This window comes from Cricetulus griseus, chromosome 6 (genome assembly GCF_003668045.3).
Source record: "Cricetulus griseus strain 17A/GY chromosome 6, alternate assembly CriGri-PICRH-1.0, whole genome shotgun sequence".
NCBI lineage: Eukaryota > Metazoa > Chordata > Mammalia > Rodentia > Cricetidae > Cricetulus > Cricetulus griseus.
Genome location: NC_048599.1, coordinates 109,700,691 through 109,772,779, shown reverse-complemented (window position 1 = coordinate 109,772,779; position 72,089 = coordinate 109,700,691). Strand labels below are relative to the sequence as shown.

The 72,089-nt window shown below is 40.0% G+C and overlaps 1 protein-coding gene across 2 annotated transcripts; it reads right to left on the bottom strand.

Moving 5' to 3' along the window:
- Positions 1 to 13,739: 13,739 nt before the first annotated feature.
- On the bottom strand, positions 13,740 to 64,400 carry Slc38a11 (solute carrier family 38 member 11). 2 transcript variants are annotated; one of them, XM_035446582.1, is made up of 12 exons: positions 64,362 to 64,400; positions 63,818 to 63,938; positions 61,925 to 61,999; positions 57,496 to 57,630; positions 56,132 to 56,197; positions 54,537 to 54,643; positions 51,931 to 52,010; positions 32,073 to 32,143; positions 30,474 to 30,635; positions 26,986 to 27,098; positions 23,296 to 23,427; positions 13,740 to 14,033 (listed from the first exon to the last, which is right to left on the bottom strand). In XM_035446582.1, the coding sequence occupies exons 1-12, from the start codon at positions 64,398 to 64,400 to the stop codon at positions 13,740 to 13,742; spliced, it is 1,395 nt and encodes a 464-aa protein (XP_035302473.1). The 2 variants fall into 2 exon arrangements, with proteins under 2 accessions (XP_035302473.1, XP_035302474.1); XM_035446583.1 differs by lacking the exons at positions 56,132 to 56,197; positions 63,818 to 63,938; positions 64,362 to 64,400 and having other exon boundaries at positions 61,925 to 61,985.
- Positions 64,401 to 72,089: the final 7,689 nt, after the last annotated feature.

Here is a 72,089-nt window from a genome sequence, read left to right as displayed (position 1 = left end):
ATACCATGTTTGGCTTTCTGGGACTGGATTACCTCACTCAGGATGAATTTTTTTCTAGTTCCATCCATTTGTTTTCAGATTTCCTGGTGTTGTTGTTTTTAACAACTGAGTAATACTCCATTGTGTAAACATACCCCATTCTCTTTATCCATTCTTCAATTGAGGGGCATCTAGGTTGTTTCCAGGTTCTGGGTATTACAAATAAAGCTGCTATGACATAGTTGAACAAGGAGCTAACACTTTTAATGTCTGCAGAGAGTCACTCTTTTCTCTGTGCCTTAAATGCAACTTCTTTCCTATATGCTTAAGTGTTGCTATGATTACACTCATACCTTCCTGAGCAATGTTCCCAAAGTGTTTTGATATTTTTAAAAGTATTTGTTGGACATGTCAGACAAATACAAAAGAACACAATGTAATAAACCCCCATATCATTGTCATTCAGTTTCAAAACTCATCAGCTTATGGACACTTTTGTTACATTTATGCCCTCTTCTACTTTGTTGCACTGGATTACTTAAAACAAATCTCAGGTGTCATTGCACCCATAAATAGGCCATTGTGTATATGCAAAGATAAGTTCCTTCACACAATGTCACTTTCATACACAAAAACTGAAACACATCTTTAATAGCATTACTTTTTGATGAGTTCTGAGATCTTCATATGCTCCAACCCCCTTTTCCAACCATGTGTTTTAATTAGAATTTAGGTGAGGTTAATAATATGTTGTGATTACTCAGTTTGTCTTTTGACTCTAATCTTCAGGTTCACCTCCACTTTCACTTTCTTATCACTGTCTCTCACACACACTTACAGTGGAAGTTAGATTTAAAGACTAAATTAAATTAAAATTTGGGTTTGTTTTTTTTCTAAACTAATATATAAGTGGAGTTACCATCTTCTGCTGGTGATGATACTAGGGTTCTCTCTTTTGATATTAGCTGCTATTTATCTATTTAAATCTATTAAGTAAAAGACCACAAAATATTCATATTTTTATTCTCTCATTTTCTTTTATTTACAATCTGAATGTTTGCATAGAGGGGATTTTTTCCCATAAATTGGTTGGATACCTACTTAGAACAATTTGTAGAGGAAAGACTGAAATTGTGCTTGCTTCTCTCCCTTAAAATCCGTTTTCCAATAACACATGGGCTTCCTCTAATTTAGTAGTTCTCAACTGTGGGTTGTGACTCCCTTGGGGGTCAACCAGTCCCCTCACAGGGGTCACATATCAGATATCCTGCTTATCAGATATGCACATTATGATTCATAACAGCAGCAAAATTACAGTTATGAACTAGAAATGAAAATAATTTTATGATTGGGAGTTACCACAACATGAGAAACTGTATTAAAGGGTTGCAGCATTAGGAAGGTTAAGAACCACTATTCTAATCCTCAAAAGATAATGAGTTTTGCTTTATAAACGGTCTAGATGGGGGATGGGATGGAGGGGTTGGTAGGGGGGCATGGGAGGATGGGAGGGAGAGAGAACAGGGGTTGCTATAAAAAATCCAATTGTTTCTAATTTAAATAAAACTTATTATAAAAAATAAGTAAATGAAAACTGTCCAGGTTGTGTTTTAAAACACTTATTATTCTGACTGATAGCATGTCATCCCATCATTGGCCAAAGAAAACAACTTCTTTCTGGTTGGTTGACGATTTCATCAGCAGCTGTGCATCTTTGTTTTCCTTCACTAAATGATGATAAATTCTCGAATCATACTTTTCTGCACTGATGCCTGTAATTTCTCCAAAGCATTACAGAGAAAGGTATTTGCAAACTAAAATGTTGGTGATGTGTTTCAATGAGTTTTACTCTTTTATTATAGTTTCCAGGTCTTTGCAATGAATATAACTAGAAAATATGTTTTAAATATTTTGGTGATGAAATGGTTTTAAATTTGTGCAGGTATTTCCAATTCAATTTTAGGGGTAAAGGAATTATACAAATTTACTACATTTCTTTTATCCCATGTCTAAGGTCTTAATTTTTTAGATTTATTTTATTTTATGTTTATGAGTGTTTTACCTGCATGAATGCCTATGTACTATGTGGGTACCTGGGTGCCAGGGGAGGTAAATGAAATATGGTAACTAATTAAAACACCCACTAAGGAGATAGAAAATCTCTTAGGTAATCTACTATTTAATCATTTCTTCATTTTATAGATGAGGACAGTGAGGATAAAAATGTTCTAATCTGGCTGCGGGATGCATCCATTGCCAAGCCTAATGACCTGAGTTTGATTCTTGGAATGGCATATTTGTGCCTACACACACACACACACACACACACACACACACACACACACACATTTTTTACAAATTCAAATCAAACAAATAATGACAAAGTTGAGACTTACCCTTGTGTATTAGTTATTTTTTTGTTGTTGTTGTTGTGATAAAATACCATGACCAAAGCAACTTAAAGAACAAAGGGGCTTTTTTGTGGTTCCAGAGGGATAAAGTCCTCATAGCCTGGAAGGCATAGCAAGGAGACAAGAGAAAAATTGAACCCAGGTTTTCTGGGACAGCAGTTAGTGCTCTTAACCACCTAGCCAAGTCATCTCTTTGGTTCCAACACTCTGATCTTAATTCAGTAGATGAACCCAATTGTTGGCTCTGTGCATTTACATTCCTATCTGTGCTTAGGTTCCTTTCTGCTTTTAGGGAATTCCCTTTGATTGAAGAAGATCAGTTGTGCCATTTATTTACCCATTTACTATAGTTATTAAGCAATTTAATGTTTCTTGCAAATGACTTCTCCATTGAATAGAAAAGGAGGAAAGATTACTAGAAGGAAAAAGGTGAGAGTTGGTTTTGCACACAGGAGCCTCAACAATTCCTGTACATGGATAAATGATAGAGGAAGTTGCCCAAGAGTTCTCTGTGGACTCCATCTTCTTTAAGACCAGAATTACAGAAATCTGGTTGTTCCTAGTCTGTTTAAGTCTTTCCTTAATTTATTTATCATCTTTCCTTTCCTACCCTGTCTCCCTTTAAAATCATCATGGTCCAATCCATATATTCTTAGTTCTTATTTTGTATAAGGTGATCTACATTTTAGAAAGAATAGAATTGGACTGAGTTCTGGTTTCATAAGACTGAAATATCAGTGCTTTGGAGGCTGAGGTAGGAAGTCAGCCTGGGCTACTTATAAGATGAAGGATGGAAGGAAAGAAGGAAGGAAGGAAGGAAGGAAAAGAGGGGAAGAGCGAAAGAAGAGGGAGATACACACACAGACAGGGTGGCAGACAGGCAGACATGGCAGAGGCAGGCCAGAGAGAGTGGTGTGTGCTTAGAATCCTTGTACTGGAAAGGTAGAGATAGGAGAATAGTTAGGGTTCACTGGACAGCCAGCCTCATCTAATCCTGAAAACTCCAGGTTCCTGTGAGAGACTTTGTCTCTAAAAGAAAACAAAATAAAAATTAAAAAATATTTTCTTAAAAGGTGAATAGGTGTCCAAAAGAAAAATACCCAAAGTTCACCCCTGAGCTGTGCATTCATGAACACACACATGCATCCACTTGTGCACACAAACAAACATGCGCACATATGCACACACATACACACACACACACACACACACACACACACACACACACACACACATAAAAGAAAGAAAGGAAGAAAGAAATGGATGGCCATGGTTCATGCTCTGAACAGTTTATCACGATGTACTTCTTGTTTAACCATGTCCTTTGAAAAGATCATGCAATAAGAAGTCACAGCTGTATTTAATCTCAGCAGACACACTAGGCAGACGCCAGATGCTCAGCAGCGGGAAGACCTTCTTTCAGAGAGTTGCACTCATTACTTGTATATCAACCTGTCAAACCTCTGTTTAAGTTACCCAGGACAGAAGGTTCACTAACTTAGGAGCATCCCATGCTAACCTTGGTCAGCCATAATACCCAAAATGTTTATTCACACTGGGTTGTTCCACTTCCTGTCAGATCCAGGGATTGCAGAGGAAGCAAACTCATGGTCTGCTGCAAAGGCCCTCTGAGAGGAGGATGTGTGGGCACCAACTTAATATTCTGTCTGTGGGATGGGGAGAGGGTGGCAGCATTGTTATTTTCTTAGAATCAGATTTCCTGAGGGTTACTTTTGATCTTCTAAATTATTTGTCAATGTTAATGAAGGTGCATATTTCCTGCTTTCTTAAGAATTTCCATTTTTTATCTTGCTGTGTTGGGGATTGAAGCCCCGGGCCTTGCAGTTACCAGACGAGTGCTGTATCACTGAGTTACATACACAGCCCAGATTTGTCTGCTTTAAACAAGGAAATCAACAATATGTCTGATATCGAAATAGCATTCCATAGATGGTAATTTTGAAAGGTAGATGAATTTAGAGAGTACAGTCACTTATATAATGATGATGATCCATTACAGCTGGCCACGAACTAATCCAATTCTAAGAGCCTATTTTTATCCAGGGGGCAAAGCATGCAGACATACAGCTGGTGTTTAAAGAATAGACAGTGTTAGGTGAAACAAGCCAATAGCTGAAGAAAAGCTATTGAGGCCTGAGAGCACACGCCTTAAACTATGTGGGTCAGTGCATTGGATCTATTGGAGTTACTCAGCCCTATTACTGTCTGGAAGGGGCAGCTTCCACTTAGAGCTATGAGCCCAAGTTTTGGTTTTATGTAAATTGGAAGCCTCCTGGGCTTCTAATTCAGAGTATGAGCACTTTAGAAATGACCAAGGATATGTGTATCAAGGAATGAAAAACAGTTCTATTGGCAGCTTATGTCTGAATCATTCCTACAAAGAGAATTACTTGTATGGAAAATAAAAGCAATAAGGAGTGGAGTACAGTGTGGGTGTGTGGAAGGACAGGGAGCTTCTAGAGGCTGCAAGTACTGGGAACTCCCTAAGGAAGAAGAAAATATTCCCTTGTTTATTTCAAAAATCAAAAAATGGAACGAAAAGAGGTGGAGCCTGGATGGCAAAGCTGAAGGTTAGTGGAAGGAGCGTCAAAAGAATTCAAGATTCAAAAGAGGCAACAACAAAGAGAAATACATACTTCTTGAAGCAAGTGTATTTTTATGGAAACAATGAAAGAGTTGTGTGTTCTTCGTCTAAAACAGTGATTCTCAAACTGTGGGTCAAGAGACCTTTTCACAGGGGTCACATATTAGATGTCATGCACATTAGATATGTACATTGATTCATAACAGTAGCAAAATTATAGTTATAAATAATTTTATGGTTACGGGGTCTCCACGACTTGAGGAACTGAATTAAAGGGTCACAGCATTAGGAAGGCTGAGAATCACTGGTCTAGAGTATTGTGGAGACTATTATGCAAGAGAAAGGGCAGCTATGGTCTATGGCAGCAAAGATAGCGTGAGAAAGAAAGCCAGAAAATTGGCAGAAATTACAGTGCAGTCTCCTATGAACTGTAGGATGGGGTTTAAGGTGAAGCTTAAATAAGTCATCTGGGACCAGGCACTCTCAGATGACATTTAAGGTACACACAGCAAATTATTTATTCCTAGGAAACTTTTTACATGAATCTAACATTTTTAATTGCTTCTTTTCCTTTTAAAGTGTATTTTGAAAGGTCATATTGTCTCTGAGGGAACATCTCCTGCTGTGTTTCTGCAATCAAACAGCCCCTTCAATAAACCCTGAGGTTTCATAAGCCCAATTTTCCTCAATGTTTAAGCCTACTTTTTTTTCTCTTGTCTATTTTTAAAGCTTGGGAAAAAAACTAAACTAAAAAACTTGGCACGATGACTGTTGAAATCATGCTATCCCCACTCTAATTTACTCCATGTTGTATAAAACGGTAGTTTTCTAGGCTCTGCTTTGCTCTAGAAGTTTCCATTTACAGGCAATGTTGACTCCATTTTGAGGGAGAAGGATGACTCACCACCCACCCAGCATAGACTGATACATGACTTATTCTTGGAAATAGAAAGGTAGCTACCCTATAAGTATAACAGGGTGAACTGACACTTTGGGGGCACATGGGTATATTGAAATCATATCAAGGAAATGAGGCCCCAAAACTTCTCAGACATGCTTGACCAAGGATAGGGTGTGTACTGTCTCACTGGGACCTCATAAAGTGGTAGACACCTAACTCTGTGATGATGTAGCCTCACGCCAACCTGTTGTCTGCTATATGGTATGTGTCAAGTGCCAACTGTTCCTGGAGTTTTGGCTTAGCTCTGTTCCCTGTCGTTAATGTGGCCTACTTGACTGCCTGTCTGTCCACCTGTTCACTATCTGCCCATCTAGATTGTAGTGATATTTTGTTTGTAATCTAACAATATGATAGGATTAAAAAGTAGAATCTACTCTGAAAAGAAAAAAGGGAGCATATAAATGTGATAAGATAAAAAGGTAGATTATTGAATCCACTTCTAAAAAGCAATTACTAGTTTTTAATATTTTACATTGGATTGAACTTTTGTATATTGTATATAAATTTTATGTATTGACACAAATTTGAGATTAATTTTCTTAGAACATATTGTATATACCTTTTTAATCTTGTTCAAGGTATTATCCCTATACAGCTCATTTAACAATGTAATGCTAATTTCTTGTTCTTGAAAGTTATTATAACCAACTATATATGCTAATAAGGAAATACAGGTGAGTAATTAGTCACCTATTACAATAGAACTTGTAGTCACATTAGGTATGTTTTCAAGGTCAAGCAGAGATATATTTTAGAAAGACAGGTCATCTTCAAACACTTCAGAGATTTACAGAATATGGCATTTAAGAAGTGGGATTCCAAGTACTTAGTCTGTTTTTCTGGGATAAAATATTTTGTGTTTTTGTCTTAGAGGGCAAGCTACTGTTTTCTTTTCCAGAACCTAACCAGTTCAGCAATGATTGGAGTTGATCTAAGGAGCCTGGGCTGAATTTATTATCCTCAGATAAAGCCAAATCTAAGAAATGAAAAATACATAGAAATTTCCAAGTCTTTCAAATTTTAAACCCTCAACTGAGATATTGCTTGAGGAAGTTTTCTTAAATCATTGTCCTTTGTTGCTAAGCTTTTCCTTCTCAGTGTCATGCTAAACTACAGAGCTGTCTGCTGAGGGTTAGCAGGTGCTAACTGTGCTTAAGTGATACTCAGCTTGACTAAATACTCAGAAGATTCGATTTCTTAAGACTTGAATAAAGGGACCAGTGCCAGGTTTTCTGGTGGGACCTATATTACAATAAGAGTTAAATATGTCCAGGTGAGAGACAGCCAGTAAATGTTTATTGAGTAAGTGTGTGGAATAAGATATGTAAACATACACTGGCAAAAAAAATAAATATGATATGACTGTTCTTAAGGAGTTGATAATTAAGAAAACTGCATGGAATGTTCATTTAGCAATAGAAACAGCTGATAAGATAATCACAGATCAATATATGTGTGCTTATGTCATTTAAATACTATTAAGTGTAATTTTCTGACAGTTCTATACATTGTAAGGCAAAACAAGAAGCCCACTTAATTTCAACCTGCTTTTTGGATAAATGTCTATTTTACATAAAATTTATTGAATGACAATCATTATAGTTGGAAAACTCCAAATAAAATATTTTGATTGCTATTGATACTTTTAACCAGTTTCTTTTTCATACTATAAAACTTATGTCAAATAATTACTTGCTATATTATAAGGACAGTGCTATGGGTTACAGAGAACAAGAGGCTTTTAAAACACATTCTGTTCCCAAAGATTCTTTGTCTTGGTTGACTAGACAAGGTTCCTTCCTATTATCATAATGACAAACATTACAGAATTACAAAGGAGGAAGGGACCAGTTAGGGCTGTGGAAGAGGGCATCTGGAGGAGACTGGCAGGTTGATGCCATATGACTGGGGGGGGGTGGGCATTTCAGATGGGAGAAGTGTAAGAATTGAGGGCAAGTCTGAAAGGCATTCAGAACATACTTAGTTGTAGAATGCAAGGATCCTTCTCTTGTACTCATGGCCAGTGTGGCCAGACAGAAGTATTGTGGCCATGTAGTGCAAAGTTTGAGTAGTCCCAAGGAGTTTGTACTTTATCCTAGGAGCATCTCAAAGAAAGATTTTGAACAAGCAAGCACTGCTGTCAAAAATGCAAGCTAAAGAGGTGGTCCTTAAGCTGAGCCACACATTATTTTGGAGAACAGAGTCTAAAGGCAAAATGCTCAGGTTAGGTGTCTTACATGTGTCTGGAGATAATTTGGTAAAGACTGGAATCAAGTTGGAATTGAGAATGAAAGACTGACCAAACCCAGTGCTTGTTGGCCAGTAGTACAGTTTTGCTTTAATGGCACACTTACAGGTTGCTATAAATGAATAATAATACAGTGAAAACGCATAATGATAGTCTATATTGTAGATGAACAAATATTCATGGAAAAATAATATAAATGAATATGGCATGACTTCTTTGTCTGTATGATTTCATCAAGAAAAACCCAGTTTTACTCACACAGTTTGTACAATATTTGAACCAGGACATTCCATTGAGTATTGAAGTCCTTAAAAAACATTCTATATTTTTGAGGAACTGGTGTATTTTCCTCCATCTGTCAGTGAGAGCTGTGAAGCTCAGACTTCTGGAGTTGGCAGGCTAGGTCTCAGGCTTGAGCTGCTGAGCTGCGCCACTACAGCTGTGTTGACATTAGGTTACAGTCTCTCTTTCTCCTTTGTTCTTAATTCCCCTGTCCCTCCTTACATCATGCTGGTATTTTGTCCTAACTCCTAGACAGATGTCCATCAGGCATTCTCAGCCTGTGAGCAGATGTCTTCATCTAGCACTTCTTTGCCCAAACCCTAGGCTTATAAAAATGTGGTCCTTTACCAACATGAGTGGGTATCACCTGGCCACTCTTGAGAAATTGAATTTTCAGGACCCACTACAGAGAAGTAAACCTTGGGGAGAAGCCTGACTGTTAACTAAGTCTTCCAGGTGAGTCTGGCAGATGCTGAAGTTTGAAAGCCAATGCTCTAGGAGGTAACTCAAACTCTATTTGTCTAGTCAATGTAGTCTGCTGATGGTGTCTCTGGTCCATTCTGTATGTTTGCTCTGTTTTTTTTTTCCTGGTAAATTCTGTATGTGCTACAATGGAACTATATTCCTAGTCATTTTTATTTTTTCTTTTGAGACAGGGGTCTCACAAAGTTGTTCAGACTGGCTTGATTTCACCCGTGGCCCAGGGTAGTTTTAAAGTTGAAAACTTCTCTCAGCTTCTGAGTAGTTAGGAATATATATTCATGTCATTTAGCCTGATATATATATATATATATATATATATATATATATGTATGAAGGAGGGTGTCTGATGGTTGTAGTTAATTACAAGTCCCAAGAGGTACCAGCCTGGTCCATGTGCTGCTTTCTTTGGTGGGCATTAGCATATAAACCTGAAGTGTCATACTTGACTTCAAATGAATGTATGATGTTAGCAGAGGAATAGTTGGGATTTTCTTGGATAACGTAGACTCAGGCACCTTGTAGGGAGTCTAGTTCCATCTTACACAGGTTCTCCATTTGTCAGATCTGACTCAGTGATCTCAGTTGTTTGGGTCAGCTGATTCTGTGGGTTTCCCCATCATGGTCTTGACTCCTTTGTTCATATTATTGATCCTTCCTCACTTTGATTATACTCCAGGAGCTTAGCCCAATGGTTAGTTGTGGATTTCTGCATCTGATTCCATTTCTGGAAGAGGGTTATAGCTTCTCTAGGGTTGTGGATTGTAGGCTGAGTATCTTTTGCTTTATGTCTGGTATCCACTTATGAGAGAGTACATACTATGGTGTGACTGTGATAATATATGAGGCCACTGGCAGTGGTTTCCAGATCTAAATGACTTAGTGGAGCCCATTCTATATGGAGAGATACCTGGCTCAGCCTAGACACAGGAGTATGGGGGTGGAGAGGTGCCTTCGTCCTGCCTCAGTGAGATGATGGGACAGACTTAGTAGACTTCCTAGGGGATGCCTTACCCTCTCCATGGAGCAGATGGGAGGTTGGGGGGGGCAGTGGGGAGAGTTAGAGGAGAGAAGGGAGGGGGATTGAAATGTAAAAAATAGATTAATAAAAAAATTGGAAAGAAAAAAAAAGACACCTTGTAGGAAAGAAAAGATGTAATGAGTGCTGCTTGTCACCTGTGCTGCTGTCACTGGAAATAGTCTAGAAGCAAGGAGCATTACCTGCTCTGAGTTCTGAATATGATTCCAGGCAGGACTGAAATGAAAGATTCTGAGCAAACTGGCTAGGGACACAATTCCTAAAGGACACAGATGCTGTCTGATGTATGTGTACTTCATGGAAATGTGCTGCTAGATGTGTGTACAAACACATTCTCATAAACACCTCTTTAACCTTTAGGAAACCCTTTAGCAGTTTAAAAGGCGATCTCATGAATTGGATGACAGCCATGAGTTGCTTTGTCAGCATCATGGAAAGAATGAACTTTGGTGGAGATCTCTCACTAAATGAAGGCAGGACTCACGGGAATGGAAGGTTATACTTTGTTTTGCCACCCTGCTGCTCTGCATTCCTACGAAATAGCTGTGAGTCCCTAAGCTTTACCTTACCATAATGTGAAAGATGTTGGCAATACATGCTCCCGATAACTGTGTCAAAGGTGCTTTTGTTCTTCATTTGTTTAATAACAAGCAAATACCTATTTATTGGATATTAAAGATGTATTTGGTTCCTACCAGGAGATTTTCCTGTAGCTGCAGATTCAAGGTTAACATGTCTGAAGCAATACCCAAAGTACAAGATGATAGATTGTTAAGTATTAAATTGCACTGTCCTTGATGTACTTTGTTCATTCTTGGTAATCTCACCCATCTCAGATGACATTTTCTAATAAGTGAGTGGGCAGGTCAGTGGCTCCCAGTCTTCAGTAATCTATGGCTAAACTGCTGCAAGCATCTCTTACATTTTATTAGCATGGGATGGAAGTAGCCTCATAACTGTTTTAACATGTACCATTCTAAAAGTGTGTGCTAAAAATGGTATAGTAGTTTAAATGTGTGACTCTTTTTATTTTATCTTATTTTTTTAGAAAGAAAATTATTTTACATGTCAATCCTAGGTCCCTCTCCCTCTCCTCCTCCCCTGCCCCCCCCCCCAACTAACACCCTATCTATCCCATACCCTTTCTGCTCCCCAGGGAGGGTGAGGCCTTCCATGGGGGGGTCTTCAAAGTCTGTCTTATTCTTTGGGATAGGGCCTAGGCCAACCCCCTTGTGTCTAGGCTCAGGGAGTATCCCTCCAATGTGGGATGGGCTCAAAGTCCATTCCTATGCTAGTGATAAAGTACTGATCCACTACAAGAGGTCCCATAGATTTCCAAGGTCTCCTCACTGACACCCACATGTATAAATTAAATTTTGGAACACTATACAGTTGACAGAACTTGTATTCCTGAGTGAGTGGATCATGCTTTACTGAAGTAAAACTCACTACCAGTCCCTGGCCTGGTAAGGCATGTCCCTATGGCTTTTGTGCCTTTCTTCATTGGAGACTTATTTGTATTATTTTTTAAATTATGTGTAGGTATAGGTAAGTGAATATGAACATAGATGCCCAAGGAGGCCAGAGGTATCGGATCTCCCGAAACTGTACTTACAGAGTGTAGGAGAAGCCTAATGTGGGTGATGGGAATTGAACTCTGGTCCTTGGGAAGAGCATCAAGTACTCCCAATGCTGAATCATCTATCCAGGTACCTTTAGGCCAGTGGTTCTCAATAGGGCTGTAGGGGTGGGGAAGTGGTGAAGGACCCTTTCTCGGGGTTCACATATCAGATATCTTGCACCATCAGGTATTTACAGTATGACTCATAATAGTAGAAAAATTACAGTTACGAAGCATCAACAAAAATGTTGTGGTTGTGGTCACCACATCCTGAGGAAATATATAAAGGGTTGCAGTGTTAGGAAGGTTGAGAACCACTGCTTTAGGCCTTTCTTACTGCGTTGTTTGATGACTCAAGGCTCAGCACTTAATTGAAACTACTGTGAAATTGTTTTATATAGATCCTCTGGGGGTATTTGGCCAGTGTATTATATTTAAGAATATGTATTAACGCTGCTTGTGGTATCATCTCATAATTTAGCAGCAGGATGGCCAAAACTGATTGAAATACAGAAGAAAAATAAAATTTACTCTCTTGGTGGCACTTGATGAAAAAAAGCCATTGAGATTATCCTGATTTTCTTCAACCTATTACACATTTTTAAAGATTGGAAGACATGAAATCCTTACTAAAAGTGGAAGTTACCTGTAGGGGAAACAGCTGTTCCTCGCAGGTATCTCTAAGGATGAATCTTGTAGATGCCTAGCTTCTAGCTCTCTGTTCCTTTCAGTTTGCTCTGCTGCAAGTAGCTGTCTAACCCAGGGATCCCTTCTTCCCTAGAAACTCATATTCAATGACTTGTGGAGGCTGCAGCAGCAGGAGGAGGAGGTGTGTTTGCCTGGGTACTCAGAACAGGGCCAGCTCTGGGCGATAGCTTGAGTGCCATCAGCTTGTATTAGTGTTCTCATCAGCAGTTCTGCTTCACTCCCTCTTCACAACTACTTAGGATTCCCAGAAAATACCCTGCATGACAACCTCATGTCAGGACCTGCTTCCTCTCCACTGGACACACCTTTAATCCCAGAGCTCTCAGAAGGAAGAGGCTGGTAGATCTCCATGAGTTCGAAGCTAGCCTGCTCTACGTAGACAGTTCCAGGCCAGCCAGGATTGCATAAATGAGAACCTGTCTCAAAAAACCAAACCAAACCAAACCAAACCAAACCAAACCAAACCAAACCAAACAAACATCTCCTAAACAAAGCAAACAAAAAACCAAACCAGGTCAACAAGAACTTCCAATTGCTTCTTAAGGGCCCAGGACAATAAGAATGTCTGTCCTGTTCTATACCCCACATTCGGGGTAAGCTTTTAGTCTCCATGTTCAGTTTATGGTTGTCTTATAAATTCTTGCCATGCTGGAGACCCAGCAGGTCCAAATCTGAAATGTAACTGATGTGTTAGACTAATGCCTCAGAACAATTGGAGTGTGTGTTTCTGTTTTTAAAAAGCACACCGATCAAATTTCCCCAATAGAAAGCCTGGAGATATTTTTGATATCCTACACAGGCTTGCTCTGCCCATCCACTTTATTATTTGTGCTTCTTGGCAGGAGTGGGGGGTTGGGGGTAGGGTGTATGTGAGGGGGTTTGGGATGATTTGTTGCTTATTCATCCAGGGACCCACTTCCCTGTCAACAACGGATGCTCCCAAAGTTACAACAGAGAGCTTTCTTTGTTGCTGGGATAGCTATCCAACTAACAGAGTTAGCAGAGTTGTGTTTCCTTCTCCTTCACACTCTTTAAACATTTGCTTTGTCCTGAAGGTACCCCAACCCCAGTTCTAATGTACAATCACCTACTGATTTGAAAGCCCAATACACAGTGACTCACATACAAGATAATAAGATAATAATGATTTGGGGACTGAAAGTGATACTAATGGTTTCACTGGTCCTCCATTACATTAGTGCAGTCACAATAAAACACCTCTGTTCCAGTTTAAGGTAAATTATATATTTGATTTTCTTTATTTTCCATATTGCCGTAAAGAGTAAGGACTATCAAGTCTTGATACATGTCAGTGATCACAGGTGACAAAGAGACTAACACATGTGAATATTAGGAGGTGGCGTAGGCGTCTCTGAAAACATGCGTATTGCATAAAGCAGCCAACTTACTGAAAGATGCTAAGGTTCCAAGGAGAAAGTTGGGTTGTCAGCTGAAGATGAGAATGGGAGATGTTTGTGAGGGAAGTGTTGTCAGGAAAGCAGTAGAACATTTCCTGCCCATGCGTGCAGTCCTGAGGATTTGTAATGGCCATGATGAATCCCACTACCATCACCACTGCACCAACCGGAAGCATGACACAGGCCATTATCTTATCTGCGTGTGTCCTTGGTTCTTCGGATAATTTCAGATAACAAGCTGAGGGGATGATAAAGATCAAAGGAGCCGCACAGAGCACACCCTGTGTGTTGGAGACAAGACACAGGTTAGTGTTAGAGGAGCGAATTCCTTGGGTGGTTTTATTTATTTATTTATTTTTATTTATTTCTGAGACAGGGTTTCCCTATGATTTCAAGGCTGGCATCAAGCTGGCAGTAATTCTCCTGCCTTCCCCTCCCAAGTGCTAGGATTACAGACATGAACCATCTCACATATCCTCATACGGTTTTTAAAAATCGTTATAGAAACATTTATGCAGGGGCGGGGGTGGGGAGTGGGGAGTAGGGGGTGGGGGTGACGCTCAGTAGAGAAAGGCACTTGCCACAGCCTGTTGGCCTAAGTTCCATCTCAGAAACAGATGGACACACAGATGGAAGGTGAGAACTGACAATACAAATTTGTCCTGTCTTCCACACAGAGGCCATGGCAGGTGTGTTCTCCCAACTCCTTATCACACACACACACATACACACTAGTAGCACATAAAGTAGTCCAATCTTTTTAAGTATTTTTCATTATACATATTAAAAGTTTTATAGGTTCAGTGAAGGCAAACAAAGGAGGGAAACCACATGTTAAGGAAAGACGGAGATGTAGGTTTTTTCCTTTCCATTGGAATAGTTACAAGGGGGGGGGCAAAAATAGTAATAGTAATGTCTAGAAAGTCTAGGCGGAGAGCAATAGACAATAAAGCAGATGGCAAGATGAACTTCTGGAAAACTTATGAACCCATGTTTCCAGTCACATCATCTTTCCTAATGCTATCTAGAAATTCCTGTGTTATCTGTAATGCCTTCCAAATCCAGTGGTTTATCTGCTGTTAGTACACAGAGAGGGCTATTAGGAAATTGGATGGGCATTTCTCTTTTCTCTTCACTCAAGTTAGAAAGTGGTGCCTGTCTATGTCAGAAAGAAAAGCTTAACCATCGGGCTTAGCATGAAATCCAATTCCTAAGTCTTCTTTCAAGTGAGGCTAAATGCATTAATTACCCTAGAAAATTGACAGCAGAATGAAACGACTGTAACTTTCTAACTCCCCCAACTAGTTGCAAATAAATCCAACCCAAGGGGGAATGTCAGATTGAAAATTATGGATAGTAAAGTTGTTTATTTTGAAAACAGGACAGACACTGACTTCAAAGGGAAAGAGATTTCCCCTTCAGTAGAACTAACTCTCACTAGAAACTTTACAAATGTTGTAAATGTTAAGATTCACTGTGTTTTAGGTAACACATTCTTCTCATCATGTCAAATGCTATTTGTTAACTAAAACATTAAAATTTTGCCAGGCATTGGTGGAGCACGCCTTTAATCCCAGCACTTGGGAGGCAGAGGCAGGCAGATCTCTGTGAGTTCGAGACCAGCCTGGTCTCCAGAGTGAGTGCCAGAATAGGCTCCAAAGCTACAGGGAAACCCTGTCTTGAAAAACCAAAAATAAATAAATAAATAAAATTTTATGACAAATGTTTGTCGTACATCATAAAAGTGTTCTTTTAAAGTAAGTCTGTGTATATTAGAAGTTTACAACATGGTACAATGGGACACATGTAGATAACATAACTATGATGAGACAAATTTAGAATAAAATTCAATCTGAAAAGAACTTCTGAATGTCTATTATTTAACCAAATTCTCAAATACAGTACACTGTTGCTAATTAGTCTTTCTTGTTGCATCTTCCACTTCTAGCCTTGTTAAGACCGTAAGTCTCCTACTCTGCATCCTCACCACACACCTCTGCTTTTTCTCTCCCCTTCCCAATAACCACATATCTAGTTTCTGGCTCTATTTGTATTTAAAAAATAAGTTCCACATATTTAGCATGATTGTGCTTTTTTTTTTTTTCATTTTGAATCTAGCTTGTTTCAGTTAGCATAGTAGTTATTCACTCAGTGCTAAAAGGCAGGGTTTTCTTGTTTCTAAAGCTGAGTTACATTCCATTGTGTATACAAACTCTATTTTCTTTACTCATTCATTGTTGATAGACATGTAGGTTGTTTTCATATCTTGGCTAATGCAGATATTGCTGCAGTGAACATGGTGTGCAGATAGGGGTAATGAGATGGCCAGTCTGTCTCCTTTGGGTATAAACCTTGAATAGAGACTGCTGTCTCTGTGGTAGTTGTTGTTTTGAACTGCTTTTAAGAACCACCACAATTTTTTCCCACAATAGATGACAACCTACATTTCTACCAAGGGTTACCTTTGCGAATATTTGTTTTTTTCTTGTCTTTTGATGGTAGCATCTTACTAGGTGTGAAATGATCTGTCAGTGGTGGTTTTAACCTATAGTTTTCTGAGGACTTTATTATACTTGATTATACCTGCCATCCATTTTTAAGTTTTCTTGGTAGGTGGACTGTTATTTATTTAACTTTTATTTATTTGTTTATTTTTAAGGACAAGTTCTCACAATGTAGCCCCAGATGGTATGTTCTCACTATGTGGACCGGGAAAGCTTCTAACTCACAGAGATCTCCCTGCCTCTTCTTTCTGAATGAGTGTTTGGATTAAAGACATGTGCCATTGCTTGGCCTTTTTTGTTTATTTATTTGTTTATTTACTTACTTCTGAGACAGGGTCTCATTAGTTGTACAGTATTTCAACCAATACAAACTGAATTTGAAATTGGGTGATGAAAATTACAGATTATACCTTTAACATCTTTAAAACAATGAGTTTCTCAATACTAGCCAATAAAATTACATTTTTCATACTACATGTCATCTCCATACTAGAAGATTTCAATAGTATACTTCTTTTTAGTGTTTTTTAAAGTTATACATAAATGACTTTGTGGAATCAGACTATCAGGTAGCATCTAAAATTTTGAGGAAGAATGCCTAGAAAATATTTCTATAGTAAGAGACACGAGAGCGACAAAATACTAAGAGGTCTAACTTAAAATATATAGGGCTAAGGAGAGGGCTCAGTCATTAAAGTTCTTACCATGCAAATGTGAGGACGAGAGTTCTGATCCCCAGAACCCATGTAAACACCAGGTGGATGTGGTGACCTACATGAAATTAGTTCTAGCCTCCAAAGTCAGGATGGAGACAGGACTTCAGAGACTTGTAACATTGGCAATGTTGGTGTTTGATTGAGAGACCCAGCCTCAACAAACAAGGTAGAACAGTTGGGGATGATTCCTTACATAAACCTCAGGCCTCACATGAATGTGCACACATACTCTAACACACATGTGCCCACATACATGCAAACATGCACACGTACACATGCATCACACACACACACACACACACACACACACACACACGTGCATACACACAAAGATAGAAAAATAAGAATAAATATATACACAGTGTTGTTTTGCCATATAGTGCTTGAATAGATATAAATATCTATGATAGGTACATAGCAAATAAAAAAATAAATTATCAAATGGCTGAAATTAAGTGGACAACATAATACTTTGAATTAAGTTATGAAAAATGTTATGGAAAAGAATCTGCATCTGTAAAAAGTATGAGCCTCTTAGTTCTTTGAAGTAAGAAATTGGGTAGTGAAATTCATTCAGACCTCTACACAGTGGTTTGTGTGTATAGACTCTGCTTTTTGTAGGAACCATGTGTGAGGCTAACCCATCTAGAACAGAGGGTGTGACACAACTATCAGGAAGGAAACTGCCACCTGCAACTGATCAGATGCTGTCCTCAGGCAGCCTTTGGGGACTCTTCCAAATCCAACTTGCCAGGAAGGCAAGGCACTGGGTGTTTTGTTTGCATTACAGTTCTTACTAGTTGCTGTGGTGACTTGAATTAGTATGGCCATCTCAGGCTCATATATTTGACTGCATAGTCCCCAGTTGGTGGAACTGTTAGAGGAGGATTAGGAGGTGTTGTCTTGTGGGTCTTGTGGGAGGAGCTATGTCACCTGGGATAGGCTTTGAGGTTTCAAAAGCCCATACCATTCCCACTTAAATATCTCCTCTGGCCCCACACTTGGGGCTTGTGTCTCAAGATGTGAACTCTCAGCTGCTGCTCCAGGGCCAGGCCTGCCTGCCTGTTGCCATGCTCCCTGCCATGATAGTCTTAGACTCTAACACTATGGAACCATGAGAACTAACTAAATACTTTATTTTATAAGTTGCCTTTGTCTTGGTATCTTGTCATGCCATGAAAATTAATACTAGAAAAACAATTAAGCTGGGAAAGTGACAATTGCAGAGCAAATGTGACAGCTGATATTTGTACCGGAAGAAACCCAGTTGAGTATCTTGTCCATGCCTAGCTACTTGCTAGATGGCACGAAAACTCCATTTTGCTAGTAGTCATGACTGGAACTCAAGACTGACAGTAAAATGATAGTCTACTTCCCTTTCAATCTACTCTACATAAAGGAGTTCAACCTATTAATCTAGTTAATGTAGGACTGTCTGAAGATACACCACCAGCTTTGGAAATTGCTTGGCAGGTAATAAAACCATAATTGGTAATTAAGGAGATGGTACAAATTTTGTCTTAGTCATAAAGACAGTTCAACCCCATCCATTGCTGGTGCCAGAACATTTTGTAATCTGCATCATGGAAAGAACAAGAGGTCTGTAGGCCATTTACAAACAATACAGATCATAAAACTGCATTTTGTTGCCTGAACAGAATCTGTTAAATGATGCAAGAAGCTAAAAACTAAATACAAAAGAAAAAATTAATCCTGATAGGACTGTGAAGAGAATGGTGAAGAGAGTGTTTCCCATCAAACTCTAGGTCTATAGGGAACCACTCCCACCAGAACCCGCCCTGGGATCCCTCCCTGGCATGGTCACACCCTTGGTCCATGAGACACCTCAGAGATTGGTGATCAGCTATATCTGCCCATCACTGTGGCATTCTGGCTCCTTAAGGCTGGGGGTTGCCAGGTAGACCAAATGGTTGAACTGCTGCTGAACACTGTTGGAGATTCCAGGCCTCCATGGCCTCCAGCAGTGAGGTGGGGGATAGGATCCATTGATAGGAATGAGGGCAGGATCTCACTGGACCCCTTGCTGCTGCTGTCTGGTAGGAGAATCAGCCTTGCAGATTGGTGCCACTGGCATAGGCCTCAGGTGCCAGGATTTGCAGACAGGGTTTTCATAGTCATGTGCATCAGTCATATCTGGGTGACAGGAGGAGCCCCAGGCCCTTGAAAGTGATTTGGGTAAAAAGAGTGACCCACTTCTGATTGCCCCTGCCTCTGTCCTTGCTCACATCCCTGAAGGGAGTGAGGTATATGGCTTCCCTGGGTTTGGGGGCACAGCTTCTGAGATCATCAAAGGTCCTCAGGGACAAGGTTGCCATCTGCTTTGCTACAGCAACCAGAAGGGGCTTCTGGAAGATGGATAGGATCCATGTTCCTTCAAGAAAACACAGGCTTGGGGTATACAGGAAGTAATAGCTGGTGGTTTAAAGGCCAGGCTTTCTCAGAAGTTCCTTTATCCTTGCTATTGGTCTTTGCCTCCCTAGCAAACCTTCTCTCCAGCCTCCAGAGTATACCTAATGGCCCCCTTTTTTGGGGTGACTCCTGATGAAGCACAATGCCCTGCAGGGCAGGGCCACTACTCTCCCATCTCTCCATTCCCCACCCCTGTGGCCAGATTTCAGCGTTCCTCATTCCTTTGGCTGTGCTGAGGAGCACATCTTGAGCTCCCTGGGTCCCTTCCTCTCACCCCCACCCCCATCACTGCTAATATTTTAAAGCAAAAATGAAAAAAAAAAGACAAAAAATTATCTTTTAAATTTCTTCTTTATAATCAACTGATAGTGGTGAAAGTTATTCCTGTATCTTAGGAACAATTAAAAGGCTCTATCCTAGGAAGTATGCCAACTTGGGCTCTGGTTTGCTCCTGCAATGATCATGTCTGTCTGTCTGGGTTCTCCCTGGCCTGCTTTCTTCCTGCCAAGAAAGCAGCATTCAGGGCTTTGGGGGCTGGTTCCTGTGGCCACAGCACCAGCTGTTTCATTTTTTCCCCCTCTTTGTTCCACAAGTAGAAACCCATAGGGCCCAATTACTGTAGATACCTCTTCCCTAATAGCACATCCAGCCAAGATGCTGGAGTCTTGCAACAGAATAGGTCAAGGACTAATTTTCTTTGCTTTTAAAATGGACTCTTTAAAATTGAGACTGTCCCTGCTTTGAGAATATTTCATTGCTGGCCTCTGCTAGGAAAACAATGGAACAAAGGTGAAATTCTAACCAGGTTTTGATTTTTACCAAATAACCCAAATAATTTAGCCTGTATTTATTTAGTTTTAGCAATAACAGGATTTCTCTGATTTGGCAAGTTCTGACTCTAGCACATGTCTCCTCAGTGTGGGTGACTATGATGCCTGAAAAGCCACAACAGAGAAGAATTTCTAAAACAATTAGTGACCGTAACAAAGCTCTGGGTTGTCATTCACATCCCCTCCCAGAAATCCTATTAACTAATGTGAAAGCTATGAACAAAAAGTAAAGACAAAAAAATCTTTAGTTCTAATTTACTTACAGCCTGGTATTTACTTCAGTCCATTAAAAAATGTTTCATATGTAGCATGGATTATTCTTAAACTTACTCAAATATAAACTTTATCTCTCTCTCTGTCTTGATCCCCACAAATACACACACAACACACACACACACACATACACACACACACACCATGAATACATAGTAAATAAATAACTGAAAATTAAAAAAATAAAGTCAACTTAATAAACTGTGACAACTCAAATGAGCTATTTCATAAAATCAGGAAACAAACAAACAAACAAAAACTGTTTGGCAGTGTGGTGGCTTGTATGAGAAATAGGCCCATGTATTTGAACACCTGGTCCTCAGATAGTAGTGCTGTTTGGGAGAGTTATGAATCCTTTAGATGTGGCCTTGCTGGAGGAAGAACGTTATTGGGGGCAGGCTTTGGGGTTTTATAGTGTGGACCCATTTCCTGTTCTCTCTCTGTATTTCCTGTGTGTATGGATAAAATGTGTGTTTTCTGAATGTCAGACTGGCCTCGTACTTCTGCTGCTGTGACATCCCAGTCGTGATGAACTGTGAGCCCAAATAGCCTTATCTTTCTGAAGTTGCTTTGTCAGATACTTTATCACAACAACAGGAAAGGAACTGCTGTAGGGGCTTATTATTTCAGGCATTTCTACAGAATAGTTGAAATGTTATTACTATTGACAACACTGTGATGTGTGTGTGTGTGGTGTGTGTGTGAGAGAGAGAGAGAGAGAGAGAGAGGAAGAGAAAGAGAGAGATAGAGAGAGATATTTAGTTCCTGCTTCAATTCTAGCAGATACTCTTATGTCCATGAATATTTCTAGGTCCTAAATTGTGGTCACATGGCATAATCAATCATTCATGTAATAATTTGAGCCTGATGTTCTTAGCTCAGTGCCCAGTGTGGTGGACCATGGAGAAAGTCATTATATATGCTTGTCTTCAAAGAGTTTACCCTTTGGTAAGCAAAGATAATTCATGGACAGTTCAAATGTCACATGGTCTAAGATCTTATATAAAAGTTATTTCATTAAGTTAAACAGGGACCATTCACAGAAATCAAGACTATCATATGATTTTAGTTCTGGTTCCTCTCCCCCATTTGTTTTAGAGATGAGGTCTTACTATACTTCTCAGATTAGATTCAAGTAATCACCTAGCTTAGTCTCCTGAGAAGCTAACTTGCTGGAACTATAGGACTGCATCAACATACCAATATCAACATACCCCTTTCCTGTTATTGATATATTGAAAATTCCCCGGTGTCCCTAGTGTCTGGCATTGGGGAAGATGGACACTCTTCCTTTTGCATTTCATCTGATATAAGAAAAGTCCAAATTATTTGTTCCCCCACAGGCTATCCTCCTGCTTTTGTCTGGAACTTCAAGTCACATCGGCACTGGGAAAGCATAGTGACATGAGTATGAATGATAAGTCCTCATTTATCTTAAGGTTCTCATAGCCAGGAGTGTATGATGAGTTGGAGTCTCCCCTGCATAACTCTACACTCCCTGTGGCACATGACCAGGAGATGTTAACTGGTTTCATTTTGATTAAAAATCCTGTAAGTCTTGTGGAGAGGGAACAATAATGACCCTGCCTTAGTGGTTTTCATTCCATTGCTATCTCATCAAATGGCACCATTATCCTAGTTTCACAAAATTAAATAGAATCATTCTTGATGTGCTTCTCTGTCCCTCTATGTTCCTAGTGGAATCTGTCACTAAAGTGTGTGAACTTTTTTGTGTATTCTTCATCATTTACACAGCAGTTGAACGTTCATGTTAGTGGGAAAGGTTAGATTCTTTCAAATTTCCTTCCATCACTGTATCTGTACTGTGTAGTACAGAGTAGTTGCTCAATGACTATATGGTCAATGGATAAATGAGTTAGAAGTTATAGTTGACAACAGTCTTCATAGGATTTAGGCAGACATAGAAAAATAACCAGTGTAGGAAAAGGAATGAATGGAAAAACAGATAGGGTAAAGGAGAAGAAAAAAGAATGATACGGCATAGTCACAGGCTGAAAATAAATCTGGCAGCTAAGGGACACTTCAGAGAAGTACATTGGAAACAAGTTTCCATAAAGGCAAGGGCTGGGTTACTGAACAATAACATTTCCGATTGCCTTGAAAGAAAAAAAAGATCAGTGCAGACATGACACAATAGAGACCTACATCTGCATGGTTAGAGATGACAAAAGAAAAGTCTGGAGGGAGAAAAACTATTTAAAGGAAAAGAAGTCTGGGTCATCCAAAATGATTATGTGATCAGGATAGAATTTTATTCCTTCTATAATCTCAGCAAATCCACTAGACATTTCAATTCCACATACAGTGAAGGGTGTAAGTCAGCTTGAGAAATACCTGGACAGTACAGGCACAAGACATGCAGTCATGGGATTTTTGACACTCTTAGTCAAACACATTTGTGTTGTGAGGGATTGTTCTAAACATCATGAGATATTATTTGTGTCCCTGACTTCTTCTCACTGTATACCCGAAGCATTACCACTCCGTTAGACAACCAAAGATGTGTCCAGACATTACAAATGCCACCCTCCTGAGTGGGGAGCAAAATCAACCCCATTTGAGGAGCACTGCTATAAATTGTATGCTTCCATAAACAGCAGAGTGTCATCATCACCAATCTTTATTATTATGTTGCAAACAGATTTCCATTGTAATCCAGAAAGTGATACTTTTTTTAAAAGAAAAAAAGGAAAGCATGTTTTGTATTAGATGGAAACATTTTAAAAGAGATTTTCAGAAAGGATGGAGCAAATCTTTTGATGTACTTACATTGAGTTCTAAAACTATCCCCAGGCAATCAATCAGCAATGACACCAGCGTGGCTGCAGTAATGATAACCACTGTTAAGATGATGTGGAACACTGATGAAGGATTCCCACCAAAAAACACATTGGCAATGACCTGGTGAAGAAACAGAGCAGTTTGAGAAGTATTCTTGAGGCTTACTGGAATCAGCAAGAGACTTTCACACTGGCACTGTGACTATATAAACCACCAACAGTACCAGTACAGCAATTCATCAAACCTTAGGTCACTAGGAATGTTTCTATCTTTTCAAAGAAATCACACACACACACACATACACACACACATATATACATAGCAATAATGAGTATTCTTTGCTGTGAACGCTGTCAGTCAGTGTCCTATGCCGTAGATGCAGAGCATGGCACACCAGTGTTACAATGCACACATTTTTCTTAAGGATAAGAAAGTTCTGAAAGTTGCCTATCCTTGAGCTGGGAAGACTATCACTAAAACAAACAACCAATACTAATTGATTATTTAATGGCCTGTAAGGAAGATGTTAGGGTTTACCCTCTTATTGATACTGGAGGAGTGCTACTATCTTTTATTAAGAGGAAATCAATTTTATACAAATGAAACCCACAAAGAGGAAAGGTGGATTAAAGATAGTTTATTACTATTTTCCAAGAATACACAGATCAGGAAGCTAATCTATAGTCACCTGTTGGATGCATCCCACTCTGATAAATTTACAATAAGAAAATGCAAAAGAATGATTCCTGTTCTCAAGAGTTGACATCCCAATAGAAGACCCATAATTGATATAAAGAAACAAATAAAGATCAGTTTGTGGCAGGATTAAAAAGACCAAGTAGAATTTAGAGGACTCTTCAGTTGTCTAGAATGGTCTTCTCTGGGAAGTCGAGGAAGCCCTGGATGAATGTGTAAGGAGCAGATGAAGCCCTGAGTGAATGTGTAATATTGACATAACCACAGCCATATCAAGGGCCCCAGTGCCTCAGACTAAAATGATTGGCAAAACTTCTCCAAGTCTGTGCAAATGTTGACCAAAAGTATACTCTGTTGTGGGTTCTTCCTCCTAGATGTTTATATCCTAAGGTCTCCCACCAGGACTAGCTAACCCCTCCTTCTTCTGTATATAATAAATACAATAGTTTCTGGGCTGTCATAGTAGGTGACCTCCATCAGAGCAAGCACCCCCCACCCAACCTAAGCTTTTCTGTATGTGTGTCTATGTTTCTCTATTATCCTGTTACCCAGTCAGGTTTCTAGGACCACGGCACACAGGTCATGGCAGTCTCCCTTAAAGTACCCTTCTTTTTGCCACTTCTGAAATGTGAGTGACCTATCCAAGATTCAGGTGGGGATAAAATTTAGAGCAGAATTACAAGCTGAGGCCACAGTGTAAAGAAGAGAAAAGGAGGAAGAATAAGAAAGAACATTATCTATGGAGGACAGAGAGAAGACTCTGAACAGTGCAAAACACCAGTGAAGCAAGAACTGTCAATGTAGAGAGAGCGTCAGGTGCCAGTACTGGGACAACGACAACTGTTGAAAAATCACCTAGCCAGATGATATCCCCACAGATCAGCTGCTTCAAAGCTGCTGGCAGAGACCTAATAGTGATACTAATAACATAGGCAATGTAAATTTGCTGTTTCCCCAGATTTATCGTCTTTAAGCTCAACTGTTCCTTATATCTCTAAGATGTCGTTGTGAGGATGAAATAACCACTTAGGCAGGATCAGGGGCATAGAGTTTTTTTTTTTAATCCTTTTTGTATGTACCTGGCTAATTTATCTATAAAGAGAAATGATTGTGTTCATGTTGGCTCTGTTTGTGTGTATATGTGTGCAGATCAAAACAGTAGCCAGTGAGGTTCATACAGCATCTTTCTGGGAGGTATATGCTGCCAGGGCAAAGATCTTGGTCTCATTTTGCTTTCCTGTTATAGCAGCTAGGATGGAAACTCATTTCTACATAGGAATGACAGACACTGCAGGTGAAGTGACCCGAACCATCCACACACGGTTGACAAGAAGGCATCCGAGCTTGCACCCTTCACTCATGTTGATCTGCAGATTTGATCTGAACATGAAGTACTGGGCAGACGCTGAAAGAACAGCCTTTCCCAATTGATAGCATTGGGAAAGCTTTGAAGGGTCTTTTTTCTTTTCTTTTCTTTCTTTTCTTTTTTTTTTTTTGGTTTTTTCAAGACAGGGTTTCTCTGTGGCTTTGGAGGCTCTCCTGGAACTAGCTTTTGTAGACCAGGCTGGTCTCGAACTCACAGAGATCCACCTGCCTCTGCCTCCCGAGTGCTGGGATTAAAGGCGTTGGCCACCACCAGTTGGCCTGAAGGAATCTTGAAGCTTCAAAATCTGCAGAGAGTTCACTCTTCTGTGAAGGAAGAGCACTAGCCATTTGTGAACCTGAGTGCCACTGGAAAGAATGCAGAGAACTGAACATCCACTCTGTGTCCCTGGTTCACATTACTAGAACTGGCCTACAGTGAGAAGCCAATTGCCTTGGGAAGCCTTCGGATTAGACAGGGGATTTAAGGCTCTGCTGGCGGTTCACTTCCTACATTACAAGCGGTGCACTGCATAAACTAAACAGCCTGCAGGGATAGATCCTGACTCAGCCCTTTCCACAGTGCTGTGGGTGCTGCTACTCAGCACAGTGGCTATCTAGCCCACAGCATTAGAGATTCCTGACAAGCCATGTACCTGTATTGCATAAGAATAGGTTCACATTTGTCTACATAACTGCATCTAAAGTTTACATAAAACATATATATAAAAATATACATCAAAATATATCTATAGACCTATAGGTTTAAGTTGAAGTTTGATTCCCCATGGAATATATTATTTTTCAAAATAAAACCGATTACTCTGTCCAGCCTATGGTAAATAAACAATGACTTAGGAAACATCGTAACAAAAATGGTAACAATTGCTTTAAACTTTCATCCTTATTTTTTTTTTGTCATTTGTTTAAAAATAAAGGTGACCACTTGGATTTGGTTGTTCTGAAGGCTTCTATTCACTTGGGAACCAAGTGGTGTGTTTGTGTTCATGATCATCTAGACTCAACCTTGGAGCATGATGTACATCTAAAAAAAATGGTTCTGTAAATATCTGAATAAAAATGAGGACATGGCCACTCCTAGGTATGTTTGGGAAGAACGTTTTAGTGTAGATATGAGGGGGAGAATAGCCAGAGAGTCATCTGGAAGAATCCAGAGCAGGGAGAGAAAGAAGTGGGGGAGGAGGGTGCAAGTGAGAGAGGAAGAGAAGAGAGGGTAAGCTAGAAAAGAACGGACATGAACAAGAGGTCAAGAAAGCATGTGGCCAAAATGGCTGGATTAAACAGGTATCAGCAGCTGGAGGAAGGGAAGGGAAGGTCAAGGGATGGAGAGGTTTAGGGTAGGAGATGGGAAGGTGAGAAGTGCTGGGATGACCTGGCAGGCCATTTGTCCAGGTTTCTTTGTGACCTAGAAATAGTCATCTGTAGATTATTCATCTGTAGATTCTGATATGTATAGCTTAAAGAGAAGGATGTATGAATCTATCACCTGTCATCATGCATTTAGAGAGTTTACATATTGAATTATCTGTGTCTTCCTAAATAAATGTAGTAGAGCAGTCACCAGGGCAAAGGGCTGAGAAGAGCCTATGCTTAACTTACCTCTCTAGTGACAAAGCATTCAATTGGGTATGTCAAAATAACAGTGATTCCATAACAAAACCTTCCAAAAGTCACCAGGTCATCACTTTTGCAGTAATTTTCAAATAAATCTCCTGGAGAACAAGAAAAATATATTTATTTGCAAGGTAATGGAGTTAACTAACAAATGAGATATTCTTTTGTATAAAAGTGGTGGCCTAATATACTTCACTTCATATAATTAAAAGAATAGATTGCCGAGTCTAGTTACTGCTATTAAAGCCAGTACATGTTCCACTTGAAGGTATACTCATCACTGGTAGAGTTCTTATTTATTTTTGGTAAGTTTGCCTTAAAGTTGTGCCAATTTTTGAAAAAATACTTTGTCCATTGTTTTTTTTTTTTTTTTAATAACAGAATCAACTCCCTAAATTCTTATGCGCTGCCTTTATAAATGGCTTCTGGTCTTTGTTCCTGGTGATTGTATTATTTTAAACAAATGTCTATTAAAATAAACAAATTTCTCTTTGAAATACTATTTTTAGATGGAGGACAATCCCACAAGGAAGAGTAGAACCAGGCCATGTGGGGAGCTGAGTTTCCTGCACTTGGGGTATAGGTTCAGATCAGGACCATGCCAAGGAATTCAAAAGATACACTGCCTTTCATGACATTTGATGCACCCAAGTGTAAATGCAGATTTCACCGGCCCAAACCTGAAAATAGGACCAATTCCAGGAAAGGACACTAGATTTAATTATTTCTAAACCAACTAACAGGATACACACACACACACACACACACACACACACACACACACACACACACACACACACACACCCCTTAGGCTGGTTCTTATTGAGTCTCTGTATGTTTTCAGGAGTCTATGAAACAATTCAGGGCTCTGGCCACCTCTCTTCAGGCCTCTTTACTTCCTGAACATAACATGGTTAAGTTTGGACACAGCAGTTGCCGTTTCTCAACTAAGCCAATTAGAAAATTAAATGAAAGCTACATATTTTCCCACACTGTTGCAGAAGAAGGTAATCCTGCTTGTCTGTATTAAAGAGTAAAGGCGGCAACCACTTGCATTTTCTCTTTCCAATATACGCTTTAAGTGGCCATGTCCCATTCCTCCACCAATGACACCAGATGTTTCTGACTTTTCTAGTGTCCCTTCTGGGCAGAAGAAGATGACAACACAAAGTACTAGTGGCAGAGAACACTTTCAACAATGATTGAGGGTTCAACGCTGTGAGAAACCCAAGAACAGAGGTTCCCATTGCTATCCTCCCCTAGTAACTAGGCCCTGGATCTGTTTTGAAGCCACAAGAAATAGCAATGGGACACTAGACCTCCTGTTGCCTTATTGGCTCGAATTTACCAGATGAACAGGGGAACATGTAGTTTTACAAAAAAGAGCAGATCCACCTAAAGAGAAATGAGCTAAAGAAGCAAAGTCGGCTCATTCTAGCTGGAAAGTTAAATGTGTATCAGGGAATTATAGCTAAGGGCAGGGTGTGTGTGTGGGTTGGTGGTGGGGTTGGGAGGGAAGGGCAAGAACAATGACATCAAATACGTGTCAGCTTTGCTATATAAAGATGGGGGGGCAGAACGTGTGTGTGTGTGTGTGTGTGTGTGTGTGTGTGTGTATGTGTGTGTGTGTGTGTGTGTGTGTGTGTGTGTGAAAATGTATGTAGTTTATGCACATACGTATGTGGGTATTTGCACCTGTGCCCAGGCTTCTGGAGGCCAGCAGAGGACATCAGGTACCCTGCTTCATCATGCTCTGCTTTATTATTTTTGAGACAGAATTTCTCACCAAAGATAGGCTGTGGCAGCCAGGAAGTCTAAGTGCTCCCACTGTCCCACGTCCCAGAACAGACACAAGTGAACACACTCTGCTTAAAGAGCCCCCATCGCACTTCTCTTTTAGAGAATGTTGCTATATAGCCAAAGCTAGCCATCCTCCTGCCTTAGCCTCCCATGTGTTGTGTCGGGATTATGGATGTTAGTGACCATGCACACCTGTCATAAATATTTAATTACAGCAGGGCAATTAGCACTGCTAAAAACACTAGGAAGGTATTCCTAGCAAAACCAGACATCTATAAACTGCATGCAGGAGCCCTTAGGCTGTTCAGCTTGGCATACTATGTAGCAATTGTGATTGGTACATGGCAGTGCTTTAAACAGGTCTTATCTAGACTTTGCAGGTTGCTTTTAACTGCACTATCCTGGAATGAACACATATACATATGTTCATACACACACCTACGCTCCTATGTATGTATGTGTATGTACATATGTGTATGTATGCATATATATATATATATATATATCTGCATTGGTATCACATTATCACTACTTTTTAAAAAATATTTCTTATTTTCTGAGAAATACATGCACATAATCACAGTGACCTATGATCTCTGTGCAGATCAAGGCATCCCAAGAGTACCACAGTGTCACAGAAAACTAAGCCAAGGGGAGCTGGACTCTCAGAGATTATTGGAGGCTCTGTGTTGATCAAAACTGGGGAGGTAGAAAGAGGGGGTTGGCCGAATATCTGAACTTGAGCTTCAGAAGACCACGTGCATTCTGGTTGTTACTGGCCAGCTGGGGCAAGTTACTTCTCTTTTTGTGTAAGCAGGAAGTAGAACTAGTTATTCCACTTACCTTCAAAGGGTTGTGGGAAGGTCAAGTGAGAGACTAGACCTGCAAAAGCTTCGGAATATATGAATCATAACGTTTGGCCTGCTGTCAGGCTACCCTGAGTATTACACCCTGAATGATTGGATGTCAGTGTAAAGGGAAGACCACTTAGTTACCAGGCCCAAGAGAAACAAGAAAAAAGCAGTCACTTTGAAGTCAGGGAGGGAAAGGACTGACTTTATAGGAAATATGATGTTTGTGATTTAGTCCAGAATGAGACAATTAAGCAGAAATATCCTACAGGCTGGAGATGAAAAGGAAGGCCTGGGCTAGAAATAATGAGGAAATCACCCAGACTGTTTGTCAACAGAAAAGCATGACCCCAATGTCTGGGTGGGGATGGTGGATTAGAAAGTCCTTAGGAAGTAAGTAAAATTAAAAAAAAAATTAGCACAGGAAAAGAAAAACGTGCTAGTACAGTCATTCTTTGCTCAAGTGGGAGGCAGTTCAGTACAGCTAGCTGAGGAGAGGTTCAAAAGAACCAGAACCAGAAGGTTATCAGCTCAGCACTGGGAGGTTCTGGGTGGCCAGGAAAGGAAAAGTACAGACTGGCAGTGGAGAGGGGAGCCAGAGTTCATGTCTGGAAGCAGAGAGTATGGGATCACAGAACTAAGTCTCAGAGATTAAGAAGAGAGAAATCATGGAGCGGAGCATAGAGAGGCAGGAAGGTAGAACAGAGAGTGGGAAGAAGGGGGATGGTGTTGGATAGACCCCCCAAGAAACCTGCTGCAGATATGGCGGTACACAGTCCACGTGTGCACCAAGATAGGATGTGGTTTAGTCTCTCATTTTACCTTGAGTGAAGCCGGTAAAAGTCAAGTACCCACATGTGGCAAAGAGCACACAGATAAATATAGAAACCAAGATGGATGTGTGGATGATGCGGCACCACTTAGCTACCGTGGGCTCTTCGAGAGAACCATAGACCAGAAAGCAGTTATGGTGGCAAATGAATGCTGTAACACAAAAGAAAAAAAAAATCATTACTGGGGAAGCAGCAGGACTGTGTGCTCTACTCTGTAAAGTCGAGAGATGCATACTGCCTTAGGATTTCAAGTACCTAAAAATGAAAATATATTAATTTTTAACACTAAATGAGCCAGAAAGTAAGTTTTCTAATAAGCCTACAAATGAGCAACTACACAGAAGGCTTACCTGGTCTCTTCATGCTGCTGTCGACATGAACCAGGCCTGTCCAACTCCTCTTTTCCCTCTTCCTAATGGCCTTTTCTATCTTAAGGAAAATCTGGCTTTTTTGTGGTTGTTGTGAAGGAACCGGCTTCCCTTTTGGCAGCCATAACAGCCGAACACGTGCTTGCCATAAACCTGCCTTGGTCACTTAGAGGTCAGATGCCTGTCTCGTGACAAGGAACCTTAGTCACTAAAAGGTCAGATGCCTGTCTTGTGACAAGGAACCAATCAGAAGTTAGCTGGTGGCGCTATGCTTTACGACCCTGGGTGTGCTTTACGGACAAGCGCACGACAATGACGTAGAGAGCATAGCAACCACCCTGGGAGGGCCTATGAGCCATAACAACCAGTTGACCAATCAACACAGGGCAAGCCCTCCAAGCCTGGAGGCACACCAATCGTGAGCCTGTGCGTACCCCTAGACACTCCCCTTACGCTGCCCTATAAGATCTTTTGGGAGCCCGTAGGAGCCGTCTTTTTCTAGCCGTCTGCCATGGCGGGTGGGTGAAAGACCCGAGCTAACATGGGGTTAGTTCGTTAAATTACAATAAAGCCTCGTGCAGTTTGCAGCAAGCTCTCGAATCCGCCTGGTGATTGTGGTGACCGCGAACCTGGCCTGAGACCCCGGATACTTGAGTTTTCGGGGGTCTAACAGTTGTTTTGTTTTTTGTTTTTCGAAACAGGGTTTCCCCATATTGTTTTGGAGTGTCCTGGAACTCACCCTGTAGACCAGGCTGGCCTTGAACTCACAGAGATCTGCCTACCTCTGCCTCTGGAGTGCTGGGATTAAAGGTGTGCACCACCAATGCTTGGCTGTATCTTAAGAAAAATCTGTACATGATTTTCCTCAGAGTCTGGGACATAGAGGAGCTAAAGACATCCAGAGATGTCCTTTCCGCAGAGACTTTGAAGGAGTCTGTGATATTTGTTACACTTCCCAGTTAGGAATCCCACTAACTGTAGTGAATGTCCAGCTGGGAAATACTTTTCTCCAATTAGAAGCAAATTTTAGTAACAAAAGAGGAAGGCCATTAACAGGCAAGAAAGGGTTGAGTCTAATTCTATATTAACACAAACTAGATTGTGTGCTGCTAAGCGGGAATCCAAACTTACAAGACATGCTATAGATGTACAGGGAACAGTACCTCTTCAGGGAGCAGATCGAATCATACTGAAAAAGGGTTGTGAAGCCAGGTACTCACCAAAAGACATCACCCCAATAGCCTGGATGGCGTTGCGCTTTGCAAACACCCAAGCATCTTCTGTTTTTGGTCTAGAAGAAAATCAGTTAATTAGATACATCATTGTGGGGGACCGAATACGTGGGGTCCCAGGTTCTGGCTGTTAGCAGCGGTGGCTCCAGGAAACTCCGGCCCACTATTGTATTGTTAATTAACACCAGGCTGTACTGTTTACCTGGCCTGAGGGTAATATGCCTCTTATTTTGCACTGTATGTGCCTAAGCATCTGAATAGGCCCTCACCTGGAAGGAGGTGTTGGAGGTATGTTGAGGGAAGGAGAGGAATGAAGCCGGCGAGGGCCAGGAGACAGGAGGACAAAGAGAGAAATGGTTGCCTCGTGGTAACTAGCATGGTGGTTAAGGGACACCAGAAAAGATGGTTAATAAAGGAATAGCTCTAGTTCCACAACATGGAACTGAGAGCTCTCTGAAGATGACAAGATGCCTGTGTTTGGTCTTTATCGCCGTTGGGTTACTAGAAGCTTCCAAGCCCACACACCCCCACTCAGGTAGAACCTCATGGCTGTCGTGGGTTAAAGCTGAGGCAAGCCGGGCCACGACACATCGTTAAACAAGTATAAAAATAGTTTATTGAAGAATAAGAAATAGCATTTTATTCACACATAAAAATTGAGTATTTTTCAATGGGAACTTAATAAGGGGGCTAGAGAGATAGCTGAGAGTTTAAAAGCATTTGCTGCTCTTGCAAAGGACCCAGGTATGGTGCCTAGCACCCACATGGTAGCTCACAGGCATGGGTAACTCCAATTCCCAGGCATCTAATGCCCTCTTATGAACTCCTTGGGCACCAGGTACTTGTGATAAACACAGACACACACACACACACACACACACACACACACACACACACACACACACACACCATGCAGGAAAAATAACTATTCATATAAAATAACTTGCCAAAAAGAAAAAGAAGAAATTAGTAAGGGGCTTCCATTCATCTCATCAACATACATTTCCTGGGGGCATTAGTATCTCCTTAACCCCAGTGCTCTAAAATGCCTGTGAATGCTTGGAAAGAGTTTATGCTTACTCATGTAAAATATTCACTGACTGTGTGATTTGGGGAGTTGATTTGCTCAATCAGTTTAGCAACCAAGTTATTATGGAGTCATCACCCAAGATCCTGGGGGAGATATTAAATTACCAATATCCTATAACTACTCTTTATTCACCTCTTCAGTTTTTCAGATTTGATTGATCTGAGAGAAATTTATATGTGAAAGGTTCAGGCATTATGCTGGCCTGCTCCTGTTACCTGGTGGAATCCACTCAGGCAATACCCTGGTCAGCCCAAGGTTCCATGGGAAAGAAGTCTGCATGCAGGTGCAGAGGACTCCTTTAAAAGATAGGCCCCTGCACCTTTACGCTCTCTCTGCCCCTTTACTCTCTCTCTCTCTCTCTCTCTCTCTCTCTCTCTCTCTCTCTCTCTCTCTCTCTCTCTCTCTCTCTCCCCCTGTCTCTCTCTCTCTGTGTGTCTGTCCCGTCTGTTTCCCCGCTCTGTCTCTCTATGGCTACCGGCCATGGCGGTCAGCCATTTACCCCTGTTCCTCTTCTTAGTCTCCCCATTCTGCCTTATAATAAACATAGTCAATATGTCTGTCTCACCAATTTCTCTTTTCTTCTTTTTAAACAAAACAATAACATTTTGGCGCCCGGACGTGGAAAGGCTCTGCCCTTATACCTTCTGCGACCTGCTGGCGGGTGCATGTTAGGCAAGGGTAACCTTACAATCCACTTTCATCTCCGCTTTTCCTGGTACTCCCTCCTGCCTGCAGCAGCCTGAGATGCCGGAACTCAACTTGCCGCTTTTCCAACTAAGTATTTCTGGAACACACTGATCTGCCTATTCACTACAATCCGGTAAGAAACCCAAACCGTTCCCATGGGGCAGACCCAGCGCTGTTCACTCTGGGTCCATTTTTCGGTTTCGGGCCGGGTGCTCTCAGACAGGGCAATCTGTGCATTTTTCGGCCTTGCCCAGGGAAATACATTTTACGGGATCTTTCGGTTACTGGGAGCGAGTAGGTAAATGAGCGGAGTTCTGCCTCCCAGTGGGAACTTTCTTTCACCTGGGAATGTCCCTCATTGTTCTGTTTGTTCTTTCTCTGACTGTTTCTTCTTGGTTGGCAATGTCTGCTTGAGATGCTCTGAGAGTTTTGTTTGTCTGCTGGTTTTCATTTTTCCACATGAATGAGGTTTGAAACTTTTCTGGCAATTGAGAATGTGCTTACGGGGTCGCCATCAACCACGTGGGCTACCCTGGGGGCGCCATCTTGATCATAACCAGGTGACCTGGCTTAGGCCTACCCACTCAGTTCAATGACTTCCACCGGCAAGCACTGCCACCTGACATCTTGCTTTTTATTTCTTTCACTTGTTGGGTACATTTCCTAAAGGTCAGGCATGGGATCCCGCTCCAGGAGCGGTGCTTTTTTGCTTTTTTCAGTTCGGACTACTGGGTCCTTTTTCAGTTTCGGGACAGCTGTGTCCCCTTCGGGGCCAGGCCCCTGGCAACTCCCACGGGCAGACGTGCATCCGTAGAGGAGCTTTTTGCTGGTTTTCTACCTGCCTCACCCATGGGAAATGCATAGAGGAACCTTTCTGGTTTCATCCAACAAGCAGGTAAACAGACAAGCGGCTTACGGTTGCCGCCGTTTTGGTCATGTGACCTACCTGTAGTTACGCCCAGCTCCACCGGCCTATCCAGCAAACCTGTCTGCCGGACTTTTGATTTCTGCCAGATCTTTTTGCTTTTTATTTTTATTTTTTGTCTTTTTCTTCCTTCACTGGCTCTGTTGTTCATGGCTTGTTTACTAATTACTGTGCCTTTCCAGGGCCCTCTGTTTAAATCTACCCTGTCCCTTTAAATCTCCTGTCTGTTTGCTACAATGTACGGATCAGAGATTACATTCTGGTTCCCCCTTTACTGTTATCCAGTCCTGCTTATCTCTGTACCTGTAATTTAACTTTATACTTATCTAGCTCTATATACAACTTAAATTAAACTATTCTTAAGTCTCATATTTCTAAATTGCTATATATCTTTAAATGATGATAAAAGTTTAAAATCATAAAGGTCTATTTCAAATTAACAAAATATTTATACCACTCAGTTTATCCTGTAAGCCATTTACAAAGGTACAGCTTTTATTACAAAAAGGAATTTTTCTCTAACTAAAGGCAAACTTAACTGCTAAGATACTAAATAGACAGCCCTCAAATACTCAGAGATCTAGAGAATATGGCATTTAAAATGTTTTGTTAAAAAGCTTTTTATAACAGAGAGATAGGCCAGCTGCTGGCCCCATCCCATTTCCTCCGAGAAAACTGATGGGCACTGAAGAAACTTCATCTCGACTCAGTGACAACGCTGGTCACTGAGCAACCCTGCCCTTCACCTCAACTGGTACAAAGTATTCCAGACCATGGACAAGAAGACAACGGAATCGACTTTCCCGGCGTTTCTTGGGCCAACGGTAGGCGAGTCTTCCCAAAGTCTCTAATCCACAGGTCACAAGTTATCAGCAAGAAGGCAGGTGTCCTACAGCCCGCTACTATGGATGGAGGACCTTGGGGATGGCTGTCCCTACAGCCTGCTGGCAAGTCTCTGTTATTCTTTAATCATTGATTCAGGTAAAATCTTATCCTTCTCAAGAACTCTGATGTTTTTGATGACTGATAGTCTTGCCAGCTTAAAGCAAAACAGATTCCAGTAACAGGTATTTTAGGGTTTATCTATGTAAAGATAGGAAAGTCTAAGATGTATGAAGGTCTGAGAATGTAGTTACGAAGGCCTGAGGATAAAAAGGCTTAAATGATGATAATGAGTTGAGACATTAAAAAGAATAAAAAATGTTCCTGATTTCTCTATTTCTCATGCTACTGTTCATAGTCTACAATACCACTATAGGATCATAACTACAAGGTCAAGGTTAAGATACTTTTCATTGTCAAAAAAAAAAAAATCTGTCTATTTTAAAATGGTAATACTTTCAGCCAAATTGCTTCTAACATGAATATGATTCTAACATGTCTAATACTTATGTTTCCACAAACTCTAAGGATTCTTGTAAGTTCCAGGGAGCCGAATCAGATCCAAACAGGTCAGGTTCAATCCAGGTAATATTCAATCTTTCCCCAGTCCCAATTTCCCTTCACTCATCTTGGGACTCCTCGGGAACATCTCCCTCATCTTACAATCTTCCCCTCAAGTGACAGGACCTAAGAAAAAATTTTTTCTAAACTCAACCTTGTCTTCTGCTCTGTCAACATCTTGCCAGGTCTAAGAGGCGCCAGGGAGTTCCATACAGCCTGGACTACAATGAAACAACCAGCTTCCCCAGGACGTGGCAGCACCCCAACCTTCTCGGGTCCCCCAAAGATGGTCAACGCCCCCCATGTCAGCAGGAAGCAGTCTTAAGAATTCGACGCCCTTATTCCTTAACCTGCCATGTCTAAACACCCCACTTTTTTTTAATAATAAGTAGAGGTGGGAATGAAAGGTTCAGGCATTATGCTGGCTTGCTCCTGTTACCTGGTGGAATCCACTTAGGCAATACCCTGGTCAGCCCAAGGTTCCATGGGAAAGAAGTCTGCACGCAGGTGCAGAGGACCCCTTTAAAAGATAGGCCCCTGCACCTTTACGCTCTCTCTGCCCCTTTACTCTCTCTTTCTCTCTCTCTCTCTTTCTCTCTCTCTGTCTCTCTCTCTCTCCCCCTGTCTCTCTCTCTCTCTGTGTGCTGTCCCGTCTGTTTCCCCGCTCTGTCTCTCTATGGCTACTGGCCATGGCGGTCAGCCATTTACCCCTGTTCCTCCTCTTAGTCTCCCCATTCTGCCTTATAATAAACATAGTCAATATGTCTGTCTCACCAATTTCTCTTTTCTTCTTTTTAAACAAAACAATAACAATATGAGTTGAAGCTGCCTGAGGGGCACTGATTATTTCTGGGTAAATATATTCTTGTTCATTTGTTTTTGCAGGTGCACTCAGGAGTTGTTATGATTTAGGTCAGACATAGTGGTGCACACCTTTAGCCTTAGCACTCAGGAGGCAGAGGCCCATGGATCTCAATGAATTCTAGGCCAGTCTGGTTTACAAAGTGCGGCTTTATCATGTCCAGTTAGTTACTCACTTTAAATCCTCAAGTAACATATATCCTAGTGGAATTAAAATATCCAGCATCAGTGTGGACTGACCTGCCTAGTAAACACTCTTGCCTCTCCCTCCAGTAATACTGAATATTACAGGCTTGAGTCTTTATTTCTGGCCTCTGCTATTTGTTGGCTAAGGTATTCCTTTAGTTAAGTTAATTGATCTATGTTTCAATTTCTGCATCTGTGAAATGAGAATAACCATTGTATCTAATTTTCTGAGTTATTTTACAGATTAAATGAGATAAAACATGTAAATCTTATGATAGAGGGATTGTAATAATATCTTCAATATATATTCATTAGTTTTATCACTACTATTTATTAATATTTTATTAATATCCTTTCTTACACATTTAAAGGCAGATAAATGTCCACAGATATCATCCACGTCTACAGACAGGTTTGAATGAGACTCAAAAGAGTGCGTGGAGATAGACAAGATGCCCACCAGAGAGCATGAGGGTCCTGGAGGGTTAAATGAAAAGGGGAATTCTCAAGATGAAAACTCAACTTTCATGTTTGTTACTCATTGTCTGTATGAAGAGGACACAAACGAACTGTATTTGCTTTGTCAAAGTTTGTGGAATTTGTGCAGTGTATCATCTTTCTATAAATGAAATGAGCAGCTCTCAGGGGGAAAAAAGAGCCTTACAGAAAAGCCAGTCTGAGAGGAGGCCTCCCACTGTTCCCTGACCTGCTGGGAATCTCTGCTCTTGGAGTAGGAGCTACTGCCACCTGCTGCCTCCATGGCTCTTTCCAGTCAACCCTGCAAATTCCAGCCTTAATGTGCAAGTGCACACTTATTTAATATACGTATAAAATAATCCACATTGGGCAGCACTAACTGAAGATTATATAACTTTCTAATATGCTGAGTGAGTGGTGTGTTCTAAATCTAGGAAAAGGAATGAGGTAATGGGATGTTGCTTTTCAATCATTTGCAACAACCTAGGAGTGAGTTCAGAAACAACTAGTTCCATGGGGAGGGAGGGAAGGAGAGAGAGGAGAGAAGGAATTGATATTTCTCCCTGGTATAATTTATGAGATGCGATAAATTTTGATACCCAACCTGAATGAAAACAAATGTTCTTCTACCTTTAGACCATAGATGTCAAATACAAAAAAATATTATCAATGCATCCAAGCATTGTGTATGATTAAAACGTCACCAGAAATGTCTTTCCTAATCATTGCCAGGGTAGTCTCATAGAAACATCTGTCAATGTGTTTACCACATTAATAGATTAGTATGTGAAGGCATATGGATTTTAGCACACACGGAGAAACATATGATTCAGTCTTTATTTTCATCAAGACACCAAGCAAGCTGTTTAGTAATCCCCTTATCCCAAGGAAGAAAATCTGCACCAAACATATGTGTAATGAATGCGGAACTTAAAGGGTAGAAATGTTACAACTAAGGGAAGGAACCAGATAAGACGATTATATATCCAATTATTGGTTCTTACTTACTTCAAGAAGTCAATGAGAAAATGCCTAATCACAAAAATGTGAACATAGACAATTCTAGGGCTCTTGGGGTCAGCTGCTGGAGATCATGAGGTATTTAACAGAAGGCTGAATATAAATTCAGTTTACACACACACACACACACACACACACACACACACACACACACACACCAGTAAAGTTGATGTAAACAACTGACATGTTTTAAAGAGTGGCAGTGACAACAAAAAGCCCTATTTTGAAGGAAGTTTTAATACCATGTTATACTTCTATTAAATATATAAAGAAATGTAGAGACATACCATGTCTATATTTCTGCAAGGAAGACTCAATATTACCCACATCCCAATTCCTCCCTAATTAGTACTCAAAGAAGTGTATTGAAGAACAACTTATGAAAAAAGATAACATCAGAATCTTAAGGCCAAGACTGGTAAATGACAAAATCAATTAAGGATGGTGTAAAACATTTGTAAATGATATAATCCATATGGAAAGTTAAGAATATAAATATTTAACTGGAAAAAGAGATTGTGGATTGATCACACATAAAATAAGTGAAATGATTATTATCTAGTTTATAGTAAATATTCTGTGATTCAATAAGAGAAATAAAGCATGATGAGCAATGGGTGAATCGATGGGTAGGAAAGGAATCAAGACCAAGCTAATAAATATTAACCTTAATGTGTGTGTCAGATGCCAGGAAAATGGCTTTCTGCATGCTAGGCAAGCACCTACCACTGAGCTATATGCCTGGATACTTTTCACTTTTTTGAGATAGGATCTTGCTAAGTCTAAATTGGCCAGCCAGGCCTTCAACTCCCTCTGTAGTCCAGGCAGTCCTTGAATTTGCCATCTGTCTGATTAAGTTTTCCTGGTAGCTAGACTGACAGGTATGTCCCACCATGTCAGTTGCTTCAATTGTTAAGTGCTAGATGTATCAAAATAGAAATGGATGAACAAGTGTGACCACTGTAACCTGTTACATTAGGTTTCCTTAGTTTCAACCTTTCTTTTTTGAGGCATGTATCTCAGTCTAGCCAAGGGGTCACTATGTAGCTGAGGATGACCTTGAACCTTGATCTCCGTTCCTTCAGCTCCTGAATTCGGGGATAACAGGCATGCACCAACAGGCTCAGTTTGATGTGGGTGCTGAAGGTCAAACCCAGAGTTTTGTGCTTGCCAGGCAAGTACTCTACCAGCTGACCTATATCCATAGGCTAATCAAATGAAAACAGTGCAGGGGGATTCAAATATATATTTACACAGAAGAAATACCACAAGCATTTTGAAACTGGAGGAACAGAAAGATAAAAAGATTGAAAGTTTAATGGATTAAAAAAATGAACAGAGAAAAAGGACTCCTGGAACATCACCTAGTTGGCCATTGTCTCTCAGAAGAAGAAGAGAGATGAGGGAGGGAGTGGAGGGAGGGAGGGAGGGAGAAAGGGAGAGAGGGAAAGAGAGAAACAGATAATGCTAGAAGAATGGTTAAAAACTCCCAGATTTTATAGTAAGCTTGAATATCATGAATATAAACATTCAAGAAACATAAGAAACTCAAGTGATTTTAGTAACATCTACTCTGTTGAACATGATAATAACTTTTAAAAACCAAGGAGACTGATTGGTACTCATCACATTTGTGTGTTATCATTGACAGTGATAACATGTCAAGTACAGACATTTGGGCAAAGTTCATGAACAGCTAGGACTCCCTTTTTATAGAGAACTGCAACCCATTTACCTGGTCAGGGAACTTAAACTTTCACTTTCAGAATTGTTAGAGGCCCTGGATATATTTTTCATAAGGTGAAGTAGCTTGGGAGATGTGTGTGGGTATGAATGTGTGCATTTCAAATTATTTGCAAGTAGTGGGAATTTAGCTTTCCATGATTTTACCAAATTAAACTTTTATTTGATGTATAAACAGGCATGCATACTTAATGCCCAATTTTGGGTTTTCTGTGAAGGAATATTTTTAAGGTTTGACTCAAGGATATCTCCCCAAGGCTTTCATCTAAGCACTAACATTGACTCTTACCTTTTCTCCTTTTAGTCTTCTGATCACATACAGAGTAACAGAGACTAGAAACTGACAGGTAAAGAAATCCTGCAGGTAGAAAATCCAACATGGTTTTTCATCTGCATAAAATTCTACATGTGTATGGGGTAATTATATATCAGGTAATTTTTAAATCAGGGCAAACACACACATTCATGCTTTATCGTAAAAATATTTAAAATACTTTCTTCTAGCTTTTTAACCATTAACTGTATATCACCATCTGTAATCATTCTACTGTATATGAAGCACAGAACTTATTTCTGATTGTGTCTTTGTGTACCCCCACCTTGGCCTCTAGTGACAACCATTCAACTCTTTAACTTTGAGGAGAGCAACTTTGTTTGCTTTTTTTGGGACAGCGTCTCACTATACAGCCTTAGCTGGTCTGGTATTCCTATAGATCTGCCTATTTCTGCCTCCCATGTACTAGGAGTAAAGGCATGTACCACCAAGCCCTGCCTGAGATAAACTTTTAAAACATCTCACAAATGAGTGAGATCATGTGGTAATTATTTTTCTGTTTGTGACATATTTTACTTTTCCAGTTCCATGTTATAGTGAGTGACACAACTTTATTTTTTATGGTATTATGGTATTATGTTGAATGTGTTTGTCATATTTTCCTTCTTCATCAGTGGGTGGACACTTAGATTGCTTCTATATCTTCATTATTATAAAAATGTTGCAATGAGTAATTAGGTAATTTTTAAGAAAGAGTTACCTATCCATCTGTGATGGCAATTCTTGGTTGTCAACTTGTCTGATCTGAAATTAACTAAAACCCCAGGTGGGGCACACCTGTGAGGGATTTCCCCTTGCTAGCAAGTCCAACCCTTCGTTGGCCTTAGAGCCTGCTTCTATGGGATTTAATATCTATTGAAGACAGCTGAGAAATCCAGCCTCATGAACTAGGTACTAGATTCTTGGAACTTCCATTCATAGGCAGCCATTTTTGGATTATCTGGACCACAGACTGTAAAGCACATCTATCTATCTATCTATCTATCTATCTATCTATCTATCTATCTATACATCTATCTATCTTCAACGTTATATTATGTTACTCTAGAGAACCCTGGCAAATACACCATCCCTCTCCATTAGATCAAGCTTTTTTCTTCACAGCAGAGTGTAAACTCCACATAAAAGGAAATAACTTCTCTAAGGCATAAACTGTCTTAAGTAAGTGATTGAATTTGCACTTAGAATTTCATGCAAGCCAGTAATAAAAAATTTAAACCTGGGACTTGGGAGTTGAAAGCACTTCCTGCTATTCCAGAGGATTCCAGTTCTATTCCTAGTAATAGCCATTACATTGTGGATAGTTCACAATAGCCTTCTGGCCTTCCTGGGTACACACACACACACACACACACACACACACACACACACACACACACACACACACACAGACACACACACACTCACACTTGGCTCTCTAATTAAACCAAAGTAGAAAGGCCACATGGACTTCCCTTCTGTCCTGAGATGTTATTAAAGGAATTTAAATGGTTCAAAAGGGAGAGGATGGTGGCAGAAGAGACATCAGTGGAGAAAAGGAAAAGTGGATGTTTATGTACAGAGGACACTCACTGTGAGAAAGAGTGGTTTGCTTCATGCCAACCAGGAGTGTGTGGAGTGTGTGAGGCTCAGACAGAATAGGGAATAGGTGAAGGGGAGTCCTGGAGTGGTGGGTGGTGGTGCAGGAGCAAATGGCCAGGCAGTCAGTCTGTCTATAAGGCACAGCAGGACAGGACTCCCTGTCAGGTTGATCCATTATCTGATCTGAGTGTTTGGAAGGGGCTTAACAAAAGGGATCAAGTCTAAAAGTCAAACAGGGTAAAGGGTTTAAAACAAAACCAAAGGCAGGAATTGAGCGTGGAGTAAAAGGAGAAAGGGGCTGGAAGGAAGGTTAAAAGGAAAAAGCTCTTAGTTTTAAAAGCTTTAGTGAACTATACTATGTGAAGAAGGAAAAGATAATTTAGGGCCTGGCTTATAGCAATTTGCAGTCTTCAAAAAGAATGATTGCTCTCTTTACATAAAAAATGTGAACAGATGTTAATTTATGTAATTTTTGTTTAGTCTTTTTGGTGAGGGAGTGCTGAGGATCAAAGTCGGGGTTTCCTGTATGCTAATCACAAAGCTATACATAGTCCTATATGCTTTTTAAGAAAAGATTTATTTTTAATCGTTTTTATTTTATGTACGTTTGTGGGAGTATATGCCATGTGTGGGCATGCCTGTAGAGGCCAGAAGAAGACATCAGATCTTCAGGATCTGTAGTTACAGCTATCTGTGAGCTGCTGGATGTGGATGATGTTTGAATTCTTGGATCCAGTCATCTTATCTTGATTGGAAACTTACATTTGTTATCTTTGTAACAGCTGAGGAATCAGCAGTCACATCCTGTCAAATAAACCTGTCTTCACAGGGTGACGAAAGCAAGCAGCCGGCTGGACATCTGGACATGGTGTGTCACCTGGAATCCCAGGACTCAGAAGGCAGAGGCAAGTGGATGCCTGTAAGTTTGGGGCTAGTCTGGTCTACACAGTACACTTCAGGACAGCCTGGCCAATATGTTGAGCCCCTGTCTCAAATAAGTAGCAACCAAGCTTCAGGGTATTGCTCCTGGGTCTTAGGACGCGGCACTTCTGGCTTAGGAAGCTAGGGACTGTTTTGCCTTCTGTGAGCACTCGAACCCTTAAGCTGGGGGAGGGGGGCTTCCCAATAATCCAGCTTGGGCAGAGCCTGATTTTTTTGTTGAGCACTTTATAAATTAACGGCTTCCACCAGACACAGCTGAGAATTAAATGCTCTGGACACCCCCAGGCACAGCTCAGGGTTTCCTGTTTTCTGACCAGCAGATGTAACCACCACCCTCAGCCCCCAGCTCAGCATCAGCTGGCTCCTCAGCCACTGTCTGCCTTCCCAGCACAATTGTGTCCAGCTCTGGGATGCAGATCTGTGTTGGACAGAGATGTCTGGGAAAATCCTTCCTCTCGATTACTCTCAATGACAAAATGGATTCACTTACGTTTACTACAATTTTCAAAAGTGGATTTAAATTTTCAGAAAACTTAATGCTGATTCTTTTTGCCAAAATTTAGTTTTGATCTTACAAAAAAAAATGATCCCTGAGAAAAATCTTGTAATCATGAACATGTTTTGTTATTAACTGAAGTTATTAACTTCCTTTGGTTCGTATTTATCATCTATCCTTTGATTCCCCTCCCAACTCTTCACCAAGTGTTGTTGGTTGGTTAGTTGATTTGTCACAAGACAGGCAAGTCGGGGGGGAGTAGAGTAAGACTTTACTTTTACAAATATTGATTATTATTACCATTGTTGTTATCAGTGTATATGTTTTTGTGTATGCATTTGTAGGTGAACATAATTATGGGGGTGTGTAAGAATGTGTGCATGTACAGCTCAGAGGCCAGCACTAGTGTTTTCCTAGGTCACTTTCCACCTTACCATTTAAGATGGGTCCTTCCAATGAACCTGGAGCTTGTTGGTTGGTTTAGACTGGCTGGCCAGCAAGCCCAGAAATCTTCCTGTCTCCATCTTCCTAGCACTAGGATCACAGGTATACACCAGTGATTTGGCTTTTCACAGGGGTGCTGGGGATTTAAACTCAGGCTACCATGCTTTTGCTGCAGCCCCCTAATTTCTTAATATTATGAATATTTGTTAGAATTATTAGTGATATTTTGCTTTCTGATGTTTCTACCCCCAGTTCTAACCCTCAGTAAACTTTAATAGACCCACAAAGGGTAACTGGGTTACACCTGCCTTTGTAGCTCCACAACCTAGAACAACTGACTCAAGAGACATTTAATACATTGATTGACACTAGACTCTTTTATTTCTCCTTTTGGTACTGAGTTCTGGACTCCCTATGAATCTAGTTGTCTAAGCTGAAAACCTTTATGTCAGCCATCACTCTAAGTAACTCCTGCTCCTTTAGAACCTTCAAGGTGACACTAAGTCTAACTAACTTTATCAGTTTAAAGGTTTCTCCCCCTTCATGTCTGCTAGCCATGTTCATACACTGTACCAGTTGTCCTGTGCCTAGATTCTTCCCATCAACAGCTTTTTCCCAAGCTTCTATGTTCCCCTTTACCTTCACCTGAGCTGTAAGAAAAGCCCACATTAAAATGGAAGCTTTATCTGGCCAATCTTCTGCTTCAGAACTGTCAGTGTCCATCAGCTAAAGAACAAGCCAAGATTTCTACACAGCAGCAGAGCTTTCCCTTCATCCTGCTCTCTGCCAATCCATCTGTGCTGATTTCCTTATATACTCTGGACAGACCTTCAGCCTAGAACCACCAAAACTCTAGTTATGTCTTAAACACAATCTGTATGCGGTGCTGGGGTGGGGGTAATAGGAAAGTGGGGGTCAGTGGTTATCATGATCTGGGTGTCATGAAAGTAACCCTAGGAGAGTTTTCCTTGATAGCACATACTTTTCCCATGAAAATTTCATTGCCTCAAGACGATTCTTACTCTCTTGTTCAGTCAATCTCCAGGATGACCTGACTAGTACAAGAAGGCACACTGTTAGCTGTTAGCTGTTAGCTGATTATCCAGCAATTCCTTACTGAGCCCCAGGTTTGTGTTGAACACTCTGCTGAGAGATGAGCATATAGTGTGAAAGAGCAAATGTGACCTGTTTTCAGCCTGCTTGAGGCATGATGAAAGATGTAAAATACCCCTACAAGAAGATGCCTCAGTGATGAATAAAGACAGTTCAACAAGGAACATGATCATTTTACTTCTAAGTGGAAAACCTGTCTCATTCCCTATAGCTCCAAATTTACAAAGCCAAAACACTCAACTCCTGAACGAATTCCTGATAGCCATTCCAGGATGACAGCACAAGGTCCTGGAATGGTTATCAGGAATTCCAGGATGACAGCACAAGCTCCTGGCATGAAACTCACATTGCCTATCATGATTCTTCAGAACAGACCCACGAAGTCCCCTCTGTATCTTTAGGCCACACTTTCAAGAATGAGTATCCTAGCTTCTATCCAAGGACCATACAAACAATACCTTTAATGCCTTCAAGAGTTCTTGGAAGCTGGATGTGGTGGCACACGCCTTTAATCCCAGTATTTGGGAGACAGAGGCAGAGTTTTCTGTGAGTATGAGGCCAGCGTGATCTACATACCGAGTTCTAGGAAAGACAGATCTACATAGTGAGACCCCCACATCTCCCCCTACCTCTTAAAAAGAGTTCATGGAGCACTTTTAGATTCATCTTTTGACTTGAGCTATAACTTGCTTAGAAATTCCTATGTTTAAAACAAAACAAAACAAAACAAGGCATTTTAGCTCTTGCTTCTCTCAGGCCAGTTTTCCCATACCACTTCACCTCATTCATACCCTTTCTCAATAAGGAGGTTGGGAGAACAGAAGGAAAGGGGGAATTTTCCAGATTCATTGTTTTCTACTTAAATAGTTTATTGAACATTGTTATAGCATATGCATTTTCAGTATATAATTGGGATTTTTTTATTTTCAATATTTTTCATTAAATAATGTCTCCTCCAGGCTCCAATAGGAATATCCCCCACTATGAGGATATTTGTCACTTACTTATATCTTAAATTCTTTTGTAAGTGTGTTATACCCATACCATTTAATGGAAACCACTGTAATCTAAATGGGTACTGTCATTTTTAGGGCACAGTGTCTCTTCCACATTTCTGATCATTACTGCTTTCATGTCTTTTAGGACTACTCATTTTCCTATTCAGTCTGGATGCATTGCTGACCACAGAGACCCTATTCTTAGCTCTAAGTGTGGGAAACTGTGACCTGATCTCAGGCAACTCAACACAGATCCTGGGATAAGAATCCTTACAGATCCTCATCAGAGCCAACTGGAAATAATCCTTGCAGTGGACTGGAATCCCATGAAAGAGAAAACTTATTCTCTTTCTGTAGACTTAGACCTGAATAGATATAAGTTGAGACACCCTGCTGTTATCTTGTGATAGCAAGAAGGCATTCAGAAAGCTCAAAGAAGAAGCAGAACAAAGACATGGATGGAGAGAAAAGCTGTGTCTGACTTCATTAATTGAGCTGCTGGATACAACCATACCCATAACCACACCCAACAACTGACCTTGAACCTTATAGTTGGGTTAGTAAAAGTTCAGTGATTGACACTCGTCAATCTAATCATTCTTTTCCTCAAATATGTTGTCTATAATATTTTTACCCACGTTTCCTGATTCTTTCTTGAATCCCTTCTAGTTTATTAAATTCTAGTGTAGAATTTTAGGTTTAGAATAGACAGAGTAATGAAATTAATGATTGCTGGATTCTAGGGCACAGTTTGTGTATCTAAATGTCTGTAAAAAGTATGGATATATATACTACAGTTATGTTTAGAATGCTAAGTTATTGATTAAAATGCTAAAACAGAGATGTCATATAAAGGAAAATAGTTTCAAATTTGATTTCATGTTATCATTTCCACATTGGTTGTAAGATATGAATATTAGTGACATCCTAAGTAGAGATTTTTTTTTTAAAAAAAGCCTCATATTTAAGTTAGAAAAAAACAAATGTGTTACTATGTTTTTATACTTATGAACTTTCTGGAAAACAATTAAATTGCCTTGCTTCCTCAGTTTTTATAAAGCAAAGACCTAGAAAACACAATAAAACTGAACATAATTTCCAAGAAGAACTGAGAGTCGTGAGGCTGTGGCTATTTGAAATCATATCAGAAAGCAGAATTTATGGCCCTATGAGTTATGGAAAAGGAAATTGAATTGTGTTTTATTTTTAAACACAACTACTAAAAAGGTGTTTCCATGGTAACAAGGTCAATACCAGCAGCCGTTACAGACCTGCCTGTCTTCTGATAGTGGCTTTAAAGAAATTTTTTTTCAAATACCATTTCAGAAGACCTAGGGGGAGAGAAATCTACAGTTTTTCTGATCACTCATCTGAACTGAAAATAAAGAAAAGCACACATGGTGTATTGGATTTCTCATGTTTTATGGATGGTAAGCATGCCTGTCTTATTTTCAGAAAGAAGCCTGCTTGACTAGCTTCTGTGCCAACCTCTACACAGATTTCATTAGCCTGATTGTAAACAGGGCAAGCAGAAGTTGTTTGCAGAACTGTTCAAACAGAAATAAAGGGTGGCACTGTATGAGAGAACATACTTCTTAGACATCTAAATATTGGAAGAGTTAAATAAATATTCCTCCATTATTGTAAAGACTCAGTCTCAGATAAAATATTATATCACCAGTAGAGGAAATTAAGGCTACATTTTGTTTGGGACCAAAACAAACAGGTAGCTCTTTAAGCTCTTTGACCATGACATCTGCTCTTTTAGCCAGACAGGAAGTGCTCATCCCTTCCTCTTTACCCCTAATAGTTATCCACAGAGTGTTATTTTCCCCACTAAACTGGAAGACCCTTGAGAGCAAAGACATTTCATTTTTTTTTTTGTATTCATAATGATCTGTTGCACGGCACCTTACATAGTAAAAAAACAAAAAACAAAAAACAAAACAAACAAACCAAAAAACCCTGGAAAACACAAATAAAGAATGATTCATTAACCACAGGGCATCAGCTAGAAACAAAAATCTCTGGTTCACTTTGGGAATGAGGTACAGCTGTGGTATGCTTGTGGCCAGTCTCAGGGTTAGAGGCTCTGTCTAGCTCCTTGCTCATGGACCCTTTAACTGTTCTGTAATGAGTCCAATTGCTTGGCCCCTAGACAGATGAGACAGAACCTCTGTGGGTGGGGCCCTGGCACCCCAGTCATTCTAGCTACACAGGTGAGTATAATGTGCACTGGAGATGGGGGTGAATGTTTGCTACTTCCGGACCATAATTGAGTTCTGATTTCATTGACTTCTCAAAGATAGGTAAAAAGGGGGGCCCTAAGAGGTACACACATGGAGGGCTCCAGGAAGGGAAAAGAGTTAAGATCTCCTGGGTAAACTGGGAGAAGGTAGAAGGGAGGGGATGGGGGATGGAAACATGAGGGATCAAGAAGACCAACCTGGGGGTCCAGGAATGGAGGGAGAGAGCAATGAAAGTGATATCTTAATAGAGGGAACCATTATGGGGTTAGAGAGAAATCTGGTGCTAGAGAAATTCTCAGGAATCCATAAGGATGACCCAGCTAAGACTCCTAGCAATAGTGGGGAATCTGAAAGGGCCTTCCCCTTTAAACAGATTAGTACTACCCTAATTGCCATCATAGAACCTACATGCAGTAAGTGATGAAAGCAGATGCAGTGACCCACAGCCAAGCACTGGGCTGAGCTGCTGGAGTTGAAGAGAGGGAGGAGGGATCATATGAACAAGGAGGGTCAAGAGCATGATGGGAAAAAAACACAGAGACAGCTGACCTGACCTAGTGGGAGCTCACAGACTATGGGCTGACAGCAGGGGAAAGAAACTGCATGGGACCAAACTAGACCCTCTGAATGAGGGTGACAGATATGTGGCTTGATCTGTTGGAGGTGGGGGTGCTGGGAGTGGCACCAGGACCTGTCCCAGGTGCATGAACTGGTTTTTTGGAGCTCATTATGGTAGGATACCTTGCTCAGCCTTGATATGAGGTGGTGGGGGGGCACGACTTGGTCCTGTCTCAACTTGGTATGCCATACTTTGTTGACTCCTTAAGGGAGGCCTTACCCCCTTCTAAGGAGTGGATAGGGGGTGGGGAAGGGGATAGGTGGGGGGCAGGAAAAGGGGAGAGAGGAAGAACAGGGTTGGTATGTAAAATGAAAAATAATTTTTTAATTAAAAAATATTTAAAAGCAAAAAAATCAAGTTTCCTAATTTTCTCTCTACCTTTCCCCTCCTTGATATTACCTTATTGTATTATATATACCTGGTATATAAAACCTTTTATTATAAATGGCTACTTAGAATCATTTTTCTTTTTTTTTTCTCAGATTTTTTTATTTGAATTAGAATCAGGATTGTTTGACATGACAATCCCAGTTCCCTTTCCCCCCCTCCCCCTGTCCTCCTCTACTACCTTTCCCCCAACTAAAATCCTACCTATCACATATCCTTTCTACTCCCACTGGATGGCGAGGCCTTCCATAGGGTGTCATCAGACTCTATCATATCCTTTGGGATAGGGCCTAGGCCCACCCCCGTATGTCTTGGCTCAGGGAGTATTCCTCCATGTGGAATGGGCTCCCAAAGTCCACACCTATGCTAGGGATAAGTACTGAACTACTACAGCAGATCCCATAGATTAACGAGGTTTCCTCACTGAAACCCATGTTACTGGGGTCTGATTCAGTCCCATGCTGGTATCCCAGCTATCAGTCTGGGGAGCAAGAGTTCCCCGATGTAGAATCATTTTTCAATATAAAGTTTTCAATCATATTGCTAAGTCTCATATAATCACCATTTTGCCTAAATTATTACTTATATTTTTTACTGCGTGGATTATCTTTTTGCTCCTGTAACTCAATTTTTGAAAACCAGGATGGAATTTTGTATCAGTGCAATGAATACTGAGTAAGAAGCAACAGAACTGACCATACACATCTGTGTTTCCATGTGTGCATTTCCTGGGCCTAAAATGCCTTTTATCCTCTTATCTGTCTAAAAAAGTACCAGTCCATCTTTCAAGATACCAAGATCATATATGTTCCCCTCTTTGAGAAAGCTCTCCTGGACCCAAGATCATTCCCTCTTAGAGAAAGCGCTCCTAGATCCAAGCAGGTCGGGAAGCCTTGGTTTGGGCACGTCACATTTCTCACATTGTACTGAACTTATTTTTCTTCTGTTTTTAAATCATCCAGCTGAAGACAACTTGCAGCAGATGCTGATCTAGACAATATGCTCTTTTCTCCCAGGATACACTACAATCACCAGGTACAGTAGGTGCTCAATGTGAGCTCCCTGAAAGAAGGGGTAAATGGCCACGTGGAAGCCGAACCGAACCAAAACATTTCAAAGCTGCTGAGACTATGGAAGGGCTGGATTAACGCTTCTTTCTCCCCCCTCCCCCTTTTCCTCTCCCTTCCCCTCCCCTCCTTTCTCTTTCAGGCTGTCTTCCAAGGGGCTACACTTCCCCAGCTATCTGCCCCAGTTCATATGGTAAAGTCCTGGTATTTCAGCGTGATGGTGTCTGATACGAAGGACTTGGGAGGGGGCGGGGCGGGGGGGTGGCTGGAGAGATGGCTCAGCGGTTAAGAGCACTGACTGTTCTTCCTGAGTTCAATTCCCAGCAATCACATGGTGGCTCACAACCATCTGTAATAAGATACGGTGCCCTCTGCTGGCATGCAGGCAAGAAGACTGAATGCATAAAAAATAAAATCGAGTCACATGAGACCAGGCAGGCAGCAACTAGAGCTGGCTGCCATGTAAGGACCTGTAGCAAGGAGTCAAGGGACTCTACTAAAATCAAAGCATGTTGCCACCCTGGTCTCAGACTTCCTACCTACTTGAGTCACATTTTTTGGCTTTTTTTTTTTTTTTTTTTTTTTTTTTTTGGCAAGCTACAAAGATTTTTTTTAAGTGCATGCACTACAGAAAGTGGCTTTATGGACCAACAGTTAATCATGAGGGAAACACATTGCCTTGTGCACTGTGCTACCAATCAGGTCTATCCACCAGGTTTGCCCTCCCTCTTCTTTGAGACCACTCATAGAAGACACAATATTCCTTGCATTCCTTAAGACATGACTTAAATTAATTTCTTTATTGTTTAGTACATTTCAGGTCCCTTGGTGCATTTACTGACTGTAAATCTTTCTCTGATTTTTCCAAATACTCACTGTATAGTGTTTCTCATTGCTGTGTATATATAACCTCTTCCTTTCTCCCTTTCTCCCTTTCTCCCTTTCCTTTCTTGTTTTCTATTTTGAAATTGAGTCTCCTGTATCTCAGCCTGGCCTTGATCTTGCTACATAGCTGAAAATGACTTTGAACTCTTGATCTGGCTGCCCCTATTCTTGGGCTCTGGGATTATAGGCATGAGCCACCATATCTGGCTGTATTTATATTTGTGTGTTTTTCTTATGTTCCTGAATATGCTATATTTTAGCGAATGTTGATATAAAGTCAAAGATACAACAGCACTTACATGTTTGGCCCCAAGGAAACTGCCCTTGTCATTACTATTCCAAGAATTACAGTTGTTAAAATTGTAGAAATGAAAGAGATCTGCAAAAAGAAAAGAAAAACAAATATGAAGACATCGTCAGTATAAGATGCAGATAATTTATTTAAAATAATACATCATTTTTATTAACTGGGTAAACTCATTCATAGATTTTTTTTTATCCAGTTCCCTAAGTGGTTTATAACCTTAAAGATCTGCCTCTACTTTCATTGTGTGTGTACGTAACTACTTATCAGGTTATAATCGTCCCTATAACTACTTAACAGATTATAATCATCCCTAAGACCCAAACAGAGGATCAAGTGTCCACTGTGATTTTTGTAACAAAATTTTAAGCCCTTTCAGTGACTTCCTGCACAGAATACAAAGTGAGTACTTTTAATTTATGAAAGTTAAAATGAAAATGTCTTTTTTTTCAGTCCCCATTTTAGTATTGAATTAAACTGCTTTCTACCTATAGTTGCTTTTTCTGTTTTCATCTCCCCCTTTTTCTTTCAACATAACATGCACACACTGGTCTCCATTCTGTTTTTAATGTATGCCTTTCCCTCTCTGCTCTCTAGCTCTGCTGGTGTATTTTTCCTGTGTGGTTTGCCCTTTGCTCCCTGTTTCTGGGTCTGTTCTTTGTCTTCCTCTCAGCCCTGTGCCTATTTCATCTGGCTAAAACACAAGCCACTGTGCATGTGCACGTGCCCTGTACGTTCATTACATGAGCCTTGTGAATCGACTCTCCACTTCAAGTGGATAAGCGCATTTGAGATGCTTTCTATGGTAAATGAAGTCTCAAACGGCTTTTATTTCATGTGATTATCATAAACATTGGGTTCTAAGTTTTTAATGTCAATTTGAAAGAAATATCTATGATTAGTTCCCTGGTCATATGAGAAACAGAGAGAAAAATTAGCTAGTCAAAGTTCACACAGCTAGAAAGTGACTGGTGGAATTCAAATGCAAGCAGCCTACTCCAGAGAGAGCCTGCCCTGTGCTTGCTTCAAGACAGATATAGGTAATGGATATGTTAAAGATTATCATTTTTATAAATGTTTTGCTATCTATTCTCAGAAGATAACAGTTATGTATAAATTGAACATTTATGTGACAATATTGAATATATATTTATATATCTACTTTTCACTTGTAAAGTGAAAAAAATGCTCAGTCATTTAGATACTGACACATAAAAAATTTGCTTTTGATGCGCTGATTTTCTTCTTCTTCTTTTTTTAAGATCTCACTTATGAGATGGAATTATGTATAGACCAGGTTAACTTCAAACTCATAGAGACCTGCCTGCCTCTCTCTGCAGTTCCTGAATGATGTGATTACAGATATGCACTGCCATGTCTGGCCTCCCTTTTGGTACATCCTTGCTTGTCTCTGAACAGCTGCTAGGTATGGAAGACCTGGTGATGAGAACACTCCAAAATGCTGGCTCTGTGTGCAACTCTGCCTAGAAGAAGGGACCTCATCACTGAATGCACTATGTCAGACAACAAAGGCAGGAGTAAAATGTGGTTGATGGTTTCAGTTTTCAAAGCAGACCATAAAAGTGTCACGTGATTAACCCTTTTCAAAAATGTATGATCACAATGTTTGATTATGTAGATATAGTGCCAATTATATTTTGGGTAAAACAGAAGCCTTCCTTGGTGGTCAGAGAATAAAATACAGGCATATTAAGGATAGTCTATGTAAATAAGCTTATGTGGTAAGCCAAATAATTATTTAATTTTATTAGAAATAATTTAGTACCACTGGCAAAATTCTCAACAACCAATCAACAAATTGGTACTTAAATTCATTCAGTGGATAGCCTCGTGGTGGTGACACATGTCTTTGATCCCAGGACTTGGGAGGCAGAGGCAGGCAGATCTCTTGAGTTCACGGTCACCCTGGTCTATGGAACTATTTCTAGGACAGCCAGGCTACATAAAACAAAACAAAACAAAGCAAAAAAAAAAAAAAAAAAACAAAAAAATTCACTGAATGGAAACATGTATAATAGACATTGTAATTTACAAATAAAAACATCTTACATCATTTAAGTGATTCATCCTTACATGTAATTTGATTTAATTTTCATTTTAACTGATACATCAAACATAGCAATTATACAGATTAGAGGTGTCACACAAAGTATGTTACATTCGTATATTGTACGTTGCTTAACTAAGATGAAATGTTTATCTCTTATTTCTTTGTCATGCTTAGTTTGATTCAGTTGTTTAAATTATCTACAAAAGATGAGCTATTCACAGTTTGCTAAGCATAATTGTGATGACAGATGAATAGATGTAGGTCCACAAAATTCAGGGCTATTTAAGTGTAAAAATGGGGCTGGAGAGATGGCTCCATGGCTAAGAGCACTGGCTGCTCCTACAGAGAACCTGAGTGGGATTCCCAGCAGGTACATGACAGCTCAAGACCCTCTGTAACCCCAGTTCCAGGGGATCTGTTGCTGCCCTCTTCTGGCTCCTACAAGTACATGGTGCACATACATACATGCAAGCAGAACATTCATATGCATAAAAATACAAATAAAAAATACTTTAAAATATAAAAATTACCTTTCCAAGCTTTGCTATATCTCGGTACAACGACAAAGGCAGAGTAAATGTAACTGTTGAAACCACAATAATGAAGTGTCGACCAATAAACAAACTTCCAGGATCAACTAAAATATAGTAAATATTATTTAGTGTTTATAGGTATAAATAACACATTGGTGACACATTTCAGTATGAACAATGAGGTGAAAAACCCCACAAATCATATACAAAGATTATTTTGAGTTAATAAACAAAATAATCATGTTAAAACAGAAATATACTACAAGAATATAAACCCCAAATAACCCAAGAATGAACCTGTGCTTTATATGATGCCATAGAATTTTACATTCCTATGAATAGCTTCTTTAAAAATCATTTATTTCTTTAATGTTCATGGCTGTTTTGCTGTATGGTATGTATGGCTGTTTATCACGTGACTGCCTGGAGCCCATGGTGGCCAGAAGAGGCTGTAGGATCCCCTAGAACTGGTTACAGATGGTTGTGAGCCACTATGTAGGTGCTAGGAATTGAACCATGGTCCTCTGAAAAAGCAGCCCATGCTCTTAACAACTGAGCCATCTCTCTGGCCCCAATAGCCTTGCAATCAGTTTCTCTGTTCCTAAATGACAAGCAAACATGCTCATCATTTCCGAATCACTCTCATAGCCATGACATGGGGACATGCTGAAGAGGAAGTGGATTGTGATACATGCTGAAAATGTTACTTGAAGATATTCACAGCAGCCTTTGCACAATTGCCCCACAATGGAAACAACACAAATGTCCCCTAATTGGCAGACACACTAGTTTTTTGTATTTCCATAGTATGGAATGCTCCTAACAATAGAAATATAAACAGGCAGACTCCTGATGGAATTACAGGAAGTGACAAATCTTTGCTAAATGCAACCCATTAAGTTCAAGAAGACAGGCTCAGAGAGCTATGTGGTTTTTGTTTGTTTGTTTGTTTGTTTTATTTTTGATGGAATTTACATGGTATTCTGAAAAAAAAGCAAAACTGCAATGAGAGAAATCAAATGGAAGTTTATGAAAAATGGCAACTTTTTTTGTCTGCTTGATTTTTTTGTTTGTTTGTTTGCGTTTTGAGACAGGGTTTCTCTGTGGCTTTGTTTGGAGGCTGTCCTGGAACTAACTCTTGTAAACCAGGCTGGTCTGGAACTCACAGAGAGCCACCTGCCTCTGCCTCCAGAGTGCTGGGATTAAAGGCATGTGCCACCACCACCACCCAGCTTTTTTGTTTGTTTGTTTGTTTGTTTTTGTTTTGAGACAGGGTTTTTCTGGGTAGCCCTGGCTGTCCTGGAACTCACTCTGTAGACTAAGCTAGTCTGGAACTCAGAGATCTGATTCTTCAGTGTTGGAATTATTGAAGGCATGCACCACTATGCCTGGAGAAAAATAACAACTTTTAAAAATTGGTTAAAAACTAATTTAATTCTGTGTTCTAGGATGAACATGGATCCTGGGAATTGCAAGGTCTGTGAGGTAGTTCAACTCTACATCCAAATATTTATTTGTAAATTATGAATTAATTACATTGTAACTATGAAAAATAAACATTTAAACTCATCACATTTCTCAACTCTACCTACCTCCTGGGATTCTTTGAAAAACTTTGCTCAAAGTATCTCCAGTTATTATGTTGTAACTTATCATAGCTGAAAACACAATGACAAGAATGGTCATTAATAAGCCTGCACATTTTTTTTATCTCACATATTCTGAACACTGGCAGCTACTACTTTCTAAATATTGACATAATTTTTAACATGTATTGCATGTAATTTCTAGTATGTACAGGGTAAGGATAACACTCTAGATGCCAAAGAGTCACCTTGAGCCTCAGGAAGATTTTCACTTTACAAATTGCTTCATCCCATAATGCTCTTGAATATGGAGTTTTGACACTTATTTGAATTTTATTTTTTATTTGTTTTGTGATTTATTTTGTTGTTGAGGGTTAGTTTCCAAACACTTTCTGGGGAGACATGTGCTGCTTACATTGAAGAACCAGTAACAATAGTAAAATTTGAAGTCTCACACACACACACAAAGCCTTCATTTGGAAATGCAAGGCTTTTGAAGGAAGTTTATTTTTATAGATGTTCTATGGGAACACGTGGACTTACTTCAACTGTAGCTTCTTTATTTTAATTAAATATACAAAGTCAACATTTTTCAAAATTCTCAAAGAATTAATAAGATGTTTTGTAAGTAAAGTATCTGGTCATTAATTTATATGAACATTTTATCTATTTAAGAAGAAGTAGGTGACATTTTCACCATTGTGGTACAAATATTGGCACATGGTTCCCTCAAATCATTAGGTTTCCAGAAAACAAAACAAAACAAAAATCGACTGTATTAAGTCTTAAGAGAGACTTATTAGTTGTCTCACTCACTTTCAATCCCAAATCATCGTGTATTCATTTGTGTGTGTGGGTGCGTGCGTGCGTGCGTGCGTGTGTGTGTGTGTGTGTGTGTGTGTGTGTGTGTGTGTGTGTACTGTGTGTATATATATGTATGTGTATGTCTGGGCAGGTGTGTATATATGCTTGTGTATATGTGTATGTGTGTGATATTTGTGTGTATATAAATGCTATATATTCATATACACATTTATCACAGACACACAGACACACACACACACACATACACACACACACACACACACAGAGAGAGAGAGAGAGAGAGAGAGAGAGAGAGAGAGAGAGAGAGAGAGAGAGCACATACCAGGTAAGGGAAACCAAATCCCCATTTTATTTTTTAAAAAAGGCGTACAGAATAGGTGAAATGTACTAGAAAATAAGGGAAAATGTGTTAAAGATGCATTTGGAAAACACCTCAATGACTAATTGTCTTTGATGGCTCTCAAATGTCTATTGAAGTGACTGTTATTCAGAAAGGACCATGTGGGTACTAACCATTGTAGCATCTGTCTTCACAGCCACCTTACCTATAAAAGGGTACATAAACTGTAGGGCAGAGAGTAGCAGGTATCCTGGAAAGCCAAAGGTCTTGTTAACTAAAGATTGGTAGGTGTCTGTTCCAGATAGGGCTCCTCCTTTTATCAATAAAATGAGGGAGAAGTCTGTAGCAAAACAAAACAAAACACAAAATCATTTGATACAAAGGATTTGCATGTTTTGACTTTGAGAAAAAGAGAACTGAACTATTTTTCAATCAAGGTTTCATGCAGCCACAGCTGGCTTCAAATTTGCTATGTATTCAAGGATGACCCTGAACTCCTGATCTCCCTGCCTCAACCTCCTGCGTGCTGAGACTACAGGCAAGTGCCACAATGCTAGGGTGTGGGAACTCCATCCAAGAATAGAGACGTGGGAGGGACATTCTGAGTGCCTGCAAGAAAACAAGACGACAGTCTTGTGGCTCCAGTTTCTTCAAAAACATGGACTTGTTCTTGGAATGTGTTTTTGCTGCCCTCCCAGGTGTAGCAGCTAGGAGTTTACTTCAGATTATTCATTACAGCTGGCTATTGTTAAATCTTTATATGTCTCTGTAGAAAAAACAAACAAACAAACAAACAAACAAACATGTTTTTGCCACGTGCAGCTTGTCCTTGTGGTTATATGCAGCTTGAACTCAGGGGAACTTTACTCATGTAGCCTTTCTTAGCCCTCTGAGTATAAATTGTCTGATGCTCTGAATAGTTTGCTGTTGCATGAGACTTTACTTCCCCTCATTTAGTGACTCCATCTCCCAGGTTCTACCATCTAGAGGAGTGTGGCATTGGGTTTCTAATGGATGCTGGGGATTGAAACCAGGACTTCATGCATACAAGACAGTCACTCTACCGACGCAGCTTCACTGCAGCCTGGGAAAAAGGGAATTCCAAGAGAAGAGCTTCAAAGGTACAGCATTACTATGAAGAGGCTAACAACTTTTAATAAAATATCAATTTTCCTGAAACTATTCTAGTCTAGTTACATGATTTCAATCACAGTGTAGATATCCTTGAATACCCAGGTGATGGATTGGTAGAGACAGTAGAGACAGCCAAAGGCCAGGCCTATAATTAACTTTCTAACCCAAAAAACGTGGACAGTATTATGAGGATGTGACCCCCACCACAGGTGATATAACCTGTGAACACCAGTTGAGAGAGGATGTATCTTAGAATTAATAAAAAATATAAGACTCAGAGTATTTGATTTGGAACAAAATAAAATCAGTAACTTATTATTAAAGCTATTATGGCTAAGAGTACACTAATTCTAAAATTTGAAAGGAAATAACTACAATGTGAATATTTTTTAAGAAATTCATGTAAAGTCAGAGACATAAATATACAGAAATTATATAATTATAAATCATTTTCACCAAAGCAAGGGTAGTGCATACTTAGAAGGCAAAGGGAGGTGGATCTCTGTGAGTTCAAAGATAGCCTGGTCTACAGAATGAGTTCTAGGACACTGAGAACTGTTACACAGAGAAACTCTATTTGAAAAAAACTATTTTTTCTTATTTATCATCTATCTTGAAGTCACATTACTGAAAGGCTTGGTGCCTATATTGGGTACAAATGTATACCAAAGTTTGGTACCTGTTTTCTTTCCTCCTTTTATTCCCATTTACCCTAACTTCTTCTTTTCTTTTTTCTTCCTTTTTTTTTTCTTTTTTTCAAGACAGGGTTTCTCTGTGTAGCTTTGGAGCCTATCCTGGAACTTGATCTGCAGACCAGGCTGGCCTCGAACTCACAGAGATCCACTTGCCTCTGCCTCCTAAGTGCTGGGATTAAGCGTGCGCCACCAACACTCGGCTCAATTTCTCACCCCACCTTTGTTTTTTTTTTTTTTTTTTTAAAGTGAACTGGAAATACATTAAAATAATAAAAAAAAATACTGATCTGTGGTCTCCAATGAATCCAATGTAGTCACTGACTCCTAACTCTTTTTTAAAAAAATTTTTAATTTACTTATTTTTATTTCATGTGCATTGGTGTTTTGATTGCATGTATGTCTGTGTGAGGGTCTTGTAGCCACTGGAACTGGAGGTACAGACAATTGTGAACCGCCACATAGGTGCTGGGAATTGAACTCAGGTCCTGTGGAAGAACAGCCAGGGCTTTTAACCACTGATCCATCTCTCTAGCTCCCTGCCTCCCAACTCTTAAAAAGCTATTTTGTTGGTTTGTTTTCGTTTCCCCTTTGAGTCAATTGTCTTCAGAGGTTGTTAACAACACAGCATTTTGATTGTTTTCCTACTCTTTAGGGCACTTACTCTGGCTGCTGCCAACCTGTTTTGTGTGCTTATAGCCTGGCCTCCAGCTTTCCTACTGTGATCCTAGCTTTAGTTTTCACACAGAAGTTAGTAAGACATAAATGTGTATTTTTCGTTCCCAATGTCCAGATTCCTACACTTAGCTGTCTTGTACCTGGAGGTCTCATAGATGTCCCTTGGAGATCTGATAGATGATGAACCAGTTTTAAAATGTCCACATTCTACTTTGTGTATATATTCTGGAACTTGATTCTGTACCCATTTTTCTCCAGCTTGTGAAAATTCTCAGCGGGATGTTCAGAATTAATTGCACTGCACTCCTGAATGAATATTCTTCCCCTAGTCCTTTCATTCCCAATGCCATTACTGATCACAACGTGGGTGTAAAACCGCTCCTCTGAATTTTTGTCTCCAATCCACTTGCAGTAGAAGAACAGCTAACTATTTACTACCTGTTGAACTGAATGCTTCATCAGAAGGTTTTAGGACAGCAAAACAGGCTGGGCGTGGGGTGCACACCTTTAACTTACCATTGGCAAGGCAGAGGCAGGTAGATCTCTGTGAATTGAGTCCAGCCCGGTCTACATAGCCTATTTCAGGCCAGCCAGAACTATACAGTGAGACCCAATAATATACACAAACACAGGCAAAAGAAAAACTCTAGAGGCCTGGAGATGTAGCTCAGGTGTAAAGTGGTTACCTTTCATATACAAACTCTGTATCTAATTCCCAGCATCACATAGACTAGAGCTGGTGGCCCATGCCTATAATATCAGCAGTCAGGAGGTGGAGGCAAGAGGAAGATGAAGGCCATCTTCTGCCTCATGGCATGTTTGATGCCAGCCTGGATGTGAGGCTTTGTCTCAAATATATCCAGAGATAAACTACTGTTTAATTGTAGCGTTACTAAGTAATTTACATAGTGTCAAATGGACACAGGGTAATTACACACAGGGTAAAGACACAGGATTTAAATTCCAGCTGAACTCCAAAGCTTAAGATTTTAATTGCCATGTTGTACAATAGATCTGTAGCACCTGCATAATTTGTAACAAAGACTGATTCCATTAAAAAATAATTGTAGCATTAAGAAAAATGAATATTCTACATTTGTAGATTTTGCCTTCAAAACAAAAAAGAAAGTGAATCTTAAGATATAAATCTCTTGACCTTGTGAGGTCAATCTTATTTATTAAAATTATTCAAAGATGTAGATGATGTTAGTAAATGAACGGGTTAATCATCCCCACTAAAGTGAGCTTGCAATGCATGACTTTGGCAAGATTGCACATCACGGGTACACCAGCAATTGAAAATGCCTTTTCCAGTATGATTTTTTTTTGTTTTACATATAAACAGTTCATCATGACCATGGGGAAGAGGCTCCTGAGACCCCACCCTTCCTTGTGGAGCTATGGACAGTTAAAGGTGGCTGAGCAAGGGAGGTGTCATTTTCTTCAGTGGTGTAGTCACTGATCCGTTGTCCATGTTCTATTAATAACCCTTGCCTCTGATCAGACAAGCAACTGTAGCTCAGTTCAGTGGGTCACCAACACACACACACACACACACACACACACACACACACACACACACACACACACACACACAAACCCCATGGAATGAAAGGATAAGGCAGAGGAAATGGGTGGCAAGGAGGTAGTCTACATGAGAAGGGAGCAGGACAGACAATAATTTAGGAGCAGCTTTCTGTTGCTTAGGAAGGCAGTGGCAGAGAGATCACACACTGGCAGCACCAGCCTTGCCACATGAATACCAGTATCACCTACACAGCTAACAATGACTGCCCATCTGGATACGCCTGCCAGCCCAACCCTGCCTGCCTGCATCGTGGAGCCATCACCACCCTTGGAAATTGCTTTCTCATCCACCACTTTCTGTATGATGTGAAAAAGGCACATGACCAGGTTTAGGCTTGGTGATATAACATGCTACTTTTTACTAATCTGTTTAAAGGATTAGGGAGAAAAGCAAATCTCCTCAGATGTGATGCTTAAATTCCTTAGGATCCTTTGATGCACTTCTTAATTAAGTAGGAAATCCAACTGCAGGGCATTTTTGTGTAGATAAAGAAGTCCTTGAACAATTTAAATTGCAGGGATATGCAGCTATATGCTATTTACCTGTAATATATGAGACCCAGAATAAAAGCAGTATTCCCAAGGGAAATCCAGCTTGCTTCATTGAATAAGGCAATCCTGGAAAAAACATAAAAATGCCCCAACCCTCATATTAAAATGTTATAAAGAAATGCAAAAATCTCCCACAATTTATACATAGGAAGTGAAATAAATTATGTATGTCAGTGTTAAAAAGTTGTAATATGGGACAAGATAGTCCTAAACCAAATATTAGCATATTAGCACTTATTCCAGAATGGAATGCCATTAATGTCATGTCAGGAAAGCAGGCACATGTGATGACTGAAGAAGAATTCAAAAGCAGCAAATGAAAAAATTGATTCCAGTTTACACAAGCAATGCTTATTGATAGTTAGTGCCCAGGACTCCATGGAGAACAAAGACTCCAAACCCTACCTGACACGCTTTGAGGGAAGCACAGGCAATAGTTATGGGGCTTTAGGGGAGATGGATTCTAGAGCACAAATTAGGGAACCGGGTAGAAAATGAGGGATTACAGGGAAAACAGGCATGCACAATTACTTTTCTCAAGCTAAATGGGGTTCATAAAATTATTTTTACTGCTCTGTGGATATGATAACCTTAGATTAGATTACAGGCTACACAATATAGAAATAATTAAACATCTCTATTCAGAATATTTCTTTTCCAGAAAACATTTCTCTTTGAAACAAAGCCATGGAGTGCAGTGAAGTGGAGCACGTTAGCATTGCTGACCTGCATTAACCTCAAAAGCATTCATACCAGGAATAAATTCCAGAATTCTGGAAAGTTGGACTGTCCATACTCCATGACACATGGACACAGGCTTTTAAAGAAGCCTTTGTCCCTGCTTGCTTCTGCTTCACCACAGGAATCTACAATTTTTTGTTCATTTTAAATGTGTATTAATGTAAAGCCAGAAAGCACATAAGCTTGTAAAAAAAAATAAGAAAATTAACTCAGGGGCTAGAGAGATGGCTCAGCAGTTAAGGGCACTTGCTGCTCTTGCCAAATACCCATTTCCCAGCACCCACATGGTGGCTCACCCTTAACTCCAGTTCTGGGGGATCCAACACCCTCTTCTGACCTCTGTTGGCACCAGGTAGGTATGCGTGTGGTTGCACATACATGCAGGCAAAACACTTACACATGCATATACGATGATAAATAAATAAAAACAAAAGCAACTCATTTGATAAATTTACAGTTTTAAGCAGATAAAAATGAAAATATTGTAGCAAAAAGTTACATATTTGGTGAGCATTGCAGGATTTTGGTTTCCCTGCACTTTCAGAAATGGAATATTTTCCAACTACAAAAAACAGTTAACTTTTTACTTTCCTAAGAAGCTTTCCCTTGCTTCTAATTTATTGGAAAAACATGGACTATTTTTTTATTATCAATTGTAAGCACTGTTGTAAATGAACTATATTAATGACTAGATGTGCAAAACTAATATTTCATAGGTTCGCATGCTAAATATCGTATAGGTAGGTAAAGAAATATTGTCTAGCTTAGTATTCCAGAGGATTGCTAAAGTCTTCTATTAAACTTTTGTACATGCTATGTATACAAGAATCTGGAAGTTCCAGACTGAGACTAATGGGATTTAAGTGATAGAGTCTACTTCAGAAAGAAGGAACAAATTCATTAGATGAAATTAACAATTGACCAGGCAATCTATAAAAAGCTCATTTCCCTCGCCCCTGTGTACCTCTGCCCCCAGGATGCTGTGGAGTGAAACACAGTCATCTATTTAAGATTTTTCCTTTTAAAACAACCAGCAAATGCTAGCAGAATATTAACAGTTTTAAAAGCCCACCTTAAAAAAAAGGAAACAACAACAACAAAACAAACTTTACAAACAGAACTAAGCAGGCATAGATAGTTTACCTATTATCCCAGATCCTATAACAGAATTGACTACGTTGAACACGGCTGAGGACTGACATGATTTCCCTTGGTGTTCATTTATGGAGACCAGGCTTTCTCTGTCACTCGGGTGTGTTTCTCTCTGCTTTAATAGATAAACAAATGATTAAATATTTACTAGTTTGAGAATGGAAAATGCCCGATTAAATAAGCAATGCATGATTCAAACATAGTTATGACACCAAGTAATTGCTATCGCGTTAATATATGATAATAAAGGAAAATGGGAAAGGCTGGACATCCAGAAGAACTTTACAAAGTAGCTGCCCAACTGCTGCTCTCCACATTGTAGCTGCCCAACTGCCTTGACCTAAATCCAGAGTAGGGGGTCTGATGGGAGTCGAACACATGATCTCATGAAATTAAAGGGGTTATAGAAAAGTATTTACTAAGAAGGTGCATGTCAGATTAAGTCGGATAAATCCCCCTCCTCCTTTTTGCCAAACCAAGACCCCAGCCTAAACTTGACAGGCACTATTCAGCTCCTGCCCTTTGCCAGTTTTACCTGCCGCGGGTCGCTCAGCTGTGGACACTGGTAGCTCATATCCGCACAAGGCAAAGTTCTGGGGCTGGGAAGCCGGTTCCCACGTGGCCAGGCTCCCTTGCCGTTTTGCCTGAAGCCAAGGTCACCAGAGAGATGGAGGGAGCCGGTTCCCTGTACCTTGGGCGCCAGACTCAGAGGTCTCCGCCTTCACCAGGGCGGGCTCTCCCGGTGGCTGCTGATGGTGAGAATGCGGATGCTGTGGGATATTTCCAACCGGCAGCCCAGTCTTCCCTCACTCAGAGTGCATTATCTCTCCCTGAAACTGCAAAAGCACAACCTGTTCCTCCCACAGCGCCCTAGCTTGCTTCTGTTCCTAACTCAGCTGTTGGTTCCTAACCTAGAGACTGAAACCAGCTAAGAACCCAGAAGCACCCTGATCCACAGAGTGGTTTTTTCTACCTGACTACCTCTTTTGGGCAGAACAGGACAGTGATATTTTTGGACTTTTATATTAAGTGGGAATGGGAGGCCCTAGAAAGAAACAGAACACACAACATAAAACACCGTTCCTGGGATTTTAGCAAGCTTGTTTGTTTGGCATGCAGTTAAAAGCGTCCTGGTAACTTTTCAGAAGAGGAAACTAAAAAGAAAGGCATGACAGATTGATATTGGGTTCCCTTTAAAGGGAAAGGGGTGAACAGGGGATGAAGAAGGGAAGGAACCTAGAATATTTGGGCTAGGAAGAACCACAAATGAACTTCTATTTAACCTTTCGTGTTAAGCAGGATGAAACAGGTCCATAGTATTCAGCCACCCAGGTAGAGAGCAGATGGAGAATGAACTTTGGGGTAATTAGAACAATAATACATAGGTGCCAACCAAACAGGTTATTATTTTTTGTGAACATTTAAAATTGTGGGAGGACTTTTTTTTTTAATCGGGAAAAATGGGACTGGGGAGGTAGCTCTGTGGGTAAAGCTCTTAGCATGAAAGGATGAAGGCAGAGTTTGGATCCTCATGACCTCTTGACTGCCAAGTGAGTGTGATGGAGACAGGATTCCCAGAGCAAGCTGGACCGCTGAACTTGCTGATGGATAAACTTCAGGTTACATTGAGAGATACTACTCCAGTGAGTGAAGTGTAGATCCATGAAGGAAAACACATCAGCCCCAGGTCTCCACACATGCACATACAAGTATCCACACATGTGTACACAGCATGCAAAAGAAAGGAGAAAACATTTCTAAAAGCTAGAGTTAGATAAAAAATTCTCTGCTACTCTGGACCGTCGATCGGTTGAAGGAGTTTTAACATTTGTCCTTGCTCTTTAGTTTGTAGAAATAAACAATTAATGCTACAGTAGACACCCCATTGACTTTCTATCCCTTCCTCCTCACAACTCTAGAGCCACCCAACTCATGAAATTACAAGTACTTTTTCCATTTATTATTCACAAGTATTTATTTGTAACTATGAGATATATATGTATATATACATATATGTATACATATGTATGTGTGTGTGTGCACATGTAATGGTGTACAGTGTTGCAACCCACATGCAACACTGCAATCATTTTTTAAGATTTACATGAATGGTAGGTACCACATGACATATGGTATTTTCCCATTGACATTTTAATTGTTTTCTGGGTATTCTGGTATTCTGTGTACACTCGTGGGCTAGCAAGATGACTCAGTGAGTATAGTGGCTTACCCCTGAGCCTGAGGACCTGCATTTGACTTCTGGAAGCCGCGTGGTAGAAGGTGAGAACAGACTCCTGAGGTTGCCTCTGAACTTCACATCAGTGCCATGATCCATTCACCCCCACACATGCAGGCACACACTAAATAGGTAAGTAAATGTCACATGATGTAATAACCAGACACCCGCAGGTACAGTCCATCTACTTCATCTAACGTACAAGGGCATTTCTTGATGGAAATGACCCCTGGTTACTTCTCTTTACACCACCTTCTGGAGCATATATCATAGAGAACTGTTTGTTCCTGGGTAGCAGACCAGAACATTGTAACTTTGGTAAGTGCTTCTAAATTCTCTACATATTGATAATCTCTAGTATACTAACCCAGAAAGGGTGAAATCCTTAGTTTCCTGCATCGTCAACACCAAAACATCAAGAATGATTTATTTCATATTTTGTTTAAAGTGTTGTTGTTTCTGTGAGTTTTAAAATGGGACATGATAAATGCATAAATTTCCATTATCTTATATCAAAGTAAGGACTTTTGCACACACTCAATACCTATTGCTTTTGTCCTCGAAAACTTGATTTTACAATTCTTGAACACTTGGTTTGGCTATTTGACTGACCTTCCTTCCTTCCTTCCTTCCTTCCTTCCTTCCTTCCTTCCTTCCTTCCTTCCTTCCTTCCTTCCCTCCCTCCTCCCCTCCTCCCCTCTCTCCCTCTCTCCTCCTTTGTTTGCTCATTTGAGACAGTGTCTCACTGTACAGCCTTGGTGGGCCCGGAACTTACTATGTAGAACAGACTGACTTTTGAACTTCCAGCAGTTCTCCTGCCTCAACCTCCTGAGTACTGGTATTATAACTGTGTGCCACCATATGTACCTGGTCTTCTTCTTGTTGATTTGTAAGGATTAGTTATACATGTGGGACACCAAACCCCATGTCAGTCCTGTATTTTGTACACAACTTGTACTAGCTTCTTCAAAAATTTTTTTCTTCATTAATATTTATATACTTAAAAATTAATAATCTTAATCCAGATGCAACCCTATTTTATTAATAAAATACAACCCTATTTTATTAAACTTATAGATGCAAAAGTCCTAAAGGAAATAACAAATTGGATAAAATGTTATATTGAAATGTCAGTAGCATCTAATATAGATTATTGAAATTGAAGAATGAAGAGATAATTTGGTTTTTAAAACATCCACATATAATTTGCAACATTCACAGAAGAGGTAATTATGTTATTTCACTAGATGCAGAAAAACATTGGATAAGCCTGGCTATAATCTTGAATTCATGATTAAACATTTTTGTAAATTGAAAATTTTCTTAAGTTCATAACCAATAACACATACTTTTCATTATGTGGAAGGTTTGGAAGCATTCTCATTTCTTTAAAAATGAAATAAAAAGGTGCAACTTGTGACTTTTACACAAAGTGGTATTGATGTTTCAAACCCAAAATGATAGTAAATGAAAGAGAAAACAAAGGTATGAGGATCAGAAAGACAGAAAAAAAAAAAAAACCCTGCCATTATTTTCAATTGATGAGATATTTATAAAGAAAACTCCAAAAGAATTGAGAAAATATTTGTTAAAATGAGAGCACACAGAGAGATGACAAGATTTAAGATTAGCCTAAGCAATGCTAATTTCTGAACTACAATAATAAACTACCAGATATAATTTGAAAGACTGTAATACTATCAGAGTATCAAATCCTCCCAATTTGCTCAGGAGTTCTTTCCCTTTTCCCTTCTTCTAGGACCATGTATTTCTCTCTTAGGGTCCTCCTTCTTTCCTAGTTTCTCTGGTGGTGTGGATTGTAGGCTGGTAATCCTTTGCTCTATGTCTAATATCCATATATAAGTGGGTATATACTATGCTTGTCTTTCTGTGTCTGGTTTACCTCACTCGGGATGTTTTCTTCCAGTTCCATTCATTTGCCTGTGAGTTTCAAGATTGTGGTTTTGTTTTTTTTGTTTTTTTTTCAGCTGGTTAATACTCCATTGTGTTAATTGTAGCACACTTTCTCCATCCATTCTTCTATTGAGTGGCATCTAGGTTGCTTCCATGTTCTGGCTATTATAAACAATGCTGCTATGAACATAGTTGAACATATGTCCTTGTTGTATAAATGTGCATCCTTTGGATATATGCCCAAGAGTGGAATTGATGGATCTTGAGGTAGACTGATTCTCATTTTCCTGAGAAACTGCCATACTGATTTCCAAAGTGTCCACACAAGTTTGCACTCCCACCAGCAATGGAGGCGTTTTCCCCTTTCTCCACATCCTCTCCAGCATAGACTGTCATAGGTGTTTTTGATTTTAGCCATTATGGCCAGTGTAAGATGGTATCCCAGAGTTGTTTTGATTTGCATTTCCTTGATGGCTAAGGATGTAGAGCACTTTCTTAAGTGTCTTTCAGCCATTTTAGATTTCTCCATTGAGAATTCTCTATTTAGTTCTGTACCCCACTTTTTAAATGGATTGTTTGGTGTTTTGGTGACTAGCTTCTTGAGTTATTTGTATACTTTGGAAATCAGCCCTCTGTCAGATGTAGGGTTGGTGAATATCTTTTCCCATTCTTTGGGCCATTTGTCTTGTTGACTGTGTCCTTTGCCTTAGAGAAGCTTCTCAGTTTCAAGAGGTCTCATTTATTAATTGTAGATTTCAATGTCTGTCTACTGGTTTTATGTTCAGGAAGTAGTCTCCTGTACCAATTTGTTCAAGGGTGCCTCCCACTTTCTCTTCTAAGAGGTTCAGTGTGGCTGGGTTTATGTTGAGGTCTTTGATCCATTTGGACTTAAGTTTTGTGTATGGTGATAGATATGGATTTATCTGCAGTCTTCTACATGTCAGCATCCAGTTATGCCAGCACCATTTGTGAAGATGCTTTCTTTTTTCCATTGTATAATTTCAGCTTCTTTGTCAAAAGTCAGGTGTTTGTAGGTGTGTAGGTTAATATCAGGGTTTTCAATTCAATTCCATTGGTCTACCTGTCTATTTTATGCCAATACCAATCTGTTTTCAGGACTACAGCTTCAATAGAGCTTGAAGTCAGGGATTGTGATGCCTCTGGACATTCCTTTATTGTACAGGGATAATTTTTGGCTATCCTGGGTTTTTGGTTTTCCATACAAAAAAGTTGAACATTGTTCTTTTAAGGCCTGTAAAGAATTGTGCCTGTATTTTCATGGGGATTGCATTGAATCTGTAGATTGCTTTTGGCTAGATTGCCATTTTTACTATGTTGATCCTACTTATCCAAGAGCATTGGGAGATCTTTCCATTTAATTTCTTTCTTTAAAGACTCAAAGTTCTTGTACAGGTCTTTCCCTTGTTTGGTTAGTGGTACCCTAAGATATTTTATGTTAAAAACTTAACTTCTCAATCAAAAGAAAAATTTAGTTTTTAAAATGTATAAAATAAAGGAAGAATTATTAGGAAGATGAAAAGGATAGCAAGGGTGGAAGCAGCTGGGAGGAGGGTAAAGGGCAGGATGAAAAAAAAACACAGTAACAATGACATCAGGAAATTTGAAAGCAAATGGATGGAAATAGAATAAAAAAGTCATCCCGAGTGAGGTAACCCAGACCCAGAAAGACAAACACGGTATGTACTCACTCATAAATGGATATTAGCTGTAAAGGAAAGGATAACTTGCTACAATCCACAGACCCGGAGACGCTGGGTAACAAGTAGGGCCTGGGGGGACACATAGATCTCCCTGGGAAGGGGAAATAGAAGAGAAAACTTTTCTCCAATAGAAAAACAAATACATAGAGAGGCAGACATGCTTTTCTTCATCTTAAAGTTATCTCTGGAGTGGAAATAAAGCAATTTACAAAGTATCTATTATTTTTGGTTTGTTTTCTGTTCTTTTTTAGTTTTTTTATTTTAGTTATTATGGGGGGGGGCAAACAAGCATGAACATCACAGTTTGCATGGGAAGGTCAAAGAACATTTTTCTAGAGTCATTTCTCTCCTTCAACCACAGATTCCAGTGATGGAACTCAGGCCACCAGGCTTGTATGATAAGCACTTTTGCTGACTGAGCCATCTTGCTGTCCCTCCACTCTTTTATTTCATGTATTTTTAACTCTGCACACAACATAATGGGTTTCATGATGCCCTGTTTTGTTTCTGTTTTGTTTTGGTTTGGTATTTTTTTTTTTTACATCCCGACCACAGTTTCCCCTCCCTCTTCCAGTTCCTCCCCCACATCCCTGTAGGGGAAGCTGTAGCCATGCCTACTTAGGGGCTGGCTACAGGTGTGCCTGACCACGCTTGTGAGGGCGTGGTCAGGGGATGTAGGGTGACTGCTTTTGGTTTCACTTTGCTTCTTGCTGTACAGACTGCTGCCACACCGGCTGGCTAGGCTGCTCTGTAAGTAAGGCTTTTCCCTATTAAATAGCCTTATATTTCTACCTGACTCCGTATTGGTAATTTCCCACTATACATCCCCTTCACCCATTCACTCCTCTGTTTCTATTTAGAAAGGGGCAAACCTCCCATGGATATCAACATGCAGGTTTAGACTCTATGAGTTCCTAGGAGCCTAGGTTAGTTGTTTCTGTGGTTTATCTTGTGCCACCCTTAACCCCTCTGGCTCCTACAATTCTTCCTCCCTCTCTTCAGTAGGATTCAGTAGGAGTTCAGCCTAATGTTTGGCTGTGGGTCTCTCTACATCTGTTTCCATCAGTTACTGGATGAAGACTCTCAACAATTAGGCAACTCGACAATCTATGAATGTAGCAGAATATTGTTAGGCATCATTACATTGACGTATTTTTTTTTCTCTCCAATAGTGTTTGGTTCTATCCTAGGTCTTCGAGCCTTCTAGGCTCTTCAGGCAGTGTCAGGGGTGGTTATCACTCTTGTGATATGGGTGTGAGTTTTAAAATGTATCTACAAAGTCTCTCTGTGATACTCCTTTCAAAAGCCTTTTAGTTCATCTTCTGTTGTGACCGGGCAAGACTCAATGATCTCCTGATGACTAGCTTTTAATAAAAGTGATGTGTGCCATTTCAGATACCAAGTCACAGATGTCTGCCGCCATTGGTTTGCTATTTCTTTGGTCACATTAATAAAAAATTTAATTGTCTATGGAGAGGCTCGTGTGTTAAGGAACTGTAGACCCCTACAATGCCATGTGACTTCAGTACTTAGCTGCAGCCCCTTACAGCAGCCTATCTGTAACCTCAAGAATCACCCTGAGCAAGGGTGCCCAACCGAATAGCTCCCAAATCCCGGATACTTGGAAAATGTGAGATAACAAATGTGAGTGTGATTGATTTTCTAGGTAGGCCACTAATTTTATAGTAGTTTGTTACCCAGAAATAGCTAAGATAGAATGTATGCATGTTTGTATACAGGTTGTATAAATAATTGATGAACAACTTTTCTACACATATTTTAATGATATTTCTTGAATGGATCTTTTCAGAATTTCATAATCATTGTGATTTAGCATAACTTCAAAAGTACTAGATACTCACTGAGGAAATCTGAAAAAAAGAAAAGCCAGCACAGAACCACTGGCAGTCCTCCCCTGCAAAGGTAAACATGCTAATGTGCTGGAACCCTTCCTTCGGTTCAGACAGATTACACAGTGCTTTCTAGGGTAAGTGCATATTCACATGCAAAAGGAAAAACACTCACTGACATTACTGAGTCTGTCTGTTGTAACATCAGACTGAGGCCAGAAAACCAGACTTTCAGGAATACAGAGAGCCTTAATTTGAGCTTTTTATAGAACCACACAATTATATAAAGTACATACTTTGCTCTTATAGGATAGTGTTTTTCCCATTTGTTTCTTTATAAATCAGGCTAGGTATGGAGGAAGGTCCATCCAGGCAGGACTGCTCCAGACCCCCTGAATGAGGATGTTAGTTTGGAGGTCTGGTTAATCTATGGGGCCTCTAGTAGTGGATCAGTATTTATCCCTAGTACACAAATGGATTTGGGAGCCCACTCCACATAGAGGGATACTCTCTCAGCCTATACATATGGGCGAGGGTCTAGC

Coding starts and splice junctions, on each gene's coding strand:
- Slc38a11 (XM_035446582.1), bottom strand. CDS start 64,400: ATGAGCTACCAGTGTCCACAGCTGAGCGACCCGCGGCAG. Junction 54,644..56,131: donor TTTTCAAAGAATCCCAGGAG/GTAGGTAGAGTT, acceptor ACTATATTTTAG/TTGATCCTGGAAGTTTGTTT. Junction 27,099..30,473: donor TTTTACCGGCTTCACTCAAG/GTAAAATGAGAG, acceptor CTTGTTCTCCAG/GAGATTTATTTGAAAATTAC.